Below are 71444 nucleotides of genomic sequence, written 5' to 3'. Positions count from 1 at the left end.
GTTTGTGATGCCCTAGAGCAATGTCTTAAATTCTACTCTTATCATAGACATAAAGAAAACTAAATCAAACCATATCATTGATCATATTTTAAATCCTGCCATTATTACTGTTTCTCAGAAATTTATTAATAAAATAAAAATGCATCTAGTAAAAACTCACATCTAATTGCTTAAATCAACAAGCGACAAGACAAATAGTTGTTTCCTCGTTTCTTCAGCATTGTTTTGTCCATCCCACTTAATAAATTTATATTTTATTCCCTTTCTAAATTTGGTTTTTCAACTATATTATCAATATCGTAATTAATACTTCTAAATTTTACATTATCACTTTGTATTATGTTGTACCATAATTAACTCTACTACATACAGTATTACCATTTCTTGGTGAAATGGTAAAATCTTAGGCTGGAAAGTGTGAGAACATGGGTTCAAGCCAGCTGCTACTTTGTGCCAAAAAAAGAATGCAAAGGGTTAGGTCCATATCCAATCCAGCCCTTCCAAGAACCTGAATAGATAGTACCAGCATGGGGACATTACTTTTGTTTCAAGTGTGTGTGTATACACAATTTTTCATATAATCAAGATCAAGTTTTGACTTTGAAATCAGTTCATTTATAGATAACATATTCTTGGGAAATTTATGATGTACTCGCCCTCGGAATTTTTTATTGGTTTTCTAAACGTGTTGTCCCAAACCCACCACCTATGCTACTCCCCCCCCCCCCAAATTGTGATGGATTCCCCTACCTGCCACTGCTCCCAACCGTAAAAACTCATAAAAAATTATGAGGTGGACTGAACAGTAAAAACCCTTAGACTCTTTTCTGTACATTTGTTTCCATGTTAATAAAAAATATTTGTTACTGAGAGAATAAAAGAGAATGGATGGGTAGATGGTTGACGCCTGACAAGCAAAAAGAGCTATAAAATATCATAATTGGGTTGGTGAAACTTCTTGCCATGTCATTATGACTATATATACTTTTTTTTAAAGTAATCATCTATAATATTAACAAGGATTGTATATGCTTCGTGCACAGTCCTGACCAAATAACAAAGAAACATCAACAAAAAGGAAGATCACACTCTGGCCATCCAGAACCTTATACAAAAAGGCCTAAACAAAAATGATATGCTAAAATAGGAGAGTGATAACCTACCCTCACAGAATAATAAAAAACTGAAAGTATATTAGTATAGACTTTGGCTGCCACTCTAACTGATACCCATGTTACAACACAGGCATTTTTTATCAGCAAAGAACATTTTTATTAATTATTGAGCTGATGAGTACATTACAACTAGACTGGGTCTGGATGCCCAACCACCCAAATTTTATCTTTAGACTATTTACAACAGAGACATTTTTTATCAGCAAAAAGCATTCTTATTAATTATTGAGTTAGTGATTACATTACAACCAGACTGGGTCTGGATACCCGACCACCCATTTTTATCTTTAGACCTTTACAATTCTGCCCAGAAATATTGCTCCCTGTTAACCTCTTGTTTGGCCAAGGAATCTGCCTCCCATTAGCAGTTCTTTTAACCCATCTGAATGTTGCAACAATTTTCCTTGCTAACTTCTCAATTTCCCTCAAAGTCCGCCTATAAATTCAAGCTCTTTTTTTTTGGTAAAACTATAAATCCAAGATCTTTTTTTTTGTTCTTTCTGTTTGAGGGTACCCCCCTTTATGGCTTTACCAAAATAAGAACACACCAAAAATCATTGACCTAAAGTAATACAGTAATACCTAAAAGTTAACTATAGAAAAAAAAAAGAATTGGCCATTATAATGTGCATAGGAATTAACAAAGGCTATTATAATCTGTTGGATGAGAAAACAGAATTTGATTCCATTGAAGGTTAGACCACTGGTGAGACAAGCACAACATTTGGGCTTCTTATTGACTAGCTCATTCAAATGGGTGCTTAGAAGTGCTAATGATCTAGCCGACTCTCTAGCTAGGGCAGGAGTGGCAAAAAAATCATCTTGAATAGGGCTATCCAGGGCCAGGTTGTAAACTTGTAATCTTTAACTTGTGTTTCGTTTTTTCCTTGTAATTCTGTCTATAGGGCTTCTTGTGGCAGGAGATGGGCTTGCAGCTTTGGTAGCTTGTTTGTACCTGTTTATGCCAACTGCTTTTTGGAGCAGTGTGGGTGTTTTCATTAATAAAATCTTACCATTGCTTATCCAAAAAAAAAAAGAACTACAAGTGCTATTTACACAAAATGTGAAGGTGTATAGAATCAAAAAAGCATTGTCAAAATTACAATGTTTCAGTCAACATTCATAATGCTAAATGAAGCACATGCAAAGCAATACTGCAATACATGTAAAACATCCAAAAAAAGCTCCATTTAATAACATCTCTCTTGAGAGAGCCATGCACAATAATTTGAACTATCAGTTTGGCTACTTACTAATTACTATTATGACAGTGAACAAGAAAAAGGGCATGAAAAAGCAGCTCCATTTAACAGATTTCTCTTGAGAGAGTCATGCACAATAATTTGAACTATCAGATTGGCTACTTACTATTATGACAGTGAACAAGAAAAGGGTATGAAAAAAGAAGGTTGTATCATAAGATTCAGAACAGTAAGGCAGTTAGGCAGAAATCAGTTGTATTGTTGGGTGGCTTCAGAAGAAAATCCCTTGTAAAATGCACAAATTAGAAAGATATTCAAATTAGGATGGCCAAGGGGCCTATACCTGAATGGGTGCTTGGCACAAATAAAGTTGTACTCTATTTGTATTGCAAATAATACAATCACTAATCTGTTACTGATAGAAAAAGTTCAAAACAGTAAGAGTTGGATAATTACTCTTGCGAGCTAATAAAGACTCCCACAGACGAGTTGCCTTGGAGACTAAATGTGAATTCTGACCCAAGGAACCAGGGATGCGATCATCCCATAGTTCCCCTTCCAACTTTGCTTTGTTCCTCAAGTCCTGTAGTTTTTCCAACTCTTGCTGTAAATAAGCCTGACTTCCAGGATCAGGGAAATTTTGATGTAAGAACAATTGATACAACCATAACCTCTAAGCAGAAAATTCAATATAGACCTCAGGCCCCCGAAAGAAATGTCAAGAAGTTACCCTCTACCTCTTCGGCACAAAGACCACGAAATTCAGCAGTCATTTCATGAGCCAGGTTCGACCACATGGCTTGTCTATGGACAGCTGTATCTGCATTTTTAAGAAACCTCCTTCGTTCAAGTGCAATCCGAGCCTGTTATACATAGAAGGCTCCAGTGAGAGCTAGCCAGCAACCAAAGATGGTTTTGACATACTTGGTTTTAATATAAAGATGAATATGTGATTTACTAGATAAAGAGAGGCAGGGGAGAGGACCATCAAAAAATACAGTGTTGAACTTCTTTGAATCACTACATTTTGTTTTCTAGGCAAACTTTGATAGGGACCATTACTTGGTGTAATGGTAAAAACTCAGGCTGTCAAGCATGAGAACGTAGGTTCGAGTCTGAGAGTGGCCACTTCATGCAAAAAAACAAAAAGGACTGAAATTACAATATCTGACATTCTGACTAAATTCCTTGTATTGTTAACTCTGAAATTTTATTGATTGTGGTAAAAGATTTTATGTACAGTGAGCATTGGCATCCTTTGTTAGGCTAGCAATTGCCACCTAAACACCAATTTTAATTTTTGCTCAACAAACTGATTACCCCCAGAGCAGTTGTTCCCTAGTAATCCCTCGCTTTGGTATTGAATTAGCAATACTATTTGCTGAATAATCTATCATCTAATAGCAAGAGTCATTTCCCTTGCTAGGAACTCTCTGAATGTCTGATAATATTGTAGCATTCGTTGCCTATCATTTTTCAGCCAGCCTACCATACCTTTGAATCTCCTTTTTTTTATCAAACCTTAGAATTTCCTTCTACAACCATGTTCCTCATGCACCTTTTGTCCAACCTGAATCCTTGTAACACAGTAAACAGTTTGTCTCTTGTGGAATCCCCAACACAAAAGGGGCTTAGGGGCCTAAATAGAGGATTAAAGTTGCCCCTTCACTATCTCTAATAACTCCTCCAGTGCCTGAATTACCCAGGCTGCCCAAGCCAAGGTTCAAAGTATCGATACGATGCGCCCCGTATCGGGTGTATCATATCGTATCTTTTGAAAAAGATATGGTCTGAAACGCCTGTTTCCAGGTGTTTCGGACCCCCAACTTTTTTTAATAATAAAAAGCATCTTATAAACTTCCCAAAAAAACAAACTTTGAAAAAAAACTTTAAAAAAAAAAAGTGTGTATCGGTTGTTTCTAAGTACCAATACGATACGGCCGAAATGCGTATCGTATCAATACTTTGAACCTTGGCCCAAGCTACAACCAATAAAGTTAAGCTTCACTTAGCTCATAACTAGTGGAACCGTGGAGGCCATACCTGTGTTCCTAAAGATGAGGAATTAGCCACTATCTACTATCCTCTAAGGTTATCATTCTTAGAATATGGTTCAAAATAACTCCAATGTTTTAACCCCACTAACCACTTCTATGGATTTTTTTTATCAGTAAACTTCTGTGGAAATATTTTCTATGATTGAATCCTCAGAGAACTTTTATTCATAAAATATACTTGCAGGGTTCAAAATATCACAACGTATCAGTGTGTATCATGCAATACGTATCAGTTTTTTAACCCACCCAAATATCCTTGTGCACCTCCACAAGATCTTTCTTTTTTTTTTCTTGATTGAAGAATGAGTCTTAAACAGGCTTTAAACATTTCCAGGAAAGAACCACTTACAACAAAAGAGAGCAAAAAACCAAACCAAGAAACTAGGAAGTAAATGGGCATGAGATTAGCATACAAAATGTAGATTCCATGGTCGCATCACAAAGAAAGAATTTATGAGGTGAAAGGTACTAATTAAGGCCACATGGAATACTTCCCAACAAAATACCCTAATCTTTAGCAGAACTGTTTTGATACCAAATGGATCTTACCAAAAAACCTGCACAAGAGAGGGTTAACAGATCAAAGAACTTAAGAGTCAATCTAAAGCAGAGAGGGTTTAAAGTCTAGAGTCATGTTTTAAGGGATCAAGAAACACTTCCTCCAAAAGATTAACGAGGTTGATTGCTTTAGCATGTTTGAAGTCCCTTAAACCTCCTTTGACCCAAATCCCAAGAAATTATCATATTAGAAAAGAAGGCCAAGTGGGAGATGGGCTTATACTTGTGTGAGGAGATGGAATAGATAATAGAGAAATGATATTTCAACAGTCTGTCTCCCTACAAGAGGTCTTCCCAAAATTTAATTTCCCATCCATTAACAGCCCAACCATGGATGCTACCAAAGACATTGTCCCACAAATTGTCCTGCTCAAGTGTGAATCTCCAAGCCATTTGCTAAGGAAATCTGAAGTTATTTACTCCAATTTTCCAACCCCAACTCCCCTCTCTTACCTTGACTAAATTAGCAAATAATAATATGTTTACTCACTACCCCAACTTAGGTTCCTAATGTACTTAAGATATTCATTGAAGGAGAAGCAAACATCCGTTATGAAAACAAAACTAAATAGACATGACATATTCATATGTGGCTCTTATTATATATATTTAAAAAATAAAGTGATAATAAACAACTATGTAATACTAGTAACATAGAGAGGTCATGAAAACTTTAAGCAGTGAAATAAATCAAGAGTACCTTTGTCACAGGAAGCAATGTAGCTGCATGTGAAAATGCTACATCTGTCAATGAAGAAGGCAATGGATTAGAAGCTACATCTGCCGCAAATGTTCTTCTATGAACCTCTCGTAAAGCATGCAAAGAAAGCTGCCATAGAAGCTCAACAAATCTGCAGTCACCATATGAAACATCTTCCTTAGTTTTAATATACTGATCATCAACATGCATTGCAAAATCTAAGGACTTCAATGATGCAGCACAGTCATAGTGATGAACTTAAAGAAAATATATATACATGCAGATGCAAATATATAACAAAGAAACAGAAAATGACATGCACGCAAACATGACCATAGTGATGAACTTAAAGGAAATATACATACATGTGCATACAAATATATGACAAAGTAACAGGAAATGGAAAAAAAAATGATAACCATTAAAAAGTAAAAAACAAACACAGACACACAGCAAAGAAAAAGAAAATAAAAAACTGAGAACCATTTATAAAAAGTAAAACACACACACAGTTGTGTGTGTGCAAAAGTGGAGGCAGCACAGCCATAGTGATGGACTTAGGTTGTGCTTGGTTTGAAGGAAAAAGTAGAAAAAGGAAGGGAAAGGTTGGGATACCCATACAAGGTTTGTAAAGGTTTCCTACCTTTCCCTTCCTTTCTCTACTTTTTCCTTTAAACCAAACATAGCCTTAAAGGAAATATACATACATGTACATACAAATATATAACAAAGAAACAGAAGATGAAAAACCTGAGGACCATTTATAAAAATTAAAACACACACAACTAGTGTGTACAAAAGCAGAGGCAGCTAGACAACTCCTAGGCATGTTGGCATGGCAAGGCAAGTCAATGCCTACCAGACATAGGCATTACAATCAGTAAAAAAGTATATACAAACTCTATAGTGTCTGCATATAACCATACATAACATACTGTATATAACCATACACACACATTTTACAACAGCTTTTTTATTTGAAAATCATATTTTATAATAGTTATTTATAAATTATTGAACCACAAGTTAAATTAATACATGGTCAAATGACAACTTATACCAGTCTCAGGTAACCACCATGATTCAATGGAAAAACACAACATACACAAAAAGACTATGAATCCTAATTTTTAGCCCTACATTTACTCCTGTCAACTGTAAATGGGATAACATAAACCCATTGATATATAAGGAAGCGTAACAAGTTATTTGGCCCCAGTTAGAAGTTTATATCTATGCCGACCATATGGTTCGCCTAGGCAATCACTTAAGTTACATCTAGACAACGCTTTAACTTCACCAGAAACAGTTTAGTCTCTAGAGAGGAAAATGCTAAACAATAAATTTTAGCTCCCAATAATATAAAAAATATATTTATCTGGTTCGTAACAAGGCCCACTTCTGCATGAAATGTTCAAGACAACTCAAGAGTGATAATCAGATGCACACCAAGACCAGAAAAACTAAATAACAAAGAACCACCAAGATAAGCAGGAAAAGGAAATAAATGCAGTGAGACCGCAAAATATTCTTATAATTCGCTTCAATGATTAGCGTCCTATAAATAGATCTTAGCCTTCAAACATCAAACGCAAAATAAATGGATGCACAAAATATGCGGAAAAAAATAAAGTATTCATGTACTATTAAATATGGAATACAAACTTAGTTATCTCTACCACTACCACTCCTGAGACAATTGGAAACCCATTAATATCTTCCATAGAGTACAGCAGTCAGCAAGCGCCCTTATGTTGAATGATTGAAACTCTCAAAAGCCATGTTTCCATGTGTAGTATACCATTCCCGTGCAACTTGATCAATTGAAGAGACAAAGTTCAAGACTTATCAAAAGCATAGTTATAGCGGTCATCACTCTAATCTTACATCACCGAAGGCATTGTGATAAAATACCTACTCATCAACTCCCACTTTTATAACATGCTATGAATCCCTATTGTTTCCCAGTAAACCTTGCTGAGTAGAAATCACCGTCCAAGAACAAGTTTCTCACCTTGAATTTCTGTCAACCAGGAGACCTAAAGCAAAAGTCCTGGTCCAGCTAAGAGTTTCTTTTATATGAAAAAAGTATTCAGGTGCCAATCAAAGAGTAACTTCTTTATGCACAAGATCGGGTTCACTTCACAATCACGCGTAGAAAACATTTAGAGTTAACTTAATTCACTAGCTTCCACGAAACACTTAATAGCGCTAGAAGCAAAACTCAATGTCAATACTTAACCAGGAGCAGCTTATAATTTCTCAAAACCCCAAAGACAGCTCATACAGAAGCAAGGAATGTCTATCACGGAGACATTCGCAATAAGTGACAATATTAAAAAGAAATGAAAAATTATAGTTGAATTAATGCTTTAAAGACATGGAAAACAAAGAGAGTAGTAAACTAACAATAATGTATGACAGATAAAAATAAAAGAAATAACCAACCTCGGCCCACAACAAGTTGCGAGTGAAGAAACCCTTGAATTGCTTCTAGGAAGGGCCCCCTGTGATTCGAGCTCATTTATAATCCCCTGCACAACCTGGGGAAAACAAACAAAAATGAATTTTATTTAAGGAAAAAAATGTCAGAATCAATAATTTCAAACCAACCAACACGGACGAACCGACGAAGTTTAAACATGTAATTTTGTTGATAGGTGAATCATTAAAAACGTTAGAGAATTTCACCTTACGAAAGTCGCGGGACTGGGCAGAATCGAAGATCGGCCAAACTTTATCGAAATCCTGCAAGATCTCGAGATTAGAGAACCAGAATAATCCAATACAAAATTCAAAAAAAAAGGAGGGTCGAGATCTTTAGAGATAGTTATAGTACCTTAGCGGATTGAATTGGACCTCTCAGTGAAGATAATATGAAATAAAGAAGCTGCTCACCCAATTTAGGGTTGGAATGGCGGAAAAGCCCAACTCGAGGGGTACCATTGTTGCCTCCCACACCGATGATCGCTGGATCGAGCCCTAATAACAAACAGTTGGTGTACATTGCGCTCTCTAGCTCAATCTCTCTCTCCTTCTCTCTGTCCATTGTCATTCCTCTCTACCTCTCTCTCTCCTCGTAGGATTGCTTCTTCTCCCTCCCTTCTGATTTCTGTTTTCGCTTTTTCTCTATTTCACTCACCTTCTTCTCTGTATATTTTTTCGTATTTTTGTGGTTTCGATGGTTCCTTGATTTTATTTTATTGTATTTCGTTCAAATGGTTCTAGTTATTCTTTTACGACCTTCTAGAAATACTTAATCCGGAAATAGACCTTATAAATACAAACAGCTGAAAACAAATTCATCAATTCAAGGGCTGATGCAGAAAAATGAAATGATACAAGGACTTTATTTTAAAAACTTTTTTGTTTGCGCCTTTACGGTAGATGAACTGAGGAAGTTACGAAGAGGCCAACAACATGGATGAATTCGGATTAACTGAACGCCTTGGCCGTTCAACTGGCTGTGAAAAAATAATGAGGTTACTCGCAATAAATTATGGGCCCACTGTAAAAGGTACGAGCCCATGTATTTTATTACTGTCGTGGAACCTTACCATTGGTTCCATAGCCCTCTCAACAGCCTCGCGTTCAACTAACCTTGCTCGCGATTGAGAGATTTGAATTTGAAGGAGTCATGCTAAGCAAAGCGCCAACAAATTTGGATCTCCTCCAATAAAAAAATCGTCCCAACTCGTTCTAAGAATACCTGTGGGAACCGTGATAGACAGTTCTAGTTAGAAGGTGAATCCAACACTATACGAACACGGAGATCATATATACGCCTTACACCTTATCTCTACCGTATATTAGGAATATTTCTCGATAATAAATATAGGAGATGATGAAACATTACTAAGAGATATTACAATACAAAATAGGTACGTGATGTGGGACATTGTGGGGCGCCCCACAAGATGTGAACTCGGTAACACGCGCCTATTAAAGCTGTGAGTCCGTGAGAAGTGGATCTTGAATATTATCTATTTGATATATATATATATATATAAGGTTAAACTCTTATAAGAGGTTAAATCCTTCAAATTTTCAATATATAAAAATCCTATAAGAGGTTAAACTTTCACTCTTAAAAAAATATATCCACTCACAAAAAAAAATGATAACTCCACTCTCTTAAAATTCACATACCTAGCATCTTAATCCCTAAAAAGTGGCAATTTTAAATGTTATGGTAGTAACCGAATTTTATTCAAACACAATCATTTCAAAAGCAACAATTAAACAAATAATTTAACTTAAAAATATTCAAAATATTAAATAGATAAGATAAAAATAAATGAAATTCATAAAAATGACTAAACAATTAATACAAATGATGTGTGATGGTGTGCGATTTGACTACTCCTAGCTGGAGGACGATCCAGATTCCAAGTAGACGGCGAGCTAGCTCGGTCTGCAAAATAATCTATCAGAGAACCAGGGTGGCTAACCCGACGAGGTCGCTCCGATGCTTAAGTTAGTATGTTGTAAATGCGAGCTGAGTGCTTGAGAGCTTGAGAACTTTAGTGCTAGAGAGTAGAGTAATCACGCGTACCTTTGCCTTGAGGTTCTCATATTTATATACTGGAGTAGTCGTGGGTCTCACGGAAGAGCTCCGGAATCTCCAGGGTGTGGAGATAGGTTCATTCCACTTTTGAAGGAGTAGTACGTAGATAAGGCTTTATCGTTTCACTTCCAACTCTAGTGGAGTCGGGATGAGTCATCATCGTGATCTTGAAAAAGTCGAGATCTGTTAGCTCATCGTGATCTCGAGATTCGGGATCCATTAGAGAGACCTTTAGAGTCAGTTATGTGACGATTCGGGTTGTTAGCCTCGAACTGATACTTCGATTCTTTAGTTTCGAACTTGATTGGATACCGAGGTGCTTCGATGTCAATGTGAGTTTTGGGCCAAGGTGGCTGAATACCCAAGCTCAAATGTTGCAAACTAGGCTTGCCAGGCTGAGCTATCATCCCTTAATCAGGTCGCGTCCATGTGTCCCCTTCTCGCTAAATCGGGCCAAATCACCCTTCATCAATGTGAGTTTCATTCTTTTAGATAAAATTGTTTATTAATTGAAAAATTATATTTAACTTTTTTGGAAGCATAACCTAATTTAGCTTTTAAAAATAAGTTTATCAAATAGTAAATACCAATTAAAGTGATTTATACAAATAAGACCTCATTTTATCTCTTAAATCATATTAAAAATAATATAAATTAATAGTGATTTTCAAACAAAATACGTCAAAATAGATTGTCAGCTTCAAATATGTAAAACCCATGTTAGTTTTTCTTATTTATTTATTTATATTTAAATGGTACATTTCAAATGAAATGATATTGTAGTTGCCCATTAATATGGGATCATTCTCTAGATAAAACAGTAAGTCTCTTCAATCAAATAAAAAGCATAACCTAAATGTCTAATATAAATAATTTAAAATGTTAAAATAATTCATATTAATGGTCCCATACTTAGTACGAGGATCATTACTTGAATGATATTAAGTGATACAATGTTGTTTGCTCATGATTGGTTAGATTGTCTCATTCGGTTTCAATAGATGATTGAAAGTGCCTCCGAAGTCCAAACCCCTCCCCCCATCGCAACTTATATTCACTATAAGTTCACCACCGCCCCATGTCGTCCTCCCCTCTCCCCCATTCTCACATGCTATCCTCTAATCGCCTTATATTCTTAGTTCTCACTGATCCATCCCCATTTCTCTTCAAAGAAAAGTAGGGTTGTTCATAAAAAAAGTTTAAATCGACAACCCAGCCCAACCCAACCTAAATTGGCCTGTTTTTCTTTACCACCAATCGGTTGTGGGTTGCAAAGATGGATAAATTAATGGTTCAGCTTTGGTTTCAATATTCATCTGTGAAAACCGAATTGAACCGAGTTATCTAACTACTTAACAAGGTTGTCTCTATCCTACTTACTTACTTAGTTTTTTACTTTTTTTATTCATTATATTTAACTATCTATTATTTATAGTATTCTCTTTAGGATTGGCATTAATGGCAAGCATTGCAATGCAAGGAAAATCCCTAGTCCCTACACCTTTGCTCCTTTAAAAATATTAGCTTATTGTATTTTTTTGGAAAGATTTAAAGAAAGGATCCCTACTCTCTAGCGACTTTTCACCAAATAGGTGTCCTTTCTTTCCAAGATTATAAGTATTCTTCCAATTAGGACTGCCAATTGGACTGGATTTGGTCCACTCCAGTCAAATCCAATATTTGTCCATTTATAAATGGATTTTACCAAATCCAATCAAAATCCAAACAAACCAAGTCCAATCTTGTCTAAATAAAATGCAAGAAGACTAGATTGTGTTCAGTCCAATCCAAATTGAATCAAATACTATAACAACATAAAAAATTTAGAAAAAATATATAAAAAACTATAATACCTGTTGCAATCAAATCCAATCCAATTAAAATATAAATGGGTTGGATTGGGGTCCAATTCAATCCAAATTGGACCATACACCAATATAACATGAGAAATCTAGAAAAATATATAAAAACCTACAACACTTGCTTCACTCCATTCCAATCCAATTAAAATTCAAATGGATCGGATTGGGTCCAATCCAAGTCCAATTCATCCTTACTAACAAAAAAAATCATCAATAACTAAGGGTGTCAACTAGACTAGATTTGGTCAAATTGGTCCAATCTGATCGGGTCAATTTACAAATGCACCAAATCTAATCCAGTCCAAAAAACCATACAAGCTAGACCTAAACTGGTCCAATTAAAATGCAAATGGACTGGATTGGGTCCAATCTGATCCAAAATGAGTGAAAAATAAAAAACAAATTATATAAAATATAAAAATTTATAGAAATACATTAAAAACATGGTTTTTGAACCATCATCGACCCCGATAATTAGACCATTCAGCTCGAAAACCATCAAGCCAACCGGTTCTGTTTCATCGTTAACCCGAATATTAGCCAAAAAGTGTTGATTTGGTCAATGAACCGTTGGCCTAGATGGTTGAACCATCAACTGGTTTGACCATTTTTTGTCATTTTTATTTTAATTATTTTTTTATTTTTTAAATTGAAATGGGCCATCCATTTGAATCGAATGTTCAAACCGCTGACCCAAAAACCAGTGGCCAAAGCAATTCCGGTTGCGGATCGGTATTTAAAATATTTATTAAAAATTTTACAAAATATAAAAAATGTATCACAATAGAAAATAAAAATATAAAAAGAAAATAAATTTCCACAATGATAAAGAATTAGAGACCATTCGGTGCACGTTAGCTTTGAGCGAGCAGCCTTTCAACTTCTTCTCTCTGAACTTGCTTTCTCCAATCTGAGCATAGGATGGATTCTCAAGTGAAGCTTTCAGTCATGGTGAAGGTAATGGAATGAACTGGACAGTTTTGATGAATTTCTAAATTTTTCTTGTGTTTGTGATCTGGAAACAAGGATTTGTTTAGGAAGGTTATTTTTGTATCTATGCTCTCTTTAATTGTTAAAAAAAGCAGAGAGTCGAAGAGAGAGAGAGATGAAGGAGATATCGTTGGTGAAGAGAGAGAGAACACCTCAGGCTGGAACTATTGCCGGAGATGAAGGAGATATTGTTGCTGGAGAGAGAGAGAGAGAGAGAGAGAGAACACCTTAGGCTGGAACCGTTGCCGGAGATGAAGGAGTGATCGTTGCTAAAATCGTTTGAAAACACTCTCTATAATATTGTCGGAGAGAGAGACCTCTGTAGTATGCCATCAGTTAAAGAATAGATCGTCTATCATCGGTTAAAGAAGAGATCATCTAAAAACACTCTCTGGTATACTACCAGAGATGGAGGGAGGGAGAGAGAGAGAGAGAGAATGCATAATCATTGTCGGAGACAGACCCTTTGTTATGCTGATGAAGAGAGTGAGGAAAAAAGGATTAAGTGGACAATTGAACGGACCATTGGGTATTTGAACTATGTCCATTTCGGTACACTAATTTACTGGACAATCAAATTTTGGACCAATCCAGTCCGATATAATACTTTGGACCATCCAAATCGGTTCAACTGGTTATGGTCCGGGTGGGGTCTAGTCTGTATTCGGTCCATTGACAACCCTACTTCCAATTTCCAATTTTCATTATTATTTCTCTTTGACTCTTATTTTTCTTGGTCAGCCTCCCTAAGGCTCAACTCAACCACTCTCATTCTCTCAACTTCAAGAATCAAGATTTTCAAATTTCAAGTTCATTGTTCAACATCCCTCGAATCTCAAGTTGGCTCTCCCATCTTCTCATCTCTCATTCTCTCAACTTCTCAAGAGTTAAGACTCAAGCATCACATTCAGTCATTCACATGTTAGTATTTTTATTTAATATTTTAAAAATTAATGCATGTTAAATATATTTTATTTATGTTTTGTTTAAGCTTTGAAAAAAATCCGGTTATTTATGATATATTTGCACAAAAAAATTTCAGTTTTGTATGGAAAACCTAATCTATTTAAATATATATTTTGGTTTTAATTTAAATATATATTTTATATTTAAAACTGTTAAATATAGATATTTCGGTTTTTAATATCTGAAAATATATATTATGAAAAAAATATTTGTTAAAATATCATGGTATTCAATTTCATGAGTATTAAAGCTTGAGGTCGGTTGAAACCAACCCAAACCGACCATGTTGGTTTTGCTTAGTATAGGGTTGGTTTTGGTTTCATCATTAGGTAACCCAACCAGATCGGGCCAGTTGGAAAAACACCAATAAACCAACCCAACCCGACCTGTGAACACCCCTAAAGAAAAGTACAAATTGTCTCTAGTCTTCTTATTGTGGAATTGACACCAAATGAGTTAGTAAATATATACTCTAATAGAAGACTTTCTTCAAACACTTAAACACTAAACTGCATTTAATAAGCTCGTTTCCTACAAAAAAGGAAAATTTGCATATTTCTGTTGTGTATTTTAGGCCTATTCTCACTTTGGTCTCCAAATTTCAAAACATGCCAACTTAGTACCTATAGTAAAAGTTCAAAGTATTGATAAGTCGGATACACCAAATTGAGTGTATCGGACTTTGTATCAACACTCTTTTATAATATTTTTATTTTTTTTTCAAAATATGTTTAGGGTTGGTTAAAGGCCTGGTTACCCCTTGAAACATGTCTTACCCCAAAACTCTTTATATTTCGTGTATTGGTGACCCACTGATACGTGATGAAATTTTGAACATTGCCTATAGTTAATCAGCCGCTAGTTATGTGTATCATGTGACATCATGTGTGACTTAAAACTTTTGAATATGTCAAAACTACCCTTCAGAATATAATATTCTCATAAAGATGAAGCAATGGTGTAAGTTTTGGGCATTGAGTTTTACAAGGGAGTGACAATACTCATAGCCAATGTTTTTAAAAATGACCTGGAGGCCAAATCATTTTTTGCCTCCGAGTCGCGGGTCACCGTTTCGACCGGTCGGGTCGAACAGTTCAAACTGTGCCACATCAACGCATATATGTATACATACATACATACATACATACATACATATATATATATATATATATATATATATTGTAGCAACAAATAGTGTATAAATATGTTATATGTATTATTTTATATTTAATTTAGTTATTATTTTTATTTATATAAATATTAAAAATTGTATATTTTGAGTCTAAAAAGTTTTTTTGTTGTGAAAATTGCGGAGTAAGGTGATTATGGCCCCTTGGGACACATAGATATTGAAAAGTTGGCCCTCCTCTCCCCCCCCCCCCCAAAAAAAAAAAAATTGGACATTGGAATGCAAAGTTATGGCCTTCGAAAGTTTGCATGCATTGAGTGTGCAACCCGCAACCTGATCATCAAGTTGAACAGTTATTAACCAAGTCAACAGTTTTTTACCGTCTAGCATGTCTTGATTGAATCGGACCCATAACCCTGATCGGGTGACAGTTTAAACGATTCAATCGTTCAGATCAACGATAGGTTAAAAACATTGCTCACATCTCCATTAAACCTAGGCATGAAAGTGGGAGGAGTTGAGAAATAAAAATCAAAGAAAGAGAAAAGAGTGATGGTTCAAACTTATCAGGATAAGGGTATTTGGATGGCTGATAAAGAAAATTATATGACACTAAAAAACTGAGAATAGGCCAAAAGTAGAGGATACTAATATGTAATTTCCCCTTATTCTTTTTTCCATGACCCATTAATACTAAAATATGAACACAAATTATTATTATTATTATATTTTTTTGGGTAAATTACAAAGACCCCCTGTACTATGGGGCCAGTGACAAAGACCCGCTGTACTTTTTTTTGCAACAAAGGCCACCTTGAACTTTGGCCATTAGGCAAAGATCCCCCTCCCTAAGTGTTCCCAATTAACTTTGAAAAATATTATGATTTTACTGTTAAAGTTTTCTAAATGCCTAAACTACACTTTTTAATTTATTTTATTTTTTTCTCCTTTTTTTCTGCTATTATCTTCATCCCATTTACTTTGCTCAAACTACCCTCTTCTCTCTCTTTAGTTTAAACTCTAGAGAAATAAAATGAAGAGCACTAATAGAGAGCTTCTGAAGGGGTCCCTCTGATGGCTGTGATGGCAAGTTGAAGAACAACAAGCAGAAGCTCTCTTACATCTCAGTCCCATCCAAGACCGAGAGCCAACCATCCGAAACACTCGTTTCCCCTAAAAACCTCAATGCAAACATCAATTTCCGCCTCCAAAAATTTCGTGTTGTAAAACTGATCGGCGACATCGACCACCTGGTGATTGGCATGCCATGGCTCAAGCTTTCCATCATTGAATTCCAACCGCAATGGCTTAGAAAGGCAAAGGTAGACATGTGAGATGGAATATCCACCTGGGTGCCCATTACGCACCAATAATCCTCTGTTTTGCGCTTTTATTTGTTCCTCGAATCCCTCCGACAACCAGTCATCCGCATTGAATTCAGAGTTCATGTCAAATCCCATTGAAGGACTAACGACCGATATAAAATTCCTACCACTTGCCTCCAAAGCAATAGCCAATTCCGTCATTTGTGAAGTAGAGATTGTGTTTTGAGAACCGAAGCAGATGTAAAGAACATAATCTGGAGGCTACGTATCGAGCCACTCGATGCATTGATTCGGGGTGGTTTTGGTGGCTTTGTCTGTATAAGTTTTGTTGGCCAAGGAAGAGGCGGTAGGCCCAATCGCCCAAACAGGCCGACCACTCACTCTTCTGAAATATTGTAAACCAGTCAGATCGAAGTCCTCCACTGTGTTTAACAAAAGCCTATTTGACCTCAACCACACACGGACCTGTTTGTATGAATTTAGACCAAGCATCAGTCCCATTAGTGTACAGTTTGGCAGAACCTATTTCGTAGCGGGAACTTGGGAGAATCCATTTGGTAGTAGGTGACCTCAGCTGACCATCCATTTGGTGGTGACCTCAGTTGACCATCCATTTGGTAGTGGGCGACCTCAGCTGACTGCCAGCGTTGAAGACAGAATGAAATATACATAGGTCGTTGGCGACCTCAACCATGTCGGTTTCTCTGTCATCTTCATCTCATCGGTCTCTTCTTTTCTCGTCCAAAAAGTTCTCTAGGAATGCCAACTAGTTTTTCAACACCTCGAGGAGGTGTTGGTGCTGAGATTATGCCAACTGGTTATTCGGCTCTCCATACCTTATGTTAAATAACAACCCTAATTCTAGTAAGTTTTAAGAGAGAATGGCTGTGGTGAAGGATAGTTACTTTTGGGCCAATTAAGTTTTAAGAGAGAATGGCAAAAAAATAAAATTTAAAAAGCTTAATGGGGTATTTTGGTAAGTTAACACATTCTATTACCTGATTTAACAACAAAGGGGGCATTTGTCGCAATGTAAAAGTTCAGAGGGGTCTTTGCCACAAAAAAAAATATAGGGGGTCTTTGTCACTGGCCCTATGGTATAAGGGGGTCTTTGTAATTTACTCTTTTTTATGTAAAACCCATCAAATAAAAATACTTTAGAATTGGAATCAAAATGGGAACTGAATCATTGTTGTATGGGATTTCATTCTGATGGGAGAGGGAGGGCATCGTGAATGGAAATGGGATTACGATAACCAGAATCATTCCGATTCTGATTTCAGAACCCTATAGCACACCGATGGGCATTAAGATCTGCTTTTTTTTTTTAATTGCGTGTTTGTGTTTTTCCCCCTTATGGCCGTGTTTGTTTTTGATGTAAATAAGAACCAGATAAACTTTATACCCTGGTTCAAATTTCCCTACGTTTTGTTTTAGGTGTTGTTTTACATTGTAAATTAGCGTAAAACTCCACTTAAGGTGAATTTTACATCAAGAAACAATGAAAAGTTTCCACTGATAAAATCAATGAAAATCTCCATCGTCCTTGGTGTAAAACTCTACAACGGTCAAATAGTCTATGCTTTGTCATTATCTTTTTCGGGCAACCATTTCACTGGAGAATGGCGTCATTCAAATAGGAAATTATCCAAAGCACCAATCCACTTGACCTATGTTCGTTCTGCCAACCCTGTACCCACATTGCAAAGAAATGACATGAACAATATCCATAAATCCAAGGTCTTGATTGTTTCTAGAATCATGTGTTTTTCTTCGATCATAGGGGCGATAGCCTCATATCCACTTCCCCATCTTCACATGTGGCTTCTGTTGCTGTGTCATTGGTGTGGTTCCATGAACCAACAATGGATCATTGATTTGATGTTCAAGATCTTTGGATCTTGACTTCAATCTCCAGCTCTGGAATGCAGAGTACAACTAGATAGCCAAGCATGCAACTAGCATGATGAGAAGCACAATGACAAAAGCGATGGAAAGAATACCATGATTTTTGGTGACGTCGAAGGCCAAGAGATAAACAACTATACTGACAGTGATGACATTGAAGATATGAAATAATGATCTTCTTTCTCTTGGATGGAGCCACAGTGGGACCTCACGGAGGAGGAGGATGACAATGAAGTAGCCTAACGCGAAGAATATAAACACAGAGAGAGATGTGCCCGAGTTTGAATTTTCTGAAGAGGAAATTATTTGGTGATGACACACTGTTTTTGCCAGTGCCATGGCAAAGATTAGAGTAGAAGCCTTTCACTTTACAATGTGACAGCCACACATCATCAATGCAAAAATTTAAATCCGCTTGGTTTTATTTTCTATTGATCACTGAACTAGTGCCAACTTTTTCATTGATCTAAAATTGCATTTACACATAAAACAAACGTAGCCTTTGGATTTTCATGATGGTTAAATAATCACTTGACGAGGCCTTTGGATTTTCATGATAGTGCAAGATTGGAGGCACTCCTCACACCAATCTCACAAGCACATCAGGTCCATTCCTCACACCAATCTCACAAGCACATCCTACCATGAATTGAAACATATTCAATGAATAATAATTCATAAACTAGCGGAGGGGTCCCTGCATTGCAGGGGCTAGTGGAATTGTGAAAGTAATTTAATAAAATGAAAAAACAAAAACAATGTTCTTGAAAAAGGTGAGGAAAAAATTTAGTAATTTCATTAAAATGATAAAAAAATATCGAAGTTTTTATCAAAATCGGATTTTAGTTGGTGTAAACCCCATTTGAACAGCTTTAATAACTTTGCTTTGGAAATCTCTCCATGAAATAACGCATAGAGAAGTACGAAGATATTCTAATGCATGTTGTTCTAACGACTCTTGCACTAACCGGAAGCTAGTCTCATTTTTATCACTATTTTCATTTGTAGTTAAAATTATTTTAAATAATTTTCATTTTATTAATTTTTATTTACCAATAAGATATTTGAATAAAAGAAACCAAAATTAATTATACATTTAAAAAAATAGAAACAAGAGAAAAAAAAGAATAGAGAAATGTACAAAAGAAAAAAAAATGTAACACCAAAAAAATGCCTAGAATTAATTAATAGTCAATATACCCGAAGGCGTTATCACATGCTAAAACAGACAAGGTGTTCATACTTAAATCCCAATGGCTGCGTTTGGTTGCAATGCAAACGTGTACAGTACATATAATTCATTTTTTGGTTCATGAGTGCAAATAGGGTTCACATTTTAAACCGTTTTTGCATTCATCCTATTTGTTTGAAATCTGTGCACAGATGTGAACCCATCATTAAATGCTCCAACTATCTTATGCTCCAATGCCTCAACTTTGGTCAAAAAGTTAATTATCAAATGAATACAAATGTGTAAAAAAAAAAATACAGTAATGCTCTCTTTTTAGAGTACAAAATAGATTGGAAGAGAATGCAAATACAAAAATATAACTAAACAAATACAATAAAGAAAGAAAAAGGACACCTTCGAAATACCACAAAAATCACTACCTACCTTACATGGAAAATTCATCACTACAACAATTTAAATGTAGTGAAAAGAATTAGTTAGTGGTAAAAACCAAATAATCTTATTTGACCCCAATATACTATATTGCACTAAACAGAATGGAATGGTGATGCAGGACTCATGTAGCCAACCCCATATAGTTGGGCTTAGATGATGATGACGAGTCCCACCATACTATATTTAGAGAGATGTAGATGCAAATGCAATCATTTTTTTTTGAACAGCAGAAAATGAATTTTATTAATGAAAGATTAGGAATTAAAAGACCTAGGGTGTAAGTTCCATTCCAAATCAGCAAAGATTACAGATTTGCCAAAAACATATGTCGTCTCACAGACCGTTGTTTGGCCAGAGAATCTGCCATTCCATTTGTTGTTCTTCTTACCCACTTAAAGGAAACATTTAGTTCTCTTGTTAGGGTTACAATCTCCCTAAATTTATACCTGAATACCCAATGAATCTGGGTATTAACCCCTGCAGTAGATTAACCAGTTCAGCTGTCAATGCATCGCTATACTCCAAGGGTCCTGAATATTGAACCACCACTCTGCCTTCTTTATCTCTGAAGACACCCCCTACCCCCTGCCATTCCATCACTTCCCTTGCCTTGTCTATAGCTGATAGTGCCACCTCTTTCCAGATTCTCAAATTATCATTTAGTGAAAAGACTGAAATCATCCAAGGTTCTCACCCAATGTGCAGTTTTCAGCTTAACTAACTCAAGGATTTCTGCTTGGGTCCTACTCTTAAGTCTTATCATTGAAAATACTATCATCTCACTCTTAATATGTGGTTTATCTCTATTGCAGCAACATGTACCATTTCTTTTAATGGGAATTTATACCTAGCAGATTGATAAGTATCTGCTAAAGAGTTAACTTCTTAACCAATACCCATAAAATTAATCTATACGCACTCTATTATATTCTTTTTCTAAATTAAAACAATGTATGTGACACTTCTTCCTTTTTCTTAAGCTTATCTAACAACTGTGAAGCAATATACCACTGACTTGTGATGGTTAACCTCCCTGTAATTAAATCTTTGATATCCATTTTCTTTTAATGCAGATGCAATCTTTTGAAACTGTTTTGTTTTGTTTTTTTTTTCATTGATTAGCTGCAATGCTAATTTTGAGCTATTAGGACCAATTACATGGTATTCTTTCTCTAACATAGAAATGTTCACTATCTCATCTATATTATAGAATTGTATAATCACAAGAAATTCATATATTAATATAATAAAAAATTGAGGCAACAAATGGACTATTCAGATATCTTATGATCCAGAACTAGCCAAGAATTTCTACTGGCTGGTTAAAGTTGAGGAGCTATAAAAAACTGACTAAACTGTAGACTGATTAGTTGAAATGCAATTCTGAAACAAGTTCTGATTGTAAGCAATAGGCCCTACAAACACACGTTGCCATGTGCACATACTATGTATAGTGAAAAGAAATACGAGATAAATCATAAAATGACTCAAGTAGCTTTTTGAAAAACAATGCATACTTACATAGAATAGTTGGATAAGTCCATTACGTAAAAAGGAATATAGTTTTACAATCCCACCAAGGGGGCAAAAAGATCTTTTGAACCAAAGTTTTGGCATTCATCAGGTGAAATCCATTGTAGCGTTGGGATGACAACTGAGTTTAGAATAAACAAGCCGCAACAGAGAGAAATTGAAAATTTTAAGTAAATTGGTTGCAACTGTGATTAACTTAACCAAGACACTTCATGTGCAATAAACTTTACATTCAACTGAATAATGACCAAAATAATTAAAAATGTATACAAGTAATTGAATTTGTGCATAGGGTTCCAAAAGAAAACTGAATAGCATTCAGTAAAAGAAGAAAGGGAGTGTCATGCCACGGGCTAGGCTGGTCCGTGGGCCAGGTCGGGCTGTGGACCGGGCCAAAGCTATTTATTTAAAAAAATTGAAAAAAAACTTAAAATTTTAATTTTATATGAATTTTGATGTATACAATTGCTTATATATACAACAATTAAATAAATTAGTATAATAAAATCGAAAACAATTGTTTATTTTATTAATATATTATATATATAATATAAATAATATATGGACCGTATCAGGCCGGGCCGTGGGCAGCACGACCCGCTTTGTCGTGCCATGCCGGCCCAGCATATGTACCTAAAACCCCAGGCCTGGCACGGCCCACGGACCATCGTGCCGGGCAGCAGGTGGCACAGCCCGATCTACACCTGTAAATGGGAGGATGAAAGTAGGACCATGCTAACATATAGAGCAAATAAAATTAGTAAATTTCTTAAACCATCACCAGTAAATTATTCAGCGAAGAGGAGAGGGCCATACCAGCAGATTTCCAGAAGAAGCAGACTGCAGAGCTTGCTGGAGCACATGCTGCTTTCTCTGGGCATCCACAAAGTTGGGTGCAACCGCTGCAGAGTTCTTATCCTTTGTAGTATGACCAGAAAATGTGCTAGCAACTTGGCCCTTGTCTGAAACCGAGTTCAAATTCTTCCCTGCAATGGGTTTCCAAGAATAGTGGTTTCTGTCGGGGGCACAACATTGAGATTGTATGGCTTGGCCCCATAAAAAGATGCAGAACCAGCAACTGCATGCCAGAAAGGATTCATCCTTGTAAACTACTGATGACAGTAGATGCTCCGAGCAATGTGGTAACGAGTTGCGCACCTCTTTGGCCGCTGTTGAGAGAGAAACAAATGTGGTTCCTATTTTTTTTTTTACACCAGATCTCCACAAGATCATTAGAGAACTTTTGGTGCATCGCCCAAGTGGACACTACATAAAAAAAATGACACATACCTGGCTAGGCGTCGAAGATCCAGAACTCCCATCCATGGACACAACAACTTGAAGTGGTGGCATGTATCTACTTATGAAGATGGGGGTAATTTCTTAGCTATGAAATATTTATTGTTACGGTTACAATGTTAAATAACCAAAACATCCAGGGAAATATAACGAGGTAATCGGATTCGCACCCAGAGAAGTAAGCCCGCCTGGCCAGCCCGCTATAGTCATCGGCAACGGAAAAGAGGTGAATTGAGCTGAAACAGAGAAGAAAATAATGAAAACAAGCAAAGATAAGGAGAAAAAAAGGAAGCCATTTAATGCGATAACGTGGGGTCAATAAAACAGACACCCTGCATTGCAAAAATTGGAACTTCAAGTAGGTTTACCAGGTTTCTCCGCCTTCAAATCATTTATTCCAGATTTTGGTTGGGCTGGCGGCGGCGGAGGTGGCTGCTGCTGTTGAACTTGCTGCGGTTGTTGCTGTTTGGTGCCACCAATACTGCAACTTTCCCTATCAACAACCTTCTCTAAATCAAGCTGCAGATCAAGAACCCTCTCCTTATTTCCAATAGGTTTCTGCCACAAAATCTGAAACATTTAGTGGACAACCTCCAGAGAGATTGAAAAAAAAAAGCAAAAGATATGAACCAAAATAAAGAGGAGAGATTGAAAAAAAAAAAGCAAAAGATATGAACCAAATAAAGAGTAAAAAATTAGAAACTAACCATCTTCTTCCGAGCAGAAGCATTGGAAGATGACGGAGAGATCGGAGCCGGTGATGCTACTACAGCACTTGGTCTCGCCAGTGTCTCGCCGTTCTTGCATGTTAAAAAATATACCACATTTGCAGGCGGAAAGCTCTTCCGATCACCGCCATTGAGAGAGAGGGGGGAGAGAGAGAGGGAGAGAGAAAATCGTGAGAGAGAAGGCAAGGTCTGCCACTGTTACTGCTACTGCCAGAAGAAAGAGAAGGGAAAACCTAAAAAAACCCAAATAGGGAGAGAGGGGGGAGAGAGAGAGAAAGTGCGAGAGAGGTGATGTGGGGAGATCAAAAAGACAAAAAAAAGAAAGATGATGGAGACTGCTAGCATGGAGACTACAACACTTGGTCTCGCCAGTAATGTTGAAGCTTGCCGGTGAAACTGCTAGCATGTCCGATTACCACCATTGAGAGAGAGGTTACTTTGCATTTTCACTGACAGGCTCTCCTTTGGACGGCCATCGATCAGATCTACGCGAAGAGGAGACAGGCCCGAAGGAGCTCTCCCTCCGAACTTGGGAAGCAGCATCTCGAATGGCAGCGAAAATCGAAAGGCGAAGGGGCGCTCCCATCGAACTTGGGAAGAAGCATCTCGAAGAAATGGGAGAAGCATGCAATGGATACATGCAATGGAGAAACCACCCATTCCAGATATATATATATATATATATATATATATATAGCGGGAAATGTATGTGCCTGTGAGAGTGTGAGGTCGGTGTGAGGTGTCAATTTGTCCCCAGAAATTCAGTGAAGCTTTTCATTTTCATAAGATTTAAATCGATTTTTTTACCAAAAAAATTCGAATTCATATAAAATCCGGTAGTCCAACAGCTCCGACGGGTTCTAATTCGAATCGAAGTCGGGTGCCATCATGTCATATAACTCAAATTGAATCGAACTGGGATGGAGGTACACCCGATCCGAGTCCGACTGATTACAGCCCTGTGAAAAAGAGCCCTAAGGTAAGACACGCGGTTGCAGGCTTCGCTATCTACAAACGCTGAATGAGCTTCACTTTAGTCTTTTGGCCCTTTGGCTCTGGGTAAGATCACCAGAGATGCGAAGACTGTAGCTCGTTATTATCATAGAGAGCAACTTTCCCCTCGCAAATCCATGGCTCCCAAAAACAAAGAGAAATCGAAACCCTCGCCTTCACCTCCTTCCCAGCCTCCTGCAGCCATCGAAGATCTCTTCACCTCGCTTAATCGGCATGTTCAGCGATCGGAGTTCGAACAGGCTGTCAAAGTTTCAGATCAAGGTTTTTTTATCGTCTCATCTCTTTCATTGTTTACATTTTTATTTAAATTCCCTCTTCCTTTTAAGTTGACTTTACAAATTTCCGTAGTCCTGGCAATCGCTCCCGGAGATGAGGATGCATTGCGTTGCAAAATTGTCGCTATGATCAAGGCAGAAAATATTGATGGCGCACTTGCAACAATTCAAGCTTCCGAGAAACTTCCGGTTGACGTCAACTTCTTTAAGGTATACCTGGGCGGTGATCGTTCTGCATTTGCCTTGCTGTTGCTCTATATTTAATTCGTGTATGCAGCACTTTTAGTTGTCGATCTGGTTTTGTAATACAAAAGAGGCCTCAATTCAGGAAATGATGTATTAAGATGACACACGAACTATCCTAAAATACAACTTAAAACAGACTTAAAGTCAAAGTTACCTGAAGTATGTTATATCCATGACCTTTAATAAATTATATATTTTATTAAAGGTGTAATAGAGCAGCAATACTTTGGACCATCTGCTGCGAGGAAAGAAGGGATAGGATATTTGAAAGTAAAGAAAAATGCAAGGAAGCCTTAGGCGCCGTTGGTGCGTCTTTTTGCATGGTTTTTCGGCTGTTTACAAGCCATGAAAACTGAAAATTGGACTATTCCCGTTTGGCACGTGGAAGATCTAGCAACCAAAAGACGCGGCGCCGAAAATACGCGAGAAGCCCATTTCGGGCTGATTTCTGGAAGCTTCAAATGAAGCTTCTCGCATCTTTCGTGTTTTAATCTCGCGCGGAAAGACTTGAAAAGACGCATGGAAAGATGCGCACTTGCCAAATGGTCTTCGGGCTGCCCAGATCTTATGTCAAAAGCTCAATGCGTCTATTAACTGTCAGAGCTACAAGAAGATCTTCTCAAAAAGACTTGCCAAACAGGCCCTTAGTTGAAACAATAACATTGAGGGTGGCTCATTGGGTAAAAAGTTTGAAGCTGTTTTCAGCCTTTAAGGTCGAAGATTTCTTCAGGGTTTGGGGACTTATTGCTGCTTCATCATCTATGAGACGGCAGTTTGTTGAGACTTGGTCCCCTCCAACAGATGGTTGGAAGAAGCTAAACTTTGATGGGAGTTGTGTGGCTAACCCATGCCCTTCAGGTATTGGGGGGGGCATTAGAGACGAAAATGGTTCCATCATTGCCCTGTACTCCGATCCTGTGGAGGTAGGTGATGTGACAGGGGCAGAGTTTCTAGCTGCAGCATATGGGGTTGGGAAGGCTAAAGAGTTGGGGATCAATAGACTGATCATTGAGGGGGATTCAAAAACTGTGATAAAATGGTTGCAGAAAGGGGAAGGGGTGACATGGAAGTTGAAGAACGATTTCAGAAGATTTAAATGGATGTCAAGGAACATGTCAATTCAGATGGGATGGGTAAGGAGATCTGCCAACAGTTTGGCAGATAGATTAGCAAAGCAAGGGGTTCAAAGAACATATATGTTTTGGGCACATTTGTAATTCTGTACTGGGTCAGCTTACTATGCTGATTTCTTTTGTAACTTATTGTTGTATCTTAAAGTATTTTAATCAATAAAAGTTTCAAAGTTATTGATAAAAAAAGACCTTTAATAAATTATATAATCCATAGACAACCCAAAATTTAAACGTATTGTATGCATTGGAGGACACAAAATTTTGCATAATCATATATGAATTATGAACCACTTCAAAGGTGTTAGCCTGGTATAACTATAACATGTGTTTGTGATTATTTACGAGAATTCACATTTTCTGGAGACAAGGGATTCAAATTTTCCTTCATTTATGCACCCACTAGCAAGCCTTTACGTTTCCGGTAGAATCATGGACATTTAACATCCTGGTTGGGTTAATGAAATATAGAAATACATTGAGGACAATGGATCTTATATTCTGAGGTGAGGATGGTGGTAGTTTATGCCGTTGCTTATTGGCATGCACTTGAAAGGGATATGACATTTTTTGTTATTTATTATGTTCAGATACCTTTTCCAGGGTTTATGGAGGTTTCCAATGCTCAGAGGACAGGTTGGGCTTTAAAATAAAATGCATGCAATCAACATACCATCTTATTTGTTTAGCATCAGTAATCAAAAGTTCAATTTAGCAGACAAAAGCCCTAACGTCTTAAAGCGCTTGGAACTAAGGGAATAAAAACAATAATGCTAGGCTGGGATAATTTAAAAAAAAACCATTCTTGCAGGTTATCCCATGGACCTGGTCCTCCTCCCCCCTCGAAAAAAATAATTTTATTTTGATCATTTTATGCTGATTGCAAATAAGAGATAAATGAAGCTTCTAGTTCCTCATCATCCCTCCCCCAAATGTAAAAAAGAAAATGCTTTAATCCATTTAGGAAAGTAAAAAAGACTATTCTAGAACTTAGTTTGTTACGTTTATGAAGATAGTAGCATTCTCCATATGTTTCATTCTATGTTCTGTTAACTATCCTTTTAACTAGCAGCATTCCCTTGCATGATAGTGGTTTTATGGATTTTGCTAGCTCAACTGCTCTTAATCAGGATTTTTTCCTTTCAATTTCCCGACTAGGCATATTGCTTATACAGACTAAACAAGTTGGATGAAGCTTTGGAGTCCTTGAAAAGCCAGGAGAGAACTCCTGCTGCCATGCAATTAGAATCACAGATTCTTTACCGCCTAGGGAGAATGGATGCTTGCATGGATATCTATGAAAAGCTTCAGAAGTTCAAGATTGAGTCATTAGAGATAAATATTGTTGCTGGTTTGGTTTCGGCTGGAAGGGCTTCTGAAGTTCAAAATGTGATGGATGCACTCAGAGTTAAAGCAACTAGCAGCTTTGAACTGGCATACAATACTGGTTGCTCTTTGATCGAAAAGAAGAAGTACACAGATGCAGAACAACAATTACTATCGGCTCGAAGGTAACGTAAAAAATGGCACACAAGAACATTGAGTTGAACTAAAGAATATTTTGCAGCTTTATCTTCCCATGTGTTTTCAGTTGCCTTTGCTTTGTCATAACTCATGCATGATCTTTTGGCCTTGCCAGCTGCCACGTAACCACTTTCCTTCCCTTTCATCACTTAAACATGACTCTTTATTCCCTTCAATGAACTTGGGCCATCATTTTGATGTAGAGATTAGTTCAAGAGAAGTTTCTTTTTGTAGAATATTGAAGTGAAAGCTTTTATGCCCTCTGCATTATGAATGAATATTTGTAGCTTTCCGCCTTATCTGTGATGTTCCTATTGGTCTTGCCTTGCTTTCTCTGGGTAGGCTAATTACTTTTCTACTTTTTTTTCATTATTTTTTGATGAAGTTACAGTTACTCATGAAAAAGTTTATTTGAGTGGGAAGTACATGCTGAATAGGGTGTATGAATCTTTTGAAGCATCAAACTGCTCTCTAACTCTAAGTTTTATTCTTTGAAAACTTTAGAGTATATGAACTTTTCCTTCTCCTCTCCTTCACTCTTTTGGTTCATGCATTTGATCCATATTGGTTATGCAATTGACTGTGTCTTAGTATATTATTTTTTGCCATGTTGTAGTGAAAATTTATCCATATTGTTGTGTTAAAGAGGATGATAATTGAAATTAGTTTTGCATTCATCTTAGTTTTTATTTTTTTTTATTTTTATAGATGCTACTTGCTAGATTCCCTTGATGGTGCTGCTAAGAAGCTATTACATACCGATTCTTGTGTCCTCTCTCTCTCTCTCTCTCTCTCTCTCTCTCTCTCATACACACACATTGCAGGTTCATCCTGCATCAAAGGTCCTTGAAACTGGGTCCTTTACTCTGAGGTTCATTCTAACAATTCAAAAATTGAAGATCTTCCTCTGTTAAGTGAAAACAGTGTATCTTCTTTACATCGGAGGAAGCATATGTTTCAGTCTTACTGGGTGATTGCTAAGATATATTAAATGTCTTTTCTTTTGGATTCTTGTGTACTAGAAAGGTAAGGACCATTACCTAATGATGGTGTTGGTTGTCTGGGGTCTTGAGAGGGTAGATTGTATACAGACTTAACCTTTAGCATTTTTTGTACAAAGTGGCTGTTCTTGGACTCAAATCTGTTTTCTCATGCGTGTCACCCCAAGATTATACCATTGAACCGGGTAATGGCCCCAAGATTATACTAATTGGCAATGCAGTCAGCGTGGTCTTTACAGACAACAACTTTTGCATGGGGCGGCAAAGTGGTTTTATATATGGAAATATAAGCTCATGTTTGCCTTAAAATTGCATGATCCATTGTTTAATTTCTGTTGTAGATAACCATGCAAAGTGATAATAGAACTTAGAGACTATGGCTATGTTTGGATGATGGTGAAAACCGTGAAATGGAATAAAGAGAGCAAATTGTTCCACCATTATTAATTTTTAATTTTGAGAAATTTGGTAGAGGTAAAATTGAATTGCATTTCCGACAATCCAACATTCCAACGACAGCCTAAATTTTATATACTCTTTTTTTGATCAGCAGAAAATATATTTATTTTATTGGGTTTAATTAAAGAAGTAGTTAGTACAACTTGATGACAGCAATGTTATCCCCAACTTTCAAACCCAAGTTACATAGAAGCCCAAAACAATTGCTGCCTCATAACCCCTTGTTTGGCAAGGGAATCAACTAACCCATTTTCATTTCTTATAACCACTTAAACCAGCCTCTATATCCTTAGCAGTCTTTTCCACTTCCCTTATCACATGTTTAAGAGTCCAAGGAGTACATCTGTTGCAACTTTCCAATGAGATAACTACTTTTGAATCTCCTTCCACCTCAACCCGTCTAAAATCCAACTGCTTTGGTAACTGGAGACCTTGCAGCAGAGACACCAATTCAGCCTTCAAAGAGTTTCCCAAACCGATCAACCCTGAAAATAAGGCCAAAATCCTCCTCTCAGAATTTCTGATTACCCCTCCTATTCCTGCCATACTTGGGTTTCCAATGGAGATCCTATCAAAATTCAACTTGACTTTGTTGTTTTATGGGGGTTTCCAGTCCCACTCTTACTCTATCATTTTCTCTCAATAATTGTGCTATTTCGGTTCAGGCTCTTGGAATGTCAATGACTGAGAAGGTTTGAAATCTATCCAATGTCTTTACCCATACTGCCACCTTTAGTTTTATGTTGTTTATCACTTCCTCCAGAATCATGCTTTTTTTTAGAGAAGATCCTATTATTCCTTTCTTTCCAAACCACCTAACAAATTGCTGCTTTAGTGGCTCTCTAGAGCACTTTCCCTCTTTTCTTTGATTGCCTCAAGAAGTTAGGATTGAACACGCCCACCACATCTTGAGGGGGTCCCACCTGTACCCAAAAAAAAAGCATAAAAATTCTCAAATTCGATGCACAAAGGGACAAGAAATTAATAAATGAGGTAGGGTCTCACCATTGTCCCTACATAAGAAACACAAGTGAGGAGAAATGCATGTATAAGGCCTTCTTCTCTGCAGCATATTACAAGTATTTACCTTATCAAGGAAAATTTCCTAGTAGAAAGCTTGAATTTTAGGTGGAATAGGCTTACTCCAAATTTCTTTCACTGGGAAGTCCACCCCTTGAGGATTAGGCATGGCAAGGACTTTGAAAAAAGAACAAGTGAAGAGACCATTTGGTGATATTGACCAAACTCTAGAGTCCTTGAGGGAAGGGTCTAGAAGTACTTATCCAAAAATGTCATGTAGGTGGACCAAGGAACAACCCTCTTTATCCCTTAAACGTCCTATGAAGCCCAAATTCCAATTTAAACTAGTTGGGAAGGTGTTACCAATCTAGACACAATTTCACCCTTAAAAGTGGAGAGAGCAAAGAGGTTTGGAAATTAGTCTTTGAGTAGAGTCTCTCCTAACCATAAATCTTCATAGGAATGTACTTTATCACCCCCTTCCCCATCAAACCTGATGGAATTAAGGAATATAAGGTAAACTTCAAGAATAACTTTCCAAGGAGAAGCTGAAGAGTGGGGAGCAACTTTAGCATCTCAACCATTACCTTTTAACCCATGAATGCTTTCTACCACCTTATTTCATAGCCTGCCTCTCTTAAAGGGGAAGCTCCACAACCACTTGCCTAATAAAGCAATGTTTCTAGTGACAATATTTCCTAGCCCAAGCCCCTTTCTTTCCTTAGATTTGCTAACTTGTTTCCATTTTACCAAGTGATCCTTTTTCTTTCTCTCCCGATTCCCAAAGAAAGCCCCTCATATATTTCTCTAGTTGCCCTGCTATCCCAGTCAGGATGTGGAAAGTGGAGAGGAAATAAATGGGAAGATTTTCCAACGTGGCTCTAATCAATGTAATTTTTCCACCTAGAGAGATGTGATAGGCTAGTTTCTAACTTCACACCCCAATAACTTCTCTCTCTCTCTCTGTCTCTCTCTTTTGAAAGAAGGTAAAGTATGATTGTATTAATAAAATTGTTAGAAACCTTAGAAGTTCCTCAATAACTCTTCAAACCTTAAGAAGTTCCCCTTCTTCCAAGTTGACCTTTGCAATTCCACTTTTACTCTAATTAATCCTAGAACCAGACAATCCTACAAAGTTGTTAATCAATAACTATAATTTTCTCAACCATTTCTGGTTTAGCACTCTTACAAAATAGAATTGCATCATTAGCAATTTGGAGATGGGAAACTGCCACTTGATTTCTACCAATTCTCCAACCCTTAATCAAGCCTTGCAAATTTACTTTCATCACCATTCTACCTAGGGCAGGGGTCTCCTTGCTTAGCCAAGAAGAAATCTTTTGCCACACCATTGTGAGCTCCGAGAAGCTCATGGCCGACTCAAAAGATTTGGAGTCGCCACCCATTTTTTAGAGGAAATGGGCCCTCATTTCAGGTTTGAAAATATTGAATTCAGGTCTTTGATAGTGACTCTATCCTCCATGGGAAAGGCATACAACCAAGAGATTCGGGTCCCAAGGATTGGGAGAGGGAAGGTGTTAGGCACCCCTCTCCAAGCTGTTGTTGCAGCCCAAAACGGGAGTTGTCCAGGCCTAATTTCTTTCAGAGAAAACAGAAATGGTTGCAAGAGTTTCTTAACTCTGGAGGAACATGCTTTCAACTCCTCTTAAGACCGATTTTGTGGTGATGTTATTGGGCTTAGGTACTGATTTCCCTAAGACCCTCACTTCTCTACCTCTACTCTCAGTCAAGAAGAAATTGCAAACAATGGTTCTCCAACATTTCAGAATCTCAAGCAACCCAGAAAAACTAGAAAAAGACTTACCTTCTGTATGTGCCTTGACGGGAGTTTTCGAACAACTCGAAATGAGGTAGAACGAAGCTTGAATGGGTTTTTGAGCTAGGGAGTGCTTTTGATTGCGGAAACTTCTGCTTGAAAATGGATGAGGGTAATTTATAATCTGGGGTTTAGATTACTTCTGAGTTACAGATGAACAAGAGGCAGTATGGGTTGGAAGAAAGCTCCCTTCTCTCTCTCTCTCTCTCTCTTTCTCTCTAGGGGACTCCCTCAGGTTTTCTCTCTTCAGTCCCTTCCTTAGGTTGCCTCTTAGATCTCGAGTTGGGCCTCTATTTATAGAGAAAATGGTATGAAATTCGCTCAGCTACAGTGTCTGTGGCTGAGCAGAGTTCTTTCACTGAAATAGGCAAGATTCTTTCAAAGAAATGGGTGCCTAGTCAAGCTTTCTTATTTGGTGAAATATTTTCTTCGATTTGGGGGTGGTTTTCTTGGGTTTTGCGCAACCAATCGGAGCTGAGGGCGTGCTAGACGCTGCAGTCTCGTATTTGGGGCTGTCAATGGTAGAAAATATAAATTTGATGAACTTTTTAAAGTGGTTTTATCTTTTCTTGGTTTTAAGTAGGGGTCTGTTTGGTATTTTGGGTTTTTTAAGCCTATTAGGCTCCATTTCATTGGTCAAGGTGTTATAATGGGTCAAAAATGGGTCTGGCGTTAGCCATCACCCATATAAGTCTTCAGGTTGGGTTAGATGACATGGCGATTTAATCTGGTGCATCAAAATGACATCTTTCTAGTTTAATGGTCAAATGTGCAAATCTGGTCATGAAATTTGGTGTCCTTGGGTTTTTTGGGTTTCTAAACATAGTGGTGAGGTCTGATCGGGCAAATAGGGTCGGGAGGATTGAGATCTATGACTGACAAGTTCGGATCAATAAGATTTGCTAAAATAGAATCTTTGTTTGATAAAAGGTCAAATGGGGGAATTTTGGGATGAAATTTGGTGGGTTGGCATTTTTTATCACCCTAAATCTAATGGAAGTGATGGGTTTTCGATCAAAGGTGTAGATTGATTGATTTAGTTTAGATCATGGTCTTAGCTTATGATTTTTAATCACGAGAGGGGTTGAAATGGATTCTTACTTTTTTAATGGTCAAACGGTGGCGTTTGGTCGTGAGATTTGACATGGTGAGGTTTTTTGGGTTTTTGAACACAAAGGTAAGGTCTGATTTGTCACGTGAAGTTGGTAGGCTCTAATTAATGAGATTTGTTGGAATAGGATCTAGGCTTGAGAGGGGGGGGGGTGTTAAACAAGGTTTAAAATGTCGATGTCAATGGAAATGTCGCTTACCAAAATATAGGACATACGTTGGAAATGTCAAGGGGAAATATTGTAAAAATTAGAGGCATTGTGGAAATATTATGAAAAATGTGGAAATATACAATGATATTTTGTAAAATGATAAAAGAAGCATTAATACATATTTCTAGACTATTATCTTATTCCCAACCATTATATAAAGCTAAGAAACTAAGATAAATAACAAATTAGTAAATGACGATTTACTGATTTATTATGCATTTTGATGCTTTTACAAGGTTATCTGATATTTTCTTTTCTTATTTTTAATTCTGATTTATTATAAATTCTAAATACATTCATTTCACACTAGTTAATAGAAATACATTTATTCTGATTTTTTAAATATTAAAGTAATAATACATTATGTTTTATTATAAATTTAATAAACTGATTCTCCTTTTTGTAGTGTTAAGATTAAGATAAATTCTGATTTCTTATAAGACTTAATGAATTTATTATGATTTTTAATACTAAATTTATAACAAATTATGATTTAGTATAAAATTTATTAAATTTATTCTGATTTTTTATATTAAATGTAGAATATGGTTTATTATAAAATTAAATAAGCTTTTTCTGGTTTTAATAAATATTTTAAAAAATACTAACTAGTTAATATTTTATGTTTTATATTATAAAGTAATCAATTTATTCTTTTGTTTTTATATTTTGTTAATTATTTTTATAAATATTTTATTTGAAATATTAAATAGAAATTATCAATGGAATAATCTATATTAATATATTGTATTATATTAATATAATATACTAATATATTATCTTTTTAATGTACATTAGTCGACATCTTGTCGACATAATAGGAAAAACTGTATTCTTTTTGGTTATTTGGACCGATTTGGTCGACATTTCCGAAATATTGGAAATGTCGATTGACATAATGTAATTTTTATATTACCATCCATTTCCATGTCGGGGAGCCTCGACATCGACATATGTCGGGCAACAATAGCGACATTTGGCGACATTTGAAACCATGGGGTTAAATGAGGGGATCTTGAGCTACAATTTGGTGGGTAGGCATGGATTAAGGGGAGGATTCAAGTGGATGGTTCTGATTTGAGAAGGATAAGGTCAATCTTGGTAATCATTCAGGGTCATGGGATCTTGGTGGATTTGTGGTGGGATTCGCTAGTTGATTACTTCCTAGTGATCTTGGGGTGATGGATATGTTGGATTTGATTTTGGGGGAGTTGTGATTTGGATATCGTATAGATTGAGACCGTTAGAAAGGAAGTTGGTGTGATGAACAATGGATCTTTAGAGTTTAGTCATGAAAATTGATGTGTAACTACGTTGTACTTTTCAAAGTCTAGGGATGATGTCTGATCGGATGTTGATATTGATCTCAAGTCTCTTATTTGTTTTGTAGGTTGTGTTAGAGGAGGGTATTTCGGATTTTGGGAAGTCTTGAGTTGATCTGGTTATGTTTTTAAGTATCTGGGGTCTAAGAGGAGGGTACCAAGAGGTGGGGTGAAGGGACTGAATAAAAAATGGGTGCTAACAACCATTGTTAAGAATTGAGTAATGGATAGAGCTATCACAACCTTCAATCCACAATCTCCACTTTGCTCCGAATACAAGCCTCTCTAGTATTTCTAATAAAACTTTCCAATCCATTAGGTATTTAGGTCGTAGGCTTTCTCTAAATCCACTTTACACACTAAACCATTCTCTCTGTTATTCCTCTTTTCGACAAACACTCAGTAGCCACTACAATTTGATCCACAATTTGCCTTCCACGAAAGATGGGACAGTGGAGGGATGTATTCGGACTTGTCATTACTCTATTTTGGTGAATGGGACAGTGGAGGACTTCTTTTCTGGCGTTGAGAGGAATTAGACAAGGTGACCCTCTTTTCTCCTTTTTTATTTACCCTAGTTGCAAAAGTGTTGGGGAGGCTAATCTCTAGAGCAGATTCTACGAACCTAATTAGGGGGTGGAGAGTTGGAAGGGAGAATGTGCCACTTACTCACTTGCAGTTTGTAGACAATACAATTATTTTCTATGAAGGTGGGAATATTGATTGGATTAGGAATCTGAAACTCACTATACAACTTTTTGAGCAAATGTCAAATCTTAAAGTAAATTTTGAGAATAGTAAGTTGTATAGTGGGGGTTAATTTAGGGGAAGGGGAGATACTGGAGTGTGTTGATAGTGGGGGTTATTTTGGAGTGTTTAGTATCCAACTGCCCCTTAAGTTACCTTGGCCTGCCTTTAGGAGATAATCCACAGAGAGGGGGCTTTTGGACCCCAGTAGTGGAGAGATTTGAGAAGAAACTTGCCTCGTGGAAGAAAAAATTTCTCTTGGAGAGAGAATTACCCTAATAAGGTTTGCGTTAGCTAACTTGTTTGCTTACTTTTTTTTGGTATTTAAGATCCCGATAGGAGTGGCTAGTAAGCTAGAAAAGTTAATGAGAGATTTCCTTTGGGAACCAGGGAAAGAGAAAAAGGACCATAGGGTTGGGTGGGAGGTGGTGTGTAGGAGCAAGAACAAGGGAGGCCTTGGCATTGGGAACATAAGGAAGAGGAATTTGGTTTTATTAGGGAAATGGTTGTGGAGGTTCTCATTGGAAAAAGAAAAGTTGTGGGTTAAGGTAATGGGTAGTATTCACGGGCTTGCAGAGAATGGATGGGACTTTGGCATTCTGGCAAGGGCTACAAGGGCATCTCCATGGAAAGCAATACAAGCTATTTTGCCTCAGTTTTCAATTTTTCTCCCTGGATCAGGTATGACTTGCATTTTGGCCACCTTATCAAATTCTGGGAATAAGTTTGGGTTGGGGATTCCCCTTTAAAAGAACAGTTTTCGGCTCTCTTTGCTATCTCTACCTTCAAGAATGAACCAATATCTACCTTCCTCGTACCATCTAACTCTACCTCCGGGTTTGGTTGGAATTTGGGACTGGGAAGAGATATCAGGGACACGGAATTGGATAGTACCTTATCCCTTGTTTCAATCCTTGATGGGATTTTCTTGGAGCCATCAAAGGTAGACATTAGAATTTGGACCCTATCTCACTCTGGTACCTTTACTTATGCATCTTTCTTTAGAGCCATAACACAACCTACTACCGTTCCTATTGGCTTGTCTTTCCTTGTTAAAGAGGTGTGGTGTAAAGCTATTCCTCCAAAGGTAGGAAGTTTCTGTTGAGAGGCTTTTCTGGAAAGAGTTAATAGTTAATACAGGAGATTTGCTTCAAAGAAGAAGACCCAATAGATGTTTGTCTCCTCATTAGTGTGTCCTCTGCAAAGCTGTTGGTGATTCTGGGTTTCACCTACTAATTTCTTGCCAATTTGCAAACTCTATTTGGGAATGGTTTACTTCTTTGTTTGGGTGCAGGTGGAACTCTCCAACGAATGTTCAAAGCTTATTTACCTCCTTTCCTTCTAACCAGCCAACAAAAAGGGCAAAGATAATGTGGAGATGTGTTAGGGCTGCAGTGTGTTGGTCTATCTGGGAAGAAAGGAACTAAGGATCTTCTCAGGGAAGGAGAGAATTGTGGAAGCAGTGATAGAAGTGATTCATTTAAGGGTAACTCGTTGGCTGAAGACATTTTTACCTATTTGCAGAAATTTCAGTAGATGACCTTCTTAGGAACTGGAAGGAAATTGCAGGTTCAGTTTCAGCTAGGAAGGTCTCAAGCTCTTACTGGACCCCCCACCTCTTGGTTTTGCCAAACTGAATTTTGACGGCAGCAGCATGGACAATCCAGGGCCCTCCGGAATTGGGGGGTCATGAGGGATGAAAAAGGGAATGTGCTAGCCATTTTTTCTGGGCCAATTGGAATAGGAAACTCTTTGAGGGCTGAGATTTTAGCAGCTTTGGAAGGGATTCAAAGGGCTAAGGATTTGCACATAAACAAGCTGATCATAGAAGGGGACTCTGAGACTGTAATAAACTGGTTAAAAGAAGACAACTCAAGATTATGGAGCTACAGCAATGAAAAGAGGAAATTTAAATGGTTGACAAAAGACATGGAAGTTCAATGCACATGGATAAAGAGAAGTGCAAACTCTTTTGCAGATGGCTTAGCTAGACAAGGAATAAAATGGGAGTTCTGTTTTTTGGGCTCAGCTGTAATTGTTTTTGTTTTTTGGTGTCTAGTGACAGTTATGGGGAGTCAAGCTATTTTAGCTCCCTTTCTATGTATTTTCAGTCTTTAATCATTTAATGAAATCTTTGTTATTGATAAAAAAAATAAAACCTTCCACAAAAGCACCTTGAAAGGGTGAGATCATTTGGGGTAAGACCTGCTTAAGCATCTCCAATGGAACCTTTGAGTTGATTTTATAGAGACCCGAACTAAATTTATTGGTCTAAAATCTTTTGGGGCTTTGGCACCAGTGCAATAAAAGTGGCATTTACCCCTAGGGAGATCTCCCTTTGTGTAAGATTATATCAAAGACTCCTAAGAGGTCTGATTTCAAAAAAAAAATAAAAATCCCAACACTTTTGGTGGAAAGCCATTGAGAAACCATCTGGCCTGGGGACTTTGGATCTCTCCATTGAGCAAATAGCTTCCTTAATCTCTTCCACAAGGAAATTTCTTTCTAATATCAGGGATTGATCCTCTGAGATTCTGTTCCAATCCACATCTAGAAAGCCTAACCTAACCCCAACTGAATCTGAAAAAAGAGCTTTAAAATGATTCACAAAAATCCTTGTAATCCCTTGAGCTTCTCTTATCTCTTGATCCTCCACCTCTACATTGTGAATGGTGTTTTTACCATTTGCAAGTGACTGAAAAGCTTAGTATTACCACCCCTTCCCACAAGCCATTTACACTTAGATTTTTGTTTCCGACAAATTTCTTCCTTAAAATCTCTTCTAGTTCTTGCTTTTGCCTCCATCTTTCCTCTTCTGATAAAATTCTGAGAGCCTCTTTCCTATCCAACTCCTCTATCCTTGAGGTTAATTTTTCTTTGATTTCTTCTACCCTTACGAAGAGCTCTTTGTTCCAGACTTATTTTTTCCTTTAATCTCTTTAGATTTCTGGCAAAACCTTCAACCTCTCCTTAAAAGAAGGATCTTCAAACCACATGTTCTCAAATTCACTATTATTTGTGCTGTTGCATATGACAAATGTATCGGGTTACTGATTAGAAAAAGATAGTTCTTTCTTTCATGGTATAAAAATTCCTTAAATTGTATACTTCATATGACAATGATGGCCTATTATACTAAAAGCCATACTTCAACATCCCCATGTTACATTTACGTTTTCTATGTAATTATTTTGGTTTCCCTAAATTAGAAAGATACAAGGATTTGAAGTGAATGGGATAAATTACCATGCACTGAATGCAAGATAAGTACAAGATTGCTGACTGCAACTAAACTTTTGCTATGTTTGCCCACTGTAATTTTATAGGTTTGATACATTTGCAGTGGCCTAGTCCATTGGTGTTTCTATCCTTATTTTTTCCTCTGATATTCTTCATTAGGAACAACTCCTTCCTTAACAATGATATAGAGTAAGACTCACTAGACATGCCTTTTGGCAGAATTGGTCAGGAAACACTGATGGAAGACAACTGGGGTGATGATGAAATAGAGTTGGAACTTGCTCCAATTGCTGTCCAGCTGGCATATGTTCGGCAGGTGACTGTTGTAACATTTATTTATTTTTTTTTTCCGTTCGTTGATTTTCCTTTCAGCAAGTTTTCAGCATCTAGTAATGCAAATTCTTTAATTTCTTCAGCTACTCGGATATCCTCAAGAAGCCATTGAAGCTTACATGAACATCATAAATCGGAATCTGGTTGATGATTCTTCACTTGCAGTGGCAATAAACAATCTTGTTGCGTTGAGGGGTTCCAAGGATGTTTCTGATAGCCTCAGAAAACTTGATCGCTTTATAGAGAAAGGTAGTGTGGCACAGAGCTTCCAGCTTACTCATGGACTTGATTTGAAGCTTTCACCCAAACAAAGGGAGGCAATATACTCTAACCGTGTTCTTCTACTTCTCCATGCGAATAGGATGGATCAGGTTCGTTATCTGCAACTGTGCAAACTTTTCTATTGTTTTCTGTTGAATTCATAAATAGAGGATTTCTAGAAGCTCAACCCAAGATAGTCCTTATCCCAGCTATATATTATTAGCTACAAAAATCTTGTTTCACTATTCTACTCTATCAAGGATCATATCCATTGTTTAACTTGTGTCTTTTATGGCAATTTTGAAATCTATAATCTATAATTCTTCTAAGATTAATGGTACTGTCAACATTCCAACCTGCCCCCTTGGCTCAGCCCATGCATGTATATGTATATATAAATCCTTTTACTACTCAAATGGGTTTATAGAATTTTAAGTGATTCTTATGCCCTTCCTAAAAAGTGTCATTGGTATTGCTATTGAGTTTTATATAGAGAGAGAAATTTGGAATCTTGCTGGTTATTGATATGGGGAGTAGAAATCTATTTTAATTGAATTTTACTTGATAGTTCAACCACCTGTCTTCATTTGTGAGTTTCCTTGTAAAATAATTATGACTTGTAAGAATTCAGGTTGAGTTCCAAAATCAGCTTTTTCTTTTTCCTCTGTATTTGTTCGAATTAGGCAGTGTTTGTTGATTTGCTCAGGGAAAAGCTAATGTTTTCAACATTCACAAAAATGTAGGAATTTCAAGAAATCAAGGCACACTTAAATTTTAACTGCACAATGCATAGACTAGTTATAGGTGAAAGTGGTTTAATCAAATTAAGCATATTCAGATACATTGTATTTTTTTCAGCTAGTTCTCTCCTTCAATTTCTTTGACTAAGTCTTGCATCATTCTATGAATTTGTTAACAGGCTCGGGAACTTGTATCTGCCCTTCCAGACATGTTCCCAGATAGTGTGATGCCAGTACTGCTTCATGCAGCAGTGTTGGTGAGAGAGAACAAGGCAGGAAGAGCTGAAGAAATCCTTGGGCAGTTTGCAGAGAGGTTCCCCGAGAAATCCAAGGTGGCCCTCCTTGCACGGGCACAGGTTGCTGCTGCTGCCAATCACCCTCAGATAGCTGCAGAGTCTCTAGCTAGGATACCTGATATTCAACACATGCCAGCTACAGTTGCTACACTTGTTTCCTTGAAGGAGCACTCTGGTGACATAGATGGTGCTGCTGCTGTGCTTGATTCTGCCATCGGTTGGTGGTCAAATTCTATGACTGGAGAGAACCAACTGAAAAAAATCATGCACGAGGCTGCATCCTTCAAGGTCAAGCATGGGAGGGAGGAAGAAGCTGCACACCTGTATGAGAAGCTAGTTAAGAGCCATGGAAGCATTGAGGCTTTAGTTGGACTAATAACAACGGCTGCCCGTGTAGACGTTGAGAAGGCTGAGGCTTACGAGAAGCAGCTAAAGCCACTAGCTGGTTTAAAAGGAATTGATGTGGACAGCTTAGAGAAGACATCTGGTGCGAAGCATGTTGAGGGTAGTGGACATGTAAAGAATGTAGAAGCATATGAGGAGGCGAAGGGAAAGGTTAAAGCAAAGAAGAAGAGGAAGAGAAAGCCCAAGTACCCAAAAGGATTTGACCCCGCAAACCCAGGTCCACCTCCAGACCCAGAACGATGGTTACCCAAGAGGGAAAGGTCTAGTTACAGGCCCAAGAGGAAGGATAAAAGAGCAGCTCAGGTAAGAGGTTCTCAGGGTGCAGTTGTTAGAGAGAAAAATGAAGCCAATGCTGTCAGTACTAACGCCAGTGCTTCAAATCCAAAATCAAACCAACCGACGGCCACTTCCAAATCAGAACAATCCAAGCCTTCATCCAAATCATCAAGAAAGAAGTCGAGAAACTAACTGGGCAAGAAACCAAAATTTTGTTCAAGAATATTGAATTTCATTTTAAATTGAAGTTTTGTTTGCTCTTCAGGGATTATGGAAGCTGTAGTTTATTTGCAAGGGAGTCCTCGTAAAAAATTGTTGGTTTTTAGATTATAATTGCCACCATCATCTTCTCTTTTCTCCACCTATTTAGGTTGGCTATATAGATAAGGTTGTGATATTGCGTCTTTCCTGCTGGATATTCGGGTAATGTGTGCTTTAGTTCTCTTCAGAGTATTGTTCCTGGTTCTACTTCTCACATTCTCACATTCATTTGGCCAAATATGGGACCTATGGATTGGTCCACCCGTGCAATCGGTTTTTCCATTTGCATTTTCTTTACAAATTACAATAAACAAATGAAGACAAATAATTTTTACTCATCAAATTTTACTTGGGTGCATTTTATACAGGTAAGATGACATTTTGTTGTTTTTGGTGATGTAGCAGTTATTTCTGATTTGAAAAAACAAAATTATATATGCTGATTATCTTTTTTGTAGGCTGTGATCTTTTGGCTGCGCTTGGAAGCAATGTAAAATGTCATCAATGTAAAAGTTTGCGTTGGATGAGTATTGGAAATGTAAGGTGTATTGGAAAGACAATTTTAAGAGATGTATTGAGGTACGCTTTAGATATGGACGAAAATTTAAGATACGCATAAATATGGTAGAAAATGTAATTAAATCCTAAAAAATATATTACTAACTATATTTACAAATTTTATATGATTGTAAATAAGTTATTTAAATGTAAAAAGTTATAATTTAATGGTTTATATAAAGTATGACATATCGGGATACAATTAGTAACCGTTTAAAAATGATGGAATAACTAAAATGTAAAAAAAAAAACAAAAATGTGAATGTCAATTTTTAAAAACCAATATAATTAAACTTAATATTTAGTAGTATATAAATTTTAATATTTAATTCTAACATTTATTAATAAACACTTGTCACTCATTAAGAAAAGTGAAAATTTATTTAAAATAAAAAATACATATAATTATAGCAAGCAAATGTGTGGCTCATTTGTGTTTGTTAAAGACAAGTAACTAAGGTTCAAATCTTGTTATTGTTAAAATTTGAAGTTTTTACATTAACAAAATGAAATTAATGAGAGGGGATCATTAATTAAAGAAATTAATGGGAGAACTTGAATTAGGCGCTAAAATTCAAATTCAAATTTAAAATTGCCTTTGAATAATTGACTAATTAATGAAAGAGAAATTAGACTTAAATAAATGACATTAATGATATGTATTAAACAACTGTATCAGACTTGTTTCGGGTCTGTATGGCTGATACAGATTGATATGCGAAAAGAAACGAAACAAAAGATTTCTACACGTTCTACATATCGGGTTCAATACGTATCGATTGATATGGCCCGATACGTTGTGATATTTTGAACCTTGGATGGAGTGCAAATCAAGATCGATGTAAAACTCCATTCCTGATTTAGATTTATCAGCATTTGGATGGAGTGGAGTTTTACATTGTAAATCAATGTAAAACCTCATTTAAAGTAAGATTTTACATCAATTATCAATGTAAGTATTATTTTATTGATGTAAAATGCCATGTATTTTGAAGCTCAACGGTCATAATCTTTGTATTGTTTGATGTGAAACTCCATTGATGAGGTTTTATGCCGCTTCCAACACAACCTTTGGTTTATTTATTTTTTTGCCAAGAGATTTGCCTTTTTTTTGTTTCATGCTGACATTAAACGATAGATTAGGGAGAATGATGGTTCAACCCAGGGTCAGATTTCATAGGCACAAAGTACAGTTGGGGTAAGTGCCAGCTCGGAATTGATGCTAATTCACGGGCGGGTATGTGTGCATAGAGTGTGGTTTTTTTATCTTTTGAATGTTTATAGATTTGTAGTGGAAATAAAAAATCTGCATTAGGCTTGTCCTTACTTTTCCAATATAATTAATGATCTCAATCATTACAGAATAAATATAAACTAAAACAAATAAACAAATGATCGCTCTAATCGGGTGAAAATCCATTATTAGGACGTTGAAGATAACTTAATCAGATGATTAAGATTAAATTCACCCTAATGACTGTTTTTTTTTTTTAACTATATATGTTAGACAGTGTATGCCCTTAGCCAAGGTTATAAAGTATTAGAAACGTAAGGTGTATCGGAAAGATAATTTTAAGAGACATATCGGGATACACTTTGGATACATATAGATATGGATGAAAAATCAAGATACGCATAAATATGCTACAAAACTCAAATAAATCCTAAAAATATATTAATAGCGATAGTAACAAGTTTTATATGATTGTAAATAAGTTATTTAAAGTAAAAAAATGTAATGTAATGGTATGTATAAAATTCAAGATATCGGGACACTTACTAACTATTGACAAATGATGGAATAACTAAAAAATGAAAAAAAACAAAAAAAAAACTAAAATGTATATATATATATATATATCAGTTTTAAAGCAATCAATATAATTTATCTTTATATTTATTAATACATAAATTTTAATAATTAATTCTAACTTTTATTGATAAGCATACACTAAGAAATTTAATGAGAAGAGAATTCCAATTAGGCGCTAAAATTGAAATTTAAAATTATGCATTAATTGCGGGAGTAATTAACTAATTAATGAGAGGTAATTCAGCCCTAAATATAATTTAATGAAATTAATAAGAGAGAAGGGGACTTGTATCAGGTTGTATCGGACTGTTTTGAAACAGTATCGGCTGATACAGACCCGAAACAATTCGATACAGGGCCCGATACAGACTGATACATACGAAAAGGAATGCTACAAATAATTTCTATGGGTTCAGTGTATCGAATTTATATCAGAACGATACATATCGACCGATATGGTCCGATACGTTGTGAAATTTTGAACCTTGCCCTTAGCTCCAATCAGATTGATGTACATTTAACATTTATTGTAAATGAATAAAAGTACATAATTGATTCATATTATACTTAGTATATTTTTGTCTAATTACCCTTAAACTAGACACTTATGAGACTCGTCTTAGTTTAGAATGTTCACAACCGTTGGATAGACCTGTGGAGGTTTATCCTGTCAAGGCTGACACTAATGTGCTGCCAAGTTGGTTGTGGTAGTTTGTCTCAGCTGCTAGGGTTAAACCCGAAGCACATGTAGTGTGTGCTACCTAAAACACTAATCCCAAACCATTTCCAATTATGCATTGGATCTTGGAGACTAGTGGGCAAAACTGAAAAGTTTCACTTAACCCTAGACTTGATTATAGTACTGCACTAGGTGTTGGATTGTGTTGCTTTTGATATGTCAATCATGAGATCTTTAGTGGGGGTTAAAACTTGTGTATGTTGGGGCAGTCTGAGAATTCACTTCAATGAGTGATCATAGTGACAAATCAACCCCTTTGTCGGATAAAGTGAATGATCGGGGACTGCACTCTCTCTGTTGGAAACCAAAACTGTCAGTAATGAATTTTAACCGTGTTTGAGATTTGTTTTGCAATTATATATATATATATATATATATATATATATATGTATGTATGTATGTATGTATTATGTTTTATGAAAATGTTTGCAAAAAGTTTTTAATTCCTGGGATCCATCCAAGCAAAGAGTGTGACACTATACCTTATAGCAGAGGGAGATGTCTTATTTTGTCAGGCAGCGTTTGATCATTATGGGCTGAGAGGTTGAGTGTAAGAACATTTAGGGCTATTGTACCTGATGGGCTAATCTCACTTAAGACCATAGTCCTTAGGCATTTATAAGGTGGTTAGACTTAAGAACCATTTAATGTAAATGTTGGGCCTATTAAGAGCCCATACTGATGGACTCAGGGGTTCACTGTGTTCAATAGTGAATTTGGCCAGGCCTTATAACAAATGCTAGATTGAACCCATATGGCTTTTTTGAAGATCAATGTTAGGGCCCCACGCCATACAAAGAGGGCCAAGTTAACCAGCAATTAAAAGGGGAGGTGAGCCCACTTACTTAATGGGCCTAGGGCCCAAGACTAATATGATTAGTCAGGGTGTTACATGACAGCTTATGGGTATGGATAAACAAATAAGATAAGGGGATAAGCCTTATCACTTAACGATTCTAGATCCAAATAAAGATTTGGATTAAGAAGCTCCTAATTGGATTGGGAGAAGCTGATCCTTAAGGCTTATAAATAGAGGGGGCGGGTTGCTTCAGTTTCACATTTTTCTGCTCTCAGTTATCTCCTTCTGTTCTTGCCACCTTGCCCTATTCGATCTTTAGTTTCTTGGATTGATCAATATTGAATTTCAATTTTGATTTTTACAAGAAAAATCGGATTTAATTTGTGCTCACCATCCCTTGCTTGATCATTGTTGAAGGATTGCAGTTCTTGCTGAAGGATTGCATTGTTGAACCTGCTTCATCTCAAGCTGTGCCATTTTCAGTGGAAGTAGGTTTTGGTACCTTCTTTGTGCGTGAACACCTACATTGGGAGCTACACGTGTGGATTCCGTATCAGTTATTGCTCTCCCTTTCTTTTGGTTTTAGATCTGGTCTGTTTGTTTCAAAAATGATCATTGAAAAATGCAGTTTTTTTCTAAAATTAGGAATACGATTCCTGGAAAGGAGAAAATAAATTTTTGAAATTTCACCCAACCACCCTGCATAGTTCGGCCATCCATATGATGGATCTCCTTTCCCTTCAATATATAGTTTAAAAATTCACCCTAAGGACTTTTTCTAAACTAAAAAATTATGTCTCAAATGGTCAAAATCGCTTTTTAAATAATCATTCTTTGGAGCAAAATTGTAATATTTGATCTTATGTGTGACACAAGAGTCCTTTTTTTAGTAAACAAGAAAATTAGTTTATAGGTTAGAAAATTAATTTTAAACCTCCCCTACGTTTATATTTTGGACAGGCAACCTCGCCAGTATTTTGACTTTGAGCCTTCCAAAAAGTCAAAAGACTCAAAACCTCTTCACCTCTCAAAGAAATATGCAAATGCACCCCTTAGTGATGGACAAAATATTAGAGTTCGTTTGGTTTGTACTTGGAATCATAATTGAAATCTTCTGAAATTCAAATTAAAATGGTCCATTCTCATATTCTGTTTAGTTCATATAATAATGGAAATGAGAATTAGAATCAATAAGAATGAGAATTCAATCCCATAAGAAGGGCAGAGAATAACCATTCCTTCAAATGGGGGATAAAAATGAGAATGGAATTCCAATTCCGCCCAACCAAATAATTGAAATTGAAATAACCCATTTCATTCGGATTCCATACCCCTGCGAATCAAATGGTGCTTTAGATTGTCATATATTTTAAAATTTCCGCTAATTCATTTCTTAGTTGGGCCCTGAGCGGTGGGCCTTGACCATCAGCATTAAGCAGTAAAGGGCCCAACTCAACATAGACATTGATTTTTTTTGAAGCCAGCAAGGAAAAGGGTGCTCTTTATTATTATTTTGGCTTCGTAGGCTATATAGCCCGTCCCCATATCCACATAACCCGGGTGTGAAAGTCCAACTGTCCAAGGAAAGAATAGATTCCAAATCTGGGCTACAAGCGGCCAGAGATGTTACCAGCGGAGAAAGTTGTCACCTTCAGCTCACTAAGCGCTTCTCACGCCGACTTTACAGTTACATTTCATAGTGTACGGAAGATGTTCTCGATGTACAGTTGATATATACCGTAAGGTCGGTGTGACGAGCAGATCTGAACTTGAACGAGTAGAAACAACGCCAACCCTTTGATAAAAAGAATATTCTTAGGATCTATCACGGTCACAGTTTTAGCGTGGCAGCGATGCTAATCTAATACCGTACGGCTTCACGGAGATTCGGGGCTTCGGGCTATCCGCCATGACCGTCCATGGTAATGAACAATGAAGGATTGTCTCGTCCAAACGGAGTCCCGATCATCTATCAAAAAAGCACGCTCCAACTCTCTACCAACAAATTTTACACCGTACATCTCAACATAATCTTACACCGTAGATCTCGTATATGAGAGGTCCCACATTTATGATAGATCTCAGTCTCATGGTGTAACGTGGGTTGGAACGTGTTTTGTTGGCAAAAAATCCTAATTCAATCGCACCTTTTTTTTTCCAAGGTTGCGATAGATTTCGAATCTCCTGCCCACACCTACCTACAATACACTACTCTATTCCCGTTAATTGGGAACATCTCCTCTACATAGAAGATGATGTTTTCTATGTGCGGCTGCGATAAACGTGGGAAGGAGATCCGAACTAAGTGAGGACCCTAATGAATTAAAAACCAAAACGGAGGGATTCTTTCGTAGTTTCATATTTGGAAACGGAGAAGCAAGATAGAGAGTGGAGACCAGGGGGAGTTCCAACATTGTTCCCTTGGTGATGAGACTTGATGGTTCGACACCTTGGTCTGTCAAGAGGAGGAGGCTGACGAGCTTTGATCCCATGGAGGCAGGCATAGCTAAGGTCTTCTTCTTCTTCTTCTTCTTTTTCTTAATGTATAGCTGGTTTTATCTGTTTCTCATTTGTCCATAGTATTTTGTCATCTTGACCTTTCTGGATGGTTCAACTTGAATTGGTTGATAATGCCGGGATGGTTCCTGTTGGGTATATAATTTTGTGAAGTTAGATTGATAATTTCAAGCCTTTTCTTATGTGAGCTGTTCGAGTTTTTGGCTTCTGATGGCTCAGAATCCGTTAGTGCCCTTTATTTTAATGATTTTGGATTGCTTTATGCATTTTCCGAAATTTTGATACAAAAATCGCATAATTGTTTATCTACGAAAGCCGCTCTATTGGGTTCCCTACTTCCTTTGGTATTGGAGAGAGACTTAGACTTGTAAGGATTTTTAAGGAATTTAGTGATGTTTTCTTTAATGTACAAAACCTGCGAGTTCCTGGCATGGGGCAACTGTAAATATTCTTGTAACTCTTTTTCAACTTCTTAGGATCGATTGAATGATTGCTCGGCGCTTTTACTTTTACACCTGTTGCAAGTACCCCAAAGGGGTTGCTGTTTTTTCTTAATCTAGAACTAAAATTTGACTCACTTCATGAAGAAAGAAAGGGGCTTTATCATCAGGGTTTGTTTTTACTCTTGTCATTGGCTATTGCAGCAGATATTTTTAATATTTTGCTTGGTAACATTGGCATGGTCTACTCTGGAGCCTATCCGTTTTTCCTGATTGTCACTTTCTACCATTGGCTGCGTGCAGTACCTTTGGTTGTTAACTGAATTCTGAAGATTTTCGCTCTTCACTATTTTCATGTGGGTGAGGCAGTTGAAATATCTCATGTTGGGTGTCTTGACATCTGAAATTTGGCTGATAGTTCCTGTTTTTAATTGCTTGTACTTTATTAAGCCACTTGTGGGGTTCTTTTCCATTCCATTAAATGGTACTTGGTTTCTTATATATAAACATAGTTGAGGTATCATTTATTTCTTGTCTAATTAAGTCCTGAAACATGCAGATAAATTATTAATTTTGCTACACTGGAATTGTCTACTATGTTTTACTGAGATAAGTGTCCCGGAAGATAGTACTAGAATTAGCTATTACTAGCAGTCACATTAAAAAAGGAGGATAATCCATCCTAGGGGACTGATCATCTGCATCTTCGTAAAGCCTAGAACAACTTTCCATGTATAATTAGTTCTCTCCTTTATTTATATCCAAAACATGGTTTAAAAACTAAACTTGTTTTCTCCTATCCTATCTTTTTGGTTTAAATTGTTTCTTTTTCACAATAGCCATCAAGTTGTTATCATTTCTAATACTATGTTTTTGTTTAGCTATAGTTGAATGTGTAGACCAGATTTGCTCCAAAACTCATTGAGAAAGAATTTCCTCATTAATATTATTAAATCCTCAAGGGATGATTGGTGTATGTTCCTTCCCTTTTGTTTTTTTCTTTCTTTAATTCCTTTTTGATTTGCTTCTTTCTTTTGCCCCTCTAAGTAACTGCTTTATTGCTCTTGTTCTTGATCTTTTCAATATTGTCCATATTGGTGCTGTTATTTGTTTTATTTTATCATTGAGCCACCATAAGGTGGATTTATTTCAGCTTTTGTGGTATCAATTCAAAGTCCTTTGCCAGCTGGAGTACCATTGTTTTTCCTTTTCTCATTTGTTGTAATCTCAGACCAAACTTGCTGCTATTGCGGAAAAACTTGGCCGAGAGATTCGTGTTTTTGAAACATCGCCAACTTCAATGACAACAGATAAGGCACCTGCCACACCAATTTCAAATGATGGTATGCTTCACTTCAACTCTTACAATATTTGATTGTTAGATGCTTTTAATTTGTTAACAGATGCATGTGGATTATGGGGTTCTTTTTTATTTTCTGCTTTTTAGTTCTGAATGCAGCCAACAAAATTCTTTGTGTGGTTATCCTCAATTTTACATATCAAACATAAGGATTTAGAATATCTTATCTTATTTATATTGGTAATATTGTTGTTCTTGACAGAAGAACCTGATGATTTCTATGAATTCACTGCAGAAGATTATTATCGACTCTTGGCAACAAAAAAAGAAGGTACATAGGAAATTATTCTAGCTCTAGCTAAGATTTTTACAGATTGATTAGCAATGTGCTTTTATGTTTTTGGGTTTTGCATTTGACACGAATGGCATGAAGAACATTGGATTGTTTATTGTTATCTCTATGTCTGCTAGGTTTCCTATGGGCCATTTCATCCATTCTTAAAAAATGTGTGTCTTCTACTGGGGTAGTACTTCATTTAGATGGATATGCATACTAGAGTGGAGTAACCATATTATGGGTTTAACAAAAATGATTTTGTATGTAACAGCGTTTGAGATTTGGATCTGCTCATCTGATGAAGAGATTCATATCTGATTAGGTTTAAACTTGGAGATCTCCTTTCTGGGGACTATGTGATAAGTTGCGAAACCTAGATGGGTGCCATGCATACCATTCGAGGAATGGATTCCTTTTCTATTGTTGTTTGCATCAACATTTCTCATAAGTGCCTATATTCTGAGTTGTAAAGCCCAGACATGTGTTATGCATGCCATCCAAAGGATGGACCCCTCATTTCTCGCTGTTTTCTTACACGACTATTTCTAATCATCCCATGTCTTATGGTTTACTCTCATCAAAGTTATAAAGTTCATGTGGAACATTGGATTAAAGTTGTTGATTTAATGCAATTGAATTTGGTTATCTTCATTATGAATCTATCATTAGTGCTGAATATTCTCTACATTGATTTGCTGAAATATTAACAGACAGATTCCTGAAGACCCGCAAAATCAGAGAAGCTGAGGAAGCTGCTCGCAGGTCAAGGATGGCTAAGGTGCTGGCAGACAACTCTGGCTAATGAAGTATAATTTTGTAATGCTTCATGGATATTTTAATCTCATAGACGTTCAACTTTCATGAAAGTTACCTTTATTATTTCGTGTGTATCTTTGGTTATTTTCAGTGTTGCCCAGCTACCTGTGTGTGGGTGCCATGTTGTGTTGCATACTGCAGTTTTTAGTGTAAATTGTGTGTCTGAATCCTTGTACAGTTATGCCCTGGTCGTATTGGGTGATATGGGTTATTTTCCCTTTTCAGTTAATAATTAACTTCTTAGATGGTACACGTGGCTCTATATGTATTTAATTTAGTGGTATGGAACCCAATTTCTTCTGGTATTTTGTTTTCTTTTTAAAGTTCAAATGATCCTAACTTCAAACTAGAAGAAATGTTCCAATTATAAAAAATATAAGTTTCATGTTATGATCTTAGGTAAAATTGGCAATTAGTAGATTTAGTTAGTGACACTGAAATTTCCCAATTACCATATATTAACACGACATGCATTTTTTCGGTTATCTTTCTAATTAGGTTGTTGCTGGTGGTTGAGGTTGATGTCTCACACTAAGGGCATATCTTGCCATTTTTCTTTTTTTCTTTTTAATGCAGGCAGTAATTAGGGTTCGTTTCCCTGATAATTACACATTGGAGACAAAGTTTAACCCATCAGAGACACTTCAAAGTTTAATTGATCTTCTCATGAAAGTGGTTGCTCGAGTGGACCTACCATTCTATTTATGTAACCATTACTTAATTCATTATGTTTAAATATCTAAATATCCCATTATTTATTTCATAGCTGATGCTAATTGCTAAGCACCTAGGCATTTTGCTTATGTTTCAGATACCACACCTCCAAAGAAGCAAATAAGGGACATGTCACAGGATTTCTACTCTGCTGGTTTTGTTCCTGGTGCAATTGTTTATTTCTCATATGATCTACCAAAAGGTTACTACATATAGTCTTGATGTTGTTACATGTCATTAGATTTTGCTAATTATCTCCAATTTTAGGCAAAGTTTTGGAAACCAGACCTTACATTGGAAATGGACAAGTTTTCCTGGTTCTGTTTTCTGAGTCTGGATTTTGTCCTCACAGCCTTTGCATCCGTGCATTGGGAATTTCTCCTCATGAATAAAAAAATACAACTACGGAGATGTGCCCAGTGCACAGCTGCAACTGCAAGGGCTGTTGGGACGGTGTAAGGACAGATTTTATGAGGACAAAATTGGAATTCCTGTTTTCCCGATTCAACCTCAAATTATTAGAACTGGCCAGTTTCAACTTTCAATGAACTTGTTTGTTGTCCATTTCTGGTTCATGTTGGTTCAATCTAGTTTTCAAAACATTGAGTTTTAATCAAACTCTATTAGTCTTGCATTTATGGATCTGGTTTTGAATGTTTAGTTGTTCTTAACCATTCATATGTTATGCAATATGATCAAATGCAGTTTCATTCTGTCGCCTTGTGTTATTTTATTCTATATGCTGATGAGTGTGGAAGATGGGCTGTTGCTGGCAGTGTGGTTCATGATTGTAGAGCTGCAGTTCAAGCAAATTTTCTGTTTCCTTGGTTGTTTGGGTTGGATCTTGGGTATTCAGTTTTTGTTAATTGCTTTCATGTCAGGGGAACAACAGAAGGTACAATAGGTTTAATAAGTGTTTAACAAACTACCAAGTTTTGAAAATTCTTTTAAGCCTAACTGAAGCTTTTTTTTGGGGGGGTAATCTCTAACTGAAACTAGTTGAAAAATCAAAATGGTTATCAAAGTACGGAGGATGCTTGATGATGTTAGCTTTGAACATTAGTTTTGTTATGCTAATGCTGCCTGTTTTCTGGCCACAACAGCAGTTACTAGTACTAGCCTGCAGTGGTAATGGTGATTGGTTATTTTGGAAACTCATTGGTTGGCCAAATGGGGATTAGCAATACAGTTGAAATTAAATGATCTTTTTTCTCTGATGCAAAAATACTCGTCGTCGTGTGGAAAATTTCTTTCATCAAAATGATGATTCTTCTGGTTATTACAGTTAATGTTTTCTCCTACTTAATGTATGTACTGAACAATCCTTGCTTAGCGATGTGAAATGATTACTTGTATAAAGTTAAGCTTCATGCCTTTATGCTTGATAATTACTAAACTATAACTTGCTGCATGTTCAGGAGATGAAAATGCAGCTGAACTTTCGGGACCCTATCTTCAAGACGAGATAATATCTCTAAATGGTCTAGATCTGATTCCAGAACCGGCTCAGTCTGTTGATCCTGCACCCAATTCTGTAACAGTTGAACCCTCATCAATTGTTCAAGAGCGTAAGCCTGTTGAGAAGAAAACTGTTAAGCCGAAGTGGCTGAAAATGTGACAAGTTGTACTATATATGTGAGGTCCTCTTCCCCGCTTTCCCTTTAATTTGAATAGTCTAAGTGGAGTTGATAGTCTTTTGTTTTATCCGTGTTTTCTTCTGAATGGAATTTCCCTTTTCACTTCCTTTTTCGCAATCCAAAACACAGACCACTTAACAGATTCAGTTCAACCAGTTTCTTTGTTGTTCAAGCTGTCCAGGCACCCAAGTTTGATTTAAGTTACTCATTAAGTGAAAAAAAAAAAGTGTTTTAAGTTTAATCCGAGTTGTTAACATTGGTTAATTTGTGGTTATTAGGTATTGATCCTAGGACAGGACCTTATGTGGAGGTTGTAGATACAGCTCTCAAAGGGCTTTGAGGTGCAAGGCATGGAAGGATGGTAAATCTACCAGGATTACTGTGGTTTCTAAGCTCCAAAGGGATTTAGATGGACGACTCTTTTTATTGTACACCAATTTGTAATCTTGGTTGGTGGTCAACTTTATGTTATATACATTTGCGTGCTTTAGGGCTTTGTATGTTCTCTGCCGAAAATTATTATTATATTGCTATGCTGTTAATCTATCTGCTTATCACAAATACAAAAAAAACAATATATTGGCTACGGGCTTTCCTTTTCTTCTCCCCCCACCCCCCGACCAAAAAATTAAGGCCCCATTTGGTTCATGGGAATAGGCGTCTGGAATCGAATGGGCTATTTCTGATTCTAAGTGTTTGGTTGGGTGGAATTGGAATCCCATTCCTATTTCTGGTGGAATAACATAGTCATTCCCATGAAATCCCATTCTTGTTGATTCCAATTTTCATTCTCATTCTTGTATGAACCAAACATACTATAGGAATAGATCATTGTGATTCCAATCCGATTTCAAAGAATTTTTATTTCAGTTCCTTTCGACTGACTGCAAATCAAATGGGCCCTAAAAATGCCCTTCTTTGGATTGGCAACGTTCAACATAGCGGGATTGGGGTCGACTGCTTGAGTTATGCACAGGCTGAGTGGATCATGCAAGGGAGTTTGATCCAGCTTGGATCTTCAAGCTGTGAAAATGGCCTGATCCGATCCTGGGCTGGGCCACCCATCACATGGCCGACAGACCAATGATTAAAATATCGATGTGATATAAGGGCCTTTTAAAATATTGATTAGAATATTTTGTATCGGTGTACCCAGGTACAAGATTTTTTTTTTCTTTTTTTGACAATTGTCATTTGCATCAAAATGAATTAGGATGGGTGAATTTGTTTTTGCTGTAAAATTGGAAAAAATAATTATTTTACGGAAAAACGAATACAAAGGGATTTTTTTTTGCTGAAGGAAAATATTGTGAGGACCGATGAGGACCCATTGTGCATAGGTAATTGTGTCGGAAGCCAAAATCATGGTAGCTTCCGGGGATTTGATATTAGATGGGCCTAAAAGACAAATCAAGTTGGGCTTGAGTACGGATTCAGAACCTCAGATTGTATCGCCAAAACATTTTGGCGATTTATATCCAAATGTCAGACGATGGGGATCCCTGCTGGTGCTGGATTCCCAATAAGAGCACACCTTTGGAGCGTGTAAGTAGAACTGTATAGACCCCTACCCACAAGGCCACAAGGTGCCAATTGACTGGTTGGTGAGGTCTCCAGCGAAGACTTGCGGTTGAATCCCGCCTGCACCTGAGCTAAAAAAAACTGTAGGATATAGGATCTGTAATTACATGCTCGAGTCAAGGTGATAAAGTGCCAACGAGATGGTTGGTAAAGCCTTCTGCTGATCGTAACGTAACGGAGACTTGGGATTGAATCCCGCCTGCACTAAGGTCTCATATGAGGCCTAGTTTAATGCTAAAGCCGCATTGAGAAAGCCCTTTCAGACGGGTACTAGTAATAAAATTGGAAAATTGAAAATAGGCTTGCATTAATCTAAAAATCAGCTTTCTACTAAGCCATCTTATGTGGTGTTTGGTATGGGTGCTGTTTTTTGAGAAAATGATATCATGTAAGTATCATATCAATGAAGCAGTGTTTCAAACAACGCCCCTTTGTTTGGTACTGTTTTTCTAGAAAAAAAATAGTGTTTCAGACTACACCTTGGAAATTGGAAAAGTGTGGTTTGGAGCAACGCCAAATTCAATATTTTTGAGAAAATGGTACATTGCTACCAACATTGCAATGATATGACATCATATTGGATGTTGAATAATATAGACCATGTTGAAAATATTATTGTTTTCTCAAAAAACAATTTTTGTGACAGTACCGATTCCAAACAAAAAATAAACACCATTTTTCTAAAAATATGATGCAATATTCTCAGCCCCAATGCCAAATACCTACTTACACAACTACTCAAAAGCAATTCATTCAAGGCAGCTCAATCAATGTAGGAGTGATCCTAAATGCAAATGGGCTCTAACACAGGTGTGGGGTGTTAGGTGTTCGGACTGTGGCATTTAATTAGTTAGACAGTGCTGGACACAACAGAGCCGGGCTACTTTAAAACTTGGTTTAAAGCGCATCATCTACACGTACGATTTTTGCATCCTGTTGTCCGATTAGATCCATACGGATGTTTGGGGGTTGGGAGATACCGGAGCAACCGTAAGAAGTTGGCCGTTCAGCCATTGTTGATTGTTCATTGAAATTGAGGAACGTGTAGGTGCACCGTGCAGGAACTAAAAGGGTCTAGCGAGTGGCACGTAAAGGTTTTGAGAAAATCTATGATGCTGGAAAGAAATGATACAAAATGGCTTTGATCAATTACAATTCCGGTGAATAAGAGTGTTAATGGACCTTATCCAATCCAAAATCAATTTGGACGAATTGGACGGACCAACAAGACATATTGGATTGAATCAATCCGGTTCAAAATATTTATTAGACTGAATTAGATCTGATTCGTCCGTAACAAATTTATATTGGATTGGGTTGGATTAGGCCAATATCTGATCCATTGATATAAGATAAGAATATATGTATCAATAGACCAAATTTGGATTAAAACCAACCTAAATCAAAATAAATTTGAACAATCCAAATATTGAATTGGATTGATCCAAATTGGTCCAAAACATTCATTAAATTGAATTGGACTTCATCCATTTATAATGGACTCACATTAGACTGGATTGGATTAGGCCGCTAATCCAAAATTCTGAAATCACGATCAAGATTTTCGATGGATAAATCTTAGCTGTACAAGTTATAGACCATGGGCGCAATAAGCGCCAGTGGAAACATGAACAAAGTAGCCCATTTGACCCATGCTACATAATTGCTTCTTGTTCTGGTGGGTAAATAATGTGGATTGTGGGCCCACCTCATCTGAATTTCATCCACCAACCGGTGACTTTATTGATCATTCATTCATTCTCAATCAGTAATTAAGGGGAGAACCTTCGAATTGATGGGGTAGGAAGTCGGGGAGTGAAGGAGAAGGATGATATTTTCCTTTCTTCTTTCGGTTCATTGGTCAAAGAAAACAAATGGGAAAGACAGATATCGCTTTCGCTTCCAGCCTTCCACCAAACCGTCGTCCTCGCTTGTCTTTCCAGGGGAAACGGAGGAAAAAACTGGAAAGCAAATCCCAACTCCAACTGTGAGATATTCTTTTTTTTTTTTTTCTTTTTGATTTGTCAGCCAGGCAGCCAATCCAAAACCAAAACTCCAAGAGTCAAATCGTGAACAGAAAAATCAAAAAACGAAACGGGACTTGTTTTTGACATTTTGATTAGTTCGAGGGGCATATGAGTAATTGCAAAAAACCATCGACAAAAAGAACCCAACCCAACTACCTCTTTCAACGGTTGAGATGTGGTAGATGAGCAGCCGGTGATATTTCTCCAAGAGTCAACAATCCTCGCGCGCCAAGTGTGTGTGTGCCCCCACCATACGCGGTTTGGTTACAGGATCAAATCAATTCAAACTGAGAGTCTGGAGAGGAAGTGGCAATATCATTTTGTGGAGTTGTTTCATGCCTTCCATATACCAATGGGATAAACTAGTGTTGTGTGTACATAAGAAAAAAAAGTTGGAATTTGATCTCCCCACTCCCCAGATTGTCTGATTGCGTAGTTCGCACCATTAGTTAGTTAGAATATTTTTTATTTTCATTTAATAAAATAATAAATAAATAACCAATCGAATCGACTAAGGCGGCTGGTAAGAATAAAGAAACAGAGGAGGGGGTTGGTGATCAACGGAAAAGGATCCATTAAAAACCAGAGTAACCCTTTTTCTTCTGCTTCGTAGATCGCATCTCATACAAAGGTTCACCTAGCTAGGAAAGATAGCAACTTCTCTCTCTCTCTCTCTCTCTCTCTCTCTCTCTCTCTCCCTCTTCAGGTTCTTCGGTTTCTTCGTCAATTTGATCACCCGGTTCGTATTTTCAACTTTGTTCTCTCTCCTATACTCTTTAATTCTTAAGCTAACTTTGAATGTATGTAGTTTCTCGACTCTGTAATTTGATTTTATTTAGATCGTGGATCTGTGAATTACTACATTTCCTTGAAATATTCTATATATAGAATTTTCTCAAATTTTTTTCTTTTTTTTTTGTTTGTATTATCTCAATTTTCTTTATTTTTCTCGGTATATATCAGATTATCAATTGGTTATCTTCAATAAATCTATCACTTCGACACCTTTTCGATTTATTTTTCTTTTAGTAATTTCCACTTATTCTCTCTCTATGGTGCATGAATGATGGCTCTGATATCATGTTAGCCATGCGGGATAAGCTAGCATATCGCAGTCAGAATAGTCCTTCAGTTATCTATGAAGAATATTACTCCATCTTAACACTCATGTAAAGTGAAGTAGGAGCGGTACTTACCACTTTTTGTTTTTTGTTCGTTTTTTTTAACCAAATACAGATCAGGTGATATAATTTACAATAGCAACATACTTGTGAGACACCATCTACCAGTCTGGTCAGTCTGATGGCATCTGGTGGTTCCTCTATAGGAATAAGGAATACTTTGAGAAGTGATTCCTTCTCTGATGGAAAAGACTTTGACAATCTCCCAGAAGCTGGATGTCTCTCCATTATCGTACTTGGTGCTTCTGGTGACCTTGCAAAGAAAAAGACCTTCCCAGCGCTTTTCAATCTTTACCGCCAGGTTTGTTGAATTTACTTGTTCTTTCTCATTGATAAGCTTATTTTCCAATAGTGTCATTGTTTCACCGTCTTTCAGTCTTAGAACTGGTTGTTCAGAATATTTCATATTGTTTATGGTAAATAAGAGAAATCATCCCTTGCAGCTACTTTCTCAACTTCATGGGTAAACAACCTTTCAGCATCTTCATTAATGAAATATGTTTATAGATGAATTCCTCCCACTGACAAATTTTCCTTATTACTTCTAAACCTTGATAAGTCCCATCTTCTCTACTCATTCAGCAAACATGGTTCAAAGTGGGTGTCCGGTGGGGGGGGGGGGGGGGAAGAAAATGATTGGATTACCTCCAGGAGAGTAGTTAGGTTGATTTTGACTGAAACTATTGATTTATTGTTTATAGAGACCTGCATTCATGAACTAACTTTCGTCTGGCTTTACACAGGGATTCCTACAATCAAATGAAGTTCATATTTTTGGGTATGCGCGAACCAAGATTTCAACTGATGAGTTGAGAGACCGCATACACAAGTGAGATCTCTTACCTGTGGTATATTTACACAAATTACTGTTATCATAAGCTATACCAAGCTATTTCATCTGTACTTAGATGGCATTCTGTTTTCATTTCTTTTCAATGAATATCCTGATTTGTGCCATTATAGTATAATAAATATAGAAATTTCAATATAGATGATTTTCTTTAGGGTAATGATCTCATATGTCAAGTTGGGAAAATCTACTAGTCCATCTTATTTGTCAGCATCCACTTGTTTAAGGACTTTTGACTACTTACAAATGGAATCTGGTATAATTTAATCTAGGGGATTCTTCCTATAAACTTGGCAAATAGGAAGTTGTAATTAACTAGTTATATTTTCCTTATGTCAGAGTTTGTTTTCTGCTTATGTAGAATTTCTGATGCATAGTATTTATATTTTCGTCTCAATTTCATTAGCTCTTTTTACTGGTTGCTATAATGCATGTAATGACTGCTGAGTATTAATTCACATGAGTACCATTAACTGCAGATATCTTGTTCATGGCAAGAGTGATTCTGAGCACTCTGAAGATGTATCAAAGTTTTTGCAATTGGTACACGGTTATTTCTCCCTACACTGTTCACCTATGTCTTACAATCACTTGCTACTTCAGAAATTTCTAATTGCTCCACAAATTTTGTGCAGCTCAAATATGTTAGTGGTTCTTATGATTCTGTGGACGGGTTCCGTTTATTGGATAAGGAGATTTCAGAGCATGAAATCTCAAAAAACAGTCTAGAAGGATCATCCCGTAGACTTTTTTATCTTGCACTTCCTCCCTCAGTATATCCACCTGTGTGCAAGATGATCAAACACTGTTGCATGAATAAATGTAAGTGATCCTTATAGAGATGGATGCATCAAACTCACTCTTAAATACACTTAGCTAGCATGGACAAAGTCATTTATCTTTAAATATGCACCCTTTATTTTCACATCAACCTGCAATTTGGATTTCAGAAGTGCACCTTTTTTGTTTTGCATGAGGACACCTCCTCCTGAGATGCTGAGTTTGAATTCCATTCACCACTTAACTGAATAAGGTTGTAAATTTCATTGATTCTATGATGACTTTAAAAAGGCAGGAATAACTTGTAATGGACATCTTGATATTTTATGATGGTTCACATCAGGAGGACTTTTATTTTGTTTTGGATGCATGCACATGTATACAGACATGCGTATATATGTGCACACATGTGTTTTTATGGTTCTATCATCATCATCATCATCATCATCATCATCATTTTAGCCTTGTCCCAACTATATGGGGTTGGCTACATGAATCCTGTTTCACCATTTAGTTCTGTTTGGTGCCATGTCCATTCTTAAATTATGAGCCCTTAAATCATTGCTTACTCCTCAACTCATGTCCTTTTTGGTCTCCCCCTAGCTCTTTTATCCCTTTCAACTTACAGTAGATTACTTATTAGGAATGTTGTATACGGTGTCCCTAATAAAAGGAGGAAATTTGTGTCAGGTAGGCAGCTGACATTAAAACATTCTCCAAACTACTATGAACATGGATCCTGAATTGTTTTTATGGGTCTATCTACACTAAAAATTTGAATATAAGGTGCTCATTTTTGTTCCTCTTAATCAAAGAGTCAATTTAAGAACATCTTTTTTTTTATGTAATTTAGACTATTTCATGATCATGAATATGCCAGACTATGATTGCCATGGTTGGGTTTCAGAACATCTCAAAAATACATCCTTATAAATGGATTTTTAAATTCATTTTCAGCCGATCTTGGTGGATGGACTCGCATAGTTGTTGAAAAGCCTTTTGGAAAGGATTTAGAATCTGCAGAGAATCTCAGTACCCAGCTTGGCAATTTATTTGATGAACCACAGCTATATCGTATTGACCACTACCTGGGAAAGGAATTGGTGCAGAACTTGGTATATGTTCCCCAAATGGTTTAATTATTTCTGGCCCATTCTGTTCCTTCTCCCTACTTATACTTATCATGTTTAAAATCTCCTTTTCAATTGCAGCTTGTGCTTCGTTTTGCAAATCGTTTCTTTTTGCCCCTCTGGAACCGTGATAACATTGATAACATACAGGTGAATATGCTTTAGGGAACTCTTTCGATCATTATGCATGATAGTAATTTAGCTTGTATTTGGGATGGGTAAAAATGGAAATGGAGGTGAAGTTGAATTGGCAAATCATGCAACTTTCTGGATTCTACTGCTTGGGTTGACATTCTTGTAGCTGAGAGGAACAAGGAAAAGAACTGGTGGATTTTCTTTTATTTTTTGGAATTCAAAATTCCTATGGTTCTAGTCATTTGTTGGAATTGGAGGTAAAATGAAATTCAGTTCCATTTCTGCATTTATGAAACAAATGCAATCTTATGCTATTGAGTCATACCATATGCTAGAAAACTAAGCTATTCTTGATAACATTAGGCTGGAACTTTTTTATACTATTGGATGAACAGAGTTTTCTATTACTTGTTACATTGTGATTATAATCATTTCTTTTCTGTGATTATCAAAGGGGAATTGTTATTTTTGTTTCCCTTATATTATTTTATAAAACTTTATGCTTTTCAAGGAAAATATATGGCTTCACTAGCTACCATGTTTATTGTGACCCTGAATAGAAACAGCAGGGAATATTCTTTTCCTTCTTGTGTTCTTTCTGGAGTCAGACATGGGTCATTTGTTGTTTTCTCTGCAATGTTTCATTTGGCCATAATGGTTCTGACCCATGAGCTACGGAATTTAGATCATGCTCTGGTCCAATCTTATGCATGCTAAATCTATGAATATTTATATCAAAACCTATGAATATTGACATTCGGAAGCTCAAAAGCAAACCATCTCTTCCCTGAACAACTAGTCTCTATATTGTGAGCTTCAATTTTCAGAAATTTTAAATCTTTATCTTCATTCTGGCAGATTGTTTTCAGGGAAGATTTTGGAACAGAAGGGCGTGGTGGATATTTTGATGAATATGGGTATGTTCTCTGGACTCGTACAATGTTGTTGTGTGTCAAAAATCTTTTTTTTTTTTTTTTAGCAGCAATGTTTAACTCTATTTTTTACCTTATCTTTAAACAAAACATCCACCCTTAAAGCATTTAATGATCTTCAATTGTGTGAATTTCCAGTTTATCCTAGTAATAGTAAACAAATAAATAAAATAGAAGAAAAATCTTTGCTTGGCAAGAGACTATTCTTGTTGTGAGAACATTACTAGAAAGGAAGCACAACTTTAGTTGCCTAAGATGTGGACATCCTTGTTAACTTTGCAAGATCTGTATGTCTATAGAGATTGGGAAGAAGAAGAAGAAATATGGATTTCTTCTTAATAATTGGTTATTCATTATTTAAGTAGAACATCTTGTACCTTCAATTTTCTATGTTTCAATTCAGGCAGCTATATTTATATCAAAAGTTTCACCCTTATTCTGCTGTTGGATTGTACAAATCGTGTCTTTCAAGTTTAGATGTGTGAGATGTTTTTGGCTTTTTTTTCCCCGACCTTAGATGTTTGTTTGTGGGGTTTGAAGTGGTTCTTGTCTTTGTTGGTTTTGACTTTTGAGCTTTATTTTTGGGCTGTTTTGGGATCTTTTTCTGTTGTGGGGTTTTGTCTTGTGGTGAGTTTGTGGGCTCTGGTTTCTGCTGATTTTGTTGAGGCTTGGCTGGCTTGGAGTGCTTGTGTAGGGTTTTGAAGTTCTGCTTTGTCTCTTTTCTCTCTCGAGTGACTTCTGGCCACTCTCCTCTGTAATTTCTTTTTTCCATTTAATAATTTGCATTTTATTACAAAAAAAAATGTCTTTCAAATACAAAATGTACTCCATCAAATAGTTGGAGTATATATATGATACATCTATATCCTTGCTAATGTTTAATTGATAAGCAAACATCATTCTTTTTTTTTTTTTTTTGCAGAATAATCCGCGATATCATTCAAAATCATCTGCTGCAGGTAATTCTTGGATATTCTCTTAGGCATAAACATAAGTGACTCTTTTCCAATTATACATCAACCTGCTTGAGTTGCAATCTGAAACTTTCTTTTTTTTGCTGCTAATTCACATATATGTTGTTTGTTTCTTACCAACTGCAGGTTCTTTGTTTGGTTGCCATGGAGAAACCTGTTTCTCTTAAGCCTGAGCACATAAGAGATGAGAAAGTAAAGGTATCTGTCTTAATTCTTTTACATGAGACACTTTCTTTGTTTTGTGTCATCTATCAAAGCCATATGCTAGCCATTCTTCCAATATTTAAAATAGTTATGATCTTTTAATATTTGTATAATACTAACATTTTGCAATATATTTCCTGGTATGCCAAAGTTTGACCAGAAATAAGAGATTACAATGGCTATCACCTAAACATATCTTAGATTTATGTATGCATTATGTATTATTGTAGCCTATTCTGATTACTGATAAACCATTATAAAGTTGTATATTAAACATCCCAAATACACTCATTGTGTGCTCGTTTTGGTGATTATGATATGATATTTCAGGTGCTTCAATCAGTCCTACCTATAAAACCTGAGGAGGTTGTTCTTGGACAGTATGACAGCTACAGAGATGACCCAACGGTTGCTGATGATTCAAACACCCCAACTTTTGCAACTGTAGTTCTGCGAATTCACAATGAAAGATGGGAAGGTGCAATAAGTTTGCTTTTGTTGAATATTCCATTGTTCTGTTAAGTTATTCTTAGCAATTTTGTTGAAAGGTTACCAGGAATGAATAGAAACCAAGCAGGGATGTGATCAGGAATTCTTTCCTTGTATTTCAGATCCAGACTGTATATGTAGTCCTTCTGAACTAGATTAATCTAAGCATCATCTTAGACTCCAAAACATTTAACTAATGTTTTGACCCATATTTGCCACTAATGCCCAGGTTCTTTTTCTATGCAGGCGTTCCTTTTATACTCAAGGCAGGGAAAGCATTAAATTCAAGAAAGGCAGAAATACGTGTTCAGTTTAAAGATGTTCCAGGAGATATTTTTAGATGTAAGATACCAAGTTATTCTTTATATGTTCATTTAACTTTTTGCTTCCACATGTTAAACACTATCTGAAGTTCTCTAAATCAAGCTTGATTCCATGCAGATAATATATGGACTGAGATTTCTAAAATAATTATCTGAAAGAACATCTAAAACATGCATATCATATGAAAATCTATTACTGATTATTCATTCAGTATTTTAATCTTGATTTCATCTATTTCCACCCATAGTGTTGGTTAAATCTTCATGCTAAGCCCTGTATATGTCTATTAAGCATAAGAGGAGCATTATTGTAAATTATAAGACATGTGCATCTAGGCCCTTCAGGGACCTGGTTTATTCTCTATCATGTCTCTTTATGTTTCTTCTTGCTAATTGATGTTCAATAATGTCTTACGTTCCATATGTTCCTCTTGCATAGCTAAAAAGCAAGGGAGGAATGAATTTGTAATACGCTTGCAACCTTCAGAGGCCATGTACATGAAACTTACGGTAAGTGTTTCTTCTCATGTTGTTAACAAGTTCACTGTTTCACTATCTTTATTGTTGCCTGAAAACTTCGTGTATCTTTTTAACATTCTAAGTTAAAATTTTGTGACATATTTTGTAATGAAACGGATGCCTCAACCTCCATTGGGTTAAAGTTGTTGAAGCATTTTTGTGATACCCAGTTCTTATGAAGCCTAAGCCTCAAGCTCAAATATTCAACTAAACATGCCTAGTGCAAACTTGTTTGGGCTCCACTTGGTCTAGGTTTGGTTTTGTTGTATAATAATATGATCGGTTTATTAATCAGTAAAAATGACTGCTAAATGCTATTGAAATTTGTCATTATTGTTATTAATATCAATATTATCATGGGAGTGGGTTTGGGTCATTCGGTAAAACGACCAAAGAATCTTATAAGTGAGATGAATCCCTAATCTTAGGACTGACGAGCCTGATTTTATCTGGACAATGTTGGTTCATCTTGGCCGGTTGTCATCTATCATGGTAGACCATCCAGGAAAAGGATCTTCCCACAAGTTCTATAAATTTGACAGAATTTTGTTAACAAGTCTTCCTCCGTTGCTTGCTACTACTGTGATCTGTTGATTAAATTCCACTCTCGTGTGTTTATTTACTGTTGTTTGGTGGTTCAACCAGGGATACCAAACTTAGTATTTTAGCTGCTCGATAATTATCCATTGGAATTGGAGTGCTTTATATAGATCTGAATTTTGACATGCTCTTCTAAATATTTTTATCTGTATTTCCATTCGATAGTAGAAACAATATAGAATGCTTAAAATTGAAGGTACAATTTTTTACCCATTCAGATGGTGGAAGCATGTAATAGCTAAACTAATTCCCAGCTTCTTTATTATGTTGTTGTGTGTTGAAAACAGTAGTCTATTATAACTTTAGGTGCTAATTCGGGTCTACCCCGTTTTTGATAAATGGGGCACGCCCTAGACCTAGGTGATCAAAGTGCTACTCGTAATAATGATAATTATCATGCACGGTTTTTCCCTCTTCCTTAACACCTTTCAACTTTCCTCTCACAGGTCAAGCGACCAGGGCTGGAGATGTCAACCATCCAAAGCGAACTAGATTTGTCATATGGGCAACGTTACCAAGGAGTTACAATTCCAGAGGCTTATGAACGACTAATTCTCGATACGTATGATTTCATCTTTTTGTGATTTTATATGCTTGTATTATATGCATGCAGCCATACTGTACATACAATGAAGATTACCATCACAGTTAGTCAATTTTCACTTTGTCACAATTAACTCGGCTGGGACTCTTTTTTGCAGAATACGAGGCGATCAACAGCATTTTGTTCGCAGAGATGAGTTGAGGGTAAGTGAATTATTCGATTTCTGGCTTGAAAATCTCTATGCGCAATATGGCTCAAAGATTTACTGGTGTGATGTTTTTGATCAACAGGCGGCATGGGAGATTTTCACTCCGTTGCTACACAAAATTGACGATGGGGAGGTGAAGCCACTTCCATACAAGCCAGGGAGCCGAGGTCCAGTGGAGGCTGATGAGCTGCTGGCAAAAGCCGGTTATGTGCAAACACATGGCTATATATGGATCCCGCCCACCTTGTAATCATCTTCCGGTTACTGGGCAAGCTGGAATTTTTAGGGCGCCACCCTATAACAAGAAATAGAAAATAATCCTGCCCCCTCCAGTTTGTTGACCCAGATGCGCCCTTTGTGTTGAGAGTAGAGAAAATAATATCTCAGTGTAGCACCTAAAATCAACTGCTTATGTAGTAAGATCAATCGGTCGTTAAATTAGATTACTATATGTTGTGGTATGTACTAGAACTTTGTGTAATGAATTTTATTTTATTTTTCTCACGTAATTACAAGATACTCCCTGAATCGTGAATATCATAACTGACAATGGCATGGTGAATGGTGATAGGTTTTTCCTTGGAAATGCAAATATTCCAAGCAATCTCACTTTGATGAGAATTGTGGATCGGCGCTTGCTGTGGAAAATATCTTCTCAGACTTGGTCTCACAGATGGGTTGGGTGACTGGGTGTAGGATGTGGTGCTGGCGAAGTGTCGTTAGTGTAGCCCTGTAGGTGCTGCTGCTAGGGATCGGGGTGGATGTTTGGAAAGTGGAATGGGGTGAGGTGGTGGATCCATTACCATTAAGATAACAATAAGATTATTTTGATTTATTAAAAGGCATATTGGGTTTTTGAGCAAAAAATGATGAAAAAAACTAATGAAAGAGGGGTTTTTTTCCCATGGTTTTCAAAAAATAATCCGGACCGAAAAAATTGGGAACTGGTCAGTTGATTGGTTTTGGTTTATCCCAAAACCATTATTTTGTCAAAAACCGTTGATTTGATCAGCAAATCGCTGACTTAAGCGGTTGAACTGTTTAGACTAAGGTTCAAAGTATCATTACATATTGGCCCGTATCAGTTGACATGTATCGTTCTGGGACCCTTCTGATATACCCCTACAATGGGTGTATCGGGGGTCTGACCAGTTCTGGGGATGGAGAGGTCCTAGACTGGCTTTCCTGAACTAGTTTTGAAAAAAAAGGTAAAAAAACGAGTATCAGAATGCCCGATACACCCCTATTGCCATATCGGACGTATCAATATTTTGAACCTTGGTTCAAACTGTTCAATAATTTAGCCGTTTTTTAATATTTTTGTCAGATCCATTTAATTTAAACAGTTAGACCATTTGATTTAGAGTTGGACCCTTAACCGGTTCGTTGTCCGATTTGATTTTAAAAACCTTGTTTCTAAGAATTATTTTAAAAAAGGGCAGGGTATGAATGAATAATTATAAGAACCTCGTCCGTACCCCTAAAAGAAATTTATAATGATAGAGAATGGAACCAAGCAAACTTACACATGAAAGTGAGAGACTTGATGGACTCGAATAGTAGTAGTTGGGATCTCGGAAAGTTGAGAGCAGTAGTTCCTGTTTCCTGAGGATTGCGCGCGAACAAAATTTTAGTAAATAGGGGTCTCATTTCAGTTTTTTTGCATAATACAGTACTTTTTCTAGCAACATAAATAACTTTTCTTAAAAGTGGTGAGAATTGAAAGTGGAACTCAAAACCATATCTCCCTTGAGACTACCCAGTTTACAAGCCAACCGAGCCACCACTCAATTGGCAGTGAAAATAACTTGTAACTTCTAAAGACATAATAACAGTTTGACCCATGAAATGATTAAACTAATAAACTTCTACTGCAACATCCTGTGTGCTGAGAAGATTAAAAATTTTTTATGGCTTCTCATCTAAAACAAGATTCAAGTTTCCAACTAGAAAAATGATTGTAGAAAGAGGGTTAACGGTTAAGCATCGACTCAAGGTGCCCCCTTCTACGGTCAGATGGAAGATAAAGATCATATTCTAACTAAGTGCCAAGTTACAGCCCAAGTCTGGAGACTTGTAGAACCAGATATCAGCGATCTTTTGGCTGAACCTGACTGGAATCTGAACAAGATATTGGAGTTGAAATGGCACAAAACAGTCAATGGTATACAGAAAGAGTGGTGACCCTCTTCTGACTCCTTTAGAAGAGCATGAATGATGAAATATTTAAAAATAAATCCCTCTCTCTCTCTCTCCTCAAGAAATAGTTATAAGAGCGGGATGCTATTCCAGTGACATCATGAGGCTAACCATCCTCTATCTAGCTCCAAGTTTGATGCTTATGGTAGCTACGCCTGTGCATCAGAGAAACCATACAGGGGAGGTATTAATGGTTAAGATGAGCAAAATAAGAGTTTCAACAATCACTTGGCTGAATTGTGAGCAGATTTTGGAGAGCCTAGATTTCTCATTCACTTTTCATATCCACTCTCTAGCTGCCGTGAATTGTAGTCGCACATCTCTCAATTCATAATAAAGATGTGTGGCTCCAATTCACAACTGATAGAGAGTGGGTAGAAAAAATGAGCATCCACTTTTCAAGCCCACAAGCTAACCATGCAAGTATCCTCTTCATCCATCATAATAGAAGGTGACTCTTTGGTAGTCATCAACTTTCTTCGGGAAAGTATAAAGCTTCCCTGATGCCTTTCTCTGGTGGAGGATTGCAAACAATAGCCTACCACTTTGAAGCTCTAGAATCTCCTACAACCATACTCTAGGAAAAAAAAATTGCGTTGTTGATTAGCTAGCGAATGAGGGTCATGTCCGTGAAGATAGCTTCTCTTTATCTCCATGACTTGTGAAACTTCAACTATCTAGTTAGGATGGATGTGGCAGGAAGACAGCTTCGTCGTGGTTTTTAAGAAACCTCAAGAGAGTATTCATCCCTCATTGATTGTTGTTAATACATACATCGGTTAAATTCAAGGTTCAAAATTTTGACACGATATGGCATATCATATGGTAGTCTTTTTTAAGGATTGTTTGTCCAAATCTGTCAGTTTACCCGTAATCAAAATATTGAAGAAAAAAATTTTAAAAAAATAATTTTTATAACAATAAATTACTTGATACATGTGTTTGTACATATCAAATGTATCAATATTTTAAAATAACCAACTTAGGGGGTATTCTATAGTATAGATGAGAAATTGGGTGTGGTGTGGATGAAAATAAATCACATCCCAATAAGGTAGTTGTTCTACACCGTGAATAAAAATGTGTGGATTGATCCATATTACACCTCCATGTGCATTGGGCGTATTGGATGAATCGCCCTATTTTTATATGTTTTTTTTTTCTTTTGCAACTGGTTCAGGGGGGTCGGTTTAGGTCTCCTCCATCCCTTGGACCAGTCAGACCCCCAATACACCCACTGTAGAGGTGTATCGGAGGGGTACCAGAATGATACGTATCAGTCGATACATGTCAATACTTTGAATCTTTATCTCAATTACAACATTTAAGATAATCTATGCCATCAATCATTAAAAACAATATATTATTTTTTGTAATATACACAATAAAAAATATTAGTAAATTGCTAATAATTTTAATAGTTAATAAAAATGATATTAGTAATAATTAATAATATCAATAACAATTAATAATAATTATTAATATTAATAAAAGTAATATTTGAAACTTAATAATTAATAAAATAATATTAATATTAATTAATAAACATGAGTAGCAGTGGTGAGTGGTTCAAAAAGAGAAGTGGTCGGAGGAGGAGTGGCAAGTGGTTCGAATTAGGTTTGTTAATTATACCCAAAAATCTAAGGCCTGATCTAACATTCGATCCGATTATCTTGATTCAGATGATGTATTTATTTAATCGGATCAGATTCAGATGCTACAATCGATATCCTATTAAAATATGAAACCAATTATTATAATATTTATTATTTTTAATATATACATTTTATATAATTATATTTAGAATTATAAAAATATATTCTATATATTTATTATATATGAATTTATATATAATAATTTAGTATGTTATGTTTATATTAATTTATTATATATAAAAGTTGAAACATAAATAAATTTTATTTTTCTGATATTTTAGAAATTTTATAGCAGAGTCGAATTAAATCCGAATTCGATCCTAATCGTTATGATTCGAAATCGAATCCAAGCCAATTGGATTCAAAAGTAGGTTCTTAATAATTGGACTGAATGTGGGTTTTGTTGCATCTGATTTGAGTCCGATTTGATTACAACCATAGTTCAAATAGAGAAGAGTAGCAATGACGAGCTCACAAAGAAGTGTTGCAATGGTAAAAATAAAATAAGTCTTATATTAGGGTTAAACAACCATGCAAAGTATGGGATCATTATTCTATATATAAAACAATATTGTGTAGATGCTTCCACGAGATAAACCCATGGATGAGAAAATGGATTGTGGTGTAAGCCAATCCATGAAATAGCATGGATCAGTCCACACCACAGCCAACCGAATACATGGCACAGAGGTGGTGTGGATTGAAACTGAATATATCGTGACCAATCCACACCACCTTAGTGGTGCCTCGATTGATGTGTAGACCGGGTAGTCCCGAATGTGAAGTGGTTTCGAGCCCTGCTATTAGTTCCCAATTTCCCACCATCATACATTTGAGAAGAATTGCTAAAAAAGTGAAATTACATCAAGTATAAATGAAATACGGCCCATATGGGGGCAAAAGACGATGATTCAAATTCAAAAAAAAAAAAAAAAAAACACTTTGAAGGTCAAATCCCACTGCCACGGGATCGACTTCGGTGAATGCAACGTCCGTTCAAACAATCTTTACATTCTTATATTGGGGATATATCCGCATTTATGTGATTTACTTTACGGAAAAGTACGGATACGCCCGATGCAGAATTCTGAATTCCAGCCCCCCTACAACTATCCCTTTCCTACTATAAACCATATCCTGCCCATGAATTTGGCATCAATTCATTTGTTAGGATGCATTCCCCCCGTACTTTGGGGCTATATAATTCTGATCTGGGCTGATGGTTACAATAGGTTATTTGAACGGTGTGATCACAAGCTTGCACTGATGGAAGCTGAACTCGACTGCCACCATGGTTTGGGGTCATGGGTAGCGGGGGGGATGGGTTGATCTATAGCCCAATGGACAAAAAAGAAAAGATGCTATAATTGTAAGGAAAGAAGTTATTATCTATATTTCTGTTGTTTCTTGGCTATGAAACCCCGCCGATTCAGGGAATCTGGACTTACAGCTAGTTCTAGGCATGGAAGGCAATAAGAAGGAAAGAATTAGGAACACGAAAAGTATAAGCGCAAGGGAACCCGCTTGATAGGGGTTGCAGCGTAACGGCATGAGATTGAGAATTGAGATGGTTCCTCTATTTGCCTTCTTCCTCAAATGTTTCTTTTTAGAATTTAGTGCTTAATTTCTGGGAGTATGCCAGGACTGAGGAGAATGATTAAAACTGAGAATAATTTTGCTTTCATTTTCACCCTAATGGCTATTTAGCAAGACGACCTGTTCATAGGCCAGGCTTAGATTTATTTTTTTGTCAAAATTTGAATGGAACCCGGCCTAAAGCCAAACTCAACATAGTATAAGTTAGGCCCAAAGCCTGGTCCGTGAACAGGTCTAGCTGCAATTAGAATATAATGTAGAAATCTGTACCAGTTTCACATGTTGGCCATAGTGATATGCAAGCTAAACTATTCTTTCATTCAACCACTTGCATCAAATCCCCATTCCAGACTCCAGGGCTCATCTTTTCGGAACAACAAGTCCCTCTATCTAATTGTAAATGTATCTAATCTTGTCTTTTAGTACCCTTTATGCATGAACTCATGCTGATTGACAGATGTATCTCATTCCTTTACCATGGAATAAGATTCAAGATTTAGATACGATAATGT

At 36.6% G+C, this 71444-nt stretch overlaps 5 protein-coding genes across 17 annotated transcripts in view; 3 read left to right on the top strand and 2 right to left on the bottom strand.

The window, feature by feature from the left end:
- LOC148853624 (AUGMIN subunit 6-like) overlaps positions 1-9293 on the bottom strand; it is a 21092-nt gene extending 11799 nt beyond the window's left edge. The window contains exons 1-6 of the mRNA XM_088983534.1: positions 8532-9293; positions 8384-8440; positions 8141-8235; positions 5693-5843; positions 3115-3240; positions 2834-2993 (exon numbers count right to left, since the gene is read on the bottom strand). Of these exons, the coding sequence (XP_088839660.1) occupies positions 2834-2993; positions 3115-3240; positions 5693-5843; positions 8141-8235; positions 8384-8440; positions 8532-8747 (805 nt within the window). The 5' untranslated portion in view covers positions 8748-9293. The remainder of the gene's footprint in view (positions 1-2833; positions 2994-3114; positions 3241-5692; positions 5844-8140; positions 8236-8383; positions 8441-8531) is intronic.
- Positions 9294-21763: 12470 nt separating this feature from the next.
- LOC148853623 (uncharacterized) lies at positions 21764-24285 on the bottom strand. 4 transcript variants are annotated; one of them, XM_088983329.1, is made up of 6 exons: positions 23606-24285; positions 23267-23456; positions 23069-23134; positions 22890-22959; positions 22758-22795; positions 21764-22677 (listed from the first exon to the last, which is right to left on the bottom strand). In XM_088983329.1, the coding sequence occupies exons 1-6, from the start codon at positions 23606-23608 to the stop codon at positions 22574-22576; spliced, it is 471 nt and encodes a 156-aa protein (XP_088839455.1). In that variant the 5' UTR covers positions 23609-24285; the 3' UTR covers positions 21764-22573. The 4 variants fall into 4 exon arrangements, with proteins under 4 accessions (XP_088839455.1, XP_088839456.1, XP_088839453.1 ...); XM_088983330.1 differs by having other exon boundaries at positions 22890-22956; XM_088983327.1 differs by lacking the exon at positions 22758-22795.
- A 161-nt stretch (positions 24286-24446) lies between these two features.
- Positions 24447-41522, top strand: LOC148853622 (uncharacterized). Its single transcript, XM_088983326.1, has 6 exons — positions 24447-24901; positions 24989-25125; positions 27450-27802; positions 38983-39079; positions 39180-39467; positions 40277-41522. The coding sequence occupies exons 1-6, from the start codon at positions 24757-24759 to the stop codon at positions 41264-41266; spliced, it is 2010 nt and encodes a 669-aa protein (XP_088839452.1). The 5' UTR covers positions 24447-24756; the 3' UTR covers positions 41267-41522.
- Positions 41523-47079: 5557 nt separating this feature from the next.
- Positions 47080-53591, top strand: PUX1 (plant UBX domain-containing protein 1). Of its 10 annotated transcripts, none has more exons than XM_088983529.1 (8): positions 47080-47755; positions 49433-49544; positions 49764-49832; positions 50549-50616; positions 51231-51360; positions 51466-51570; positions 52787-53003; positions 53284-53591. In XM_088983529.1, the coding sequence occupies exons 1-7, from the start codon at positions 47672-47674 to the stop codon at positions 52984-52986; spliced, it is 768 nt and encodes a 255-aa protein (XP_088839655.1). In that variant the 5' UTR covers positions 47080-47671; the 3' UTR covers positions 52987-53003; positions 53284-53591. The 10 variants fall into 10 exon arrangements, with proteins under 10 accessions (XP_088839655.1, XP_088839653.1, XP_088839654.1 ...); XM_088983527.1 differs by having other exon boundaries at positions 47379-47755; positions 49797-49832; XM_088983528.1 differs by having other exon boundaries at positions 47379-47755; positions 49797-49832; positions 52787-53008.
- Positions 53592-56919: 3328 nt separating this feature from the next.
- Positions 56920-65991, top strand: LOC148853620 (glucose-6-phosphate 1-dehydrogenase, cytoplasmic isoform-like). The gene is made up of 16 exons (XM_088983523.1): positions 56920-57352; positions 57850-58095; positions 58538-58623; positions 59124-59187; positions 59280-59466; positions 60382-60539; positions 60636-60704; positions 61548-61606; positions 62544-62580; positions 62722-62793; positions 63130-63277; positions 63535-63630; positions 64051-64121; positions 65177-65292; positions 65432-65477; positions 65565-65991. The coding sequence occupies exons 2-16, from the start codon at positions 57916-57918 to the stop codon at positions 65730-65732; spliced, it is 1557 nt and encodes a 518-aa protein (XP_088839649.1). The 5' UTR covers positions 56920-57352; positions 57850-57915; the 3' UTR covers positions 65733-65991.
- The last annotated feature ends 5453 nt before the right edge of the window (positions 65992-71444 follow it).

Source organism: Nelumbo lutea, chromosome 4, assembly GCF_056320005.1.
Source record: "Nelumbo lutea isolate HS-2025 chromosome 4, American lotus-T2T, whole genome shotgun sequence".
NCBI lineage: Eukaryota > Viridiplantae > Streptophyta > Magnoliopsida > Proteales > Nelumbonaceae > Nelumbo > Nelumbo lutea.
This window is presented reverse-complemented; position numbering and strand designations above follow the sequence as displayed.

Coding starts and splice junctions, on each gene's coding strand:
- LOC148853623 (XM_088983327.1), bottom strand. Junction 22,960..23,068: donor AGGCGGGCTTACTTCTCTGG/GTGCGAATCCGA, acceptor CATCTTCATAAG/TAGATACATGCCACCACTTC. Junction 22,678..22,889: donor GATCTTCGACGCCTAGCCAG/GTATGTGTCATT, acceptor TCTGGCATGCAG/TTGCTGGTTCTGCATCTTTT.
- LOC148853622 (XM_088983326.1), top strand. CDS start 24,757: ATGGCTCCCAAAAACAAAGAGAAATCGAAACCCTCGCCTTCACCTCCT. Junction 24,902..24,988: donor TGTCAAAGTTTCAGATCAAG/GTTTTTTTATCG, acceptor AAATTTCCGTAG/TCCTGGCAATCGCTCCCGGA. Junction 39,468..40,276: donor ATGCGAATAGGATGGATCAG/GTTCGTTATCTG, acceptor ATTTGTTAACAG/GCTCGGGAACTTGTATCTGC.
- PUX1 (XM_088983529.1), top strand. CDS start 47,672: ATGAGACTTGATGGTTCGACACCTTGGTCTGTCAAGAGGAGGAGGCTG. Junction 47,756..49,432: donor TGGAGGCAGGCATAGCTAAG/GTCTTCTTCTTC, acceptor TTGTAATCTCAG/ACCAAACTTGCTGCTATTGC. Junction 50,617..51,230: donor GCAGGTCAAGGATGGCTAAG/GTGCTGGCAGAC, acceptor TTTTTAATGCAG/GCAGTAATTAGGGTTCGTTT.
- LOC148853620 (XM_088983523.1), top strand. CDS start 57,916: ATGGCATCTGGTGGTTCCTCTATAGGAATAAGGAATACTTTGAGAAGT. Junction 60,540..60,635: donor AGGAATTGGTGCAGAACTTG/GTATATGTTCCC, acceptor TTTCAATTGCAG/CTTGTGCTTCGTTTTGCAAA. Junction 65,478..65,564: donor TTCGCAGAGATGAGTTGAGG/GTAAGTGAATTA, acceptor TTTGATCAACAG/GCGGCATGGGAGATTTTCAC.